The sequence below is a fragment of the Solanum dulcamara genome, chromosome 10 (assembly GCF_947179165.1).
Source record: "Solanum dulcamara chromosome 10, daSolDulc1.2, whole genome shotgun sequence".
Classification (NCBI taxonomy): domain Eukaryota; kingdom Viridiplantae; phylum Streptophyta; class Magnoliopsida; order Solanales; family Solanaceae; genus Solanum; species Solanum dulcamara.
Genome location: NC_077246.1, coordinates 68,008,097 through 68,069,207, shown reverse-complemented (window position 1 = coordinate 68,069,207; position 61,111 = coordinate 68,008,097). Strand labels below are relative to the sequence as shown.

Below are 61,111 nucleotides of genomic sequence, written 5' to 3'. Positions count from 1 at the left end.
TTGATTGATGGACAAATATCTCATTTGCAAAATATTTAATTTGTAGACCAAAATAAAATTTTATCTTTCCGGGGTCTTTCATTTCAAATTCCTTTTTCAGACATTTTACTATCTTTGAAAGTTCTTCAGAAGTTCTGGTAATATTTAAATCATCAATATATACTGCTATTATGACAAATTCAGATCTGGACCTTTTCATAAAGACACAAGAGCAAGTTGGATCATTTTTAAATTCTTCTTTTAGCAAATATTCGCTAAGAAGATTGTACCATATTCGTTCTGATTGTTTCAACCCGCATAAGAATTTTTGAAGTTTTATTGAACAAGTTTCTTGAGAATCTTTATACATTTCAGGCATTTTAAATCATTCGAGAATTTTCATAAAAATGTCATTGTCTAGAGAGCCATATAAATAGGCTATAACTAGGGGTGTACCAGCCAAACCATCAAGTCAAACCGAATCGACGAACCAAGTCAAACCGACAAAAAAAATGACTTGTCATTTGGCCTTGAAAAAAATAAATTGATCATTGTTGGTTTGGTTTGGTAATAATAGAAAATAGTCAAACCGAACCGACATAATACATATATAATTTTATATTTTTTATACACAAAAAAAATATTAATTATAATATACTTTGTAAGTATTTTTTAAATTAGTTTATAACTTTCAATGTTTACATATATTATTTCATATTTGATGTTGTAATATGACTTAAAAAATTGGCATATGTTGTATCTTTTCGTGAGTTGTTGGTATATTTTTCTAAGACAGTGTCTTGAAAATGACATTGTACATCTTATGTTTTATTTATTTATTTATTTATTCAGGTGTCTTTGAGATCTCTTTAAGCAATTTAATCACACGATCAAGGGAACAACTTTCAATTGAGAACTTCAAGTGCGACATTAAATTACATGATCAAGGAACAACCTCTTCAATTTGATCTATTTTTCAATCACGGTGTAATTGTAAGAAAAATTAAAAAAAATCAAAAAATTGAGAAAACTGAAAGAACCGACTAAAATCGAAATCGAAAAAATCGACATTAGATTGGTTTGATTTGATTTATAAGTTTAATAAATCGACATAATTGGTTTGGTTATTTTTTAATGAAAAATCAAACCAAACTGACCTATGTACACCCCTAGCTGTAACGACATCCATCAGATACATGTCAAGTTTTTCATGAACTGCCATATTTATAAGATACTTGAAAGTGATTACATCTACCATAGGAGAATATGTTTCCCTTTGCGAAAATTCTTGTGTCACAAGTCGTGCTTTATATCTTACGACTTCATTTTTCTCATTTCGTTTTCGTACAAAGACCCATTTGTACCCCACTGATATTATATCTTGGTATATGGACTATAAGTCCAAAACATCACTTTTTCAAGTGAAATATAATATACTTGCATTGCGTATTTTCTTTGGCCAATCATTGATCTATCGATACTATTTGACAGATTTGAATTCAAGATCCTCGTTATCATTTATAATTTTGAGCGCTACATTATATTAAAGATATTGTCGACGGTTATTTGATATCGATTCTGATGTGACATAACTTGTTGATCTCTCTTTATTTTTTATCATTTTCAGTTACTTGAACCTTTGCCAAGGTTTTATAACGTTTATGTAATGGTGCTCTTTTTATAGCACTTGCCTCATTATTATGACTATCTTGATCATTTGTTCATCTTCTTCATCAAGAAGTTTTATCTTTCGAAGCGATTTATTTATCACACTTCAGATGTACCATAAATTATGTCTTTCAATGAATTTTCATTGGAGCATTTATAACTGGATTATAACATAGGGTCAGCGAATGTGTCTGACAATTGACTTATATTATCTTTGAACGAGGATCATATCAATAATAATTCATATATATAACTTATTTTTCAATTGCTTTTCATCCATCCCCCTAATGCTAGAAAATCTAACATTCACCTCACCTTATTTGGGGACTCATCTTTGTGCATTACGTAGTGGTGGAGCAACTGAATCTTATATTGCACATTTAAATTTTTAGATGAGAATTATTTAGTGCCTGACCCTGAACCAATTATAATAGGGGATCTTTGTTGGCTTGATGCGTACATGTGTTGTTATATTTAAAATAGCACATCTTATACCAAATTTATTTTGAGAGTTTGTTCTCATAACCAATAGTTTAGCTTTAATTGGAGTCATATAACTTTTGCTTAAACCCATTGGATATAAACCAACATCATCAATATAATTTTATAATTTAAAATGTGCTCTTGATTTAACAATTTGAGCAAACAACAAAGCACGTGTGACCATAACATAGCTGCATTTATTAAAATCATATAATAGTAAACGGTCTACATGGTAGGTGAACGGGCTCATATTCACCTTTTTATAGATTCCAAAAATTCAGGGGATAGAATCTCAACCTTAGCTGGTACAATAATAATTTTATTATGAGAACACACAACACAAGAGAATTTTTGAAGAGTTTATTATTTCTTCAAAATATAACCACATGAATTCTCAATCATTTTCGCATTATATTTGATCCGAAATGGTCAACCGGTTATGCCAACTGATATTTATTTCAGTAAACTTCTAGTTAATTAATATGAATATCTTAAATCTTCTCATAATTTAGAGTCTTATTTTTTTCTTTTTGACACTTTCTTTGAAACTAAAAAAAATAATCTTTTGAGACTTACTACAATTTCATAATCATGAATAATTTTATTTCTTTGGGTAGTAGCACATTAGCTCACCAAAGCTATTAACTTTGGATACTACCACATATTCCATAACATTGTCCATATGATGGATATCTCCTTCAAGAAGAAATTTATATCATCATTGTCATGGTTAAAATTATTACAAGTAAAACTTGTTTCTTGATTTATTTTTGCCATTAATATCTTCCTTTTAGTTATATAATACTTGGCAAAATATTTTTGACATACATATGTACATAATCAATGATAATTTTGTGCTAGCAATAATTTTCATTTTTTTGCATGGCCACAACCTTATAGGCAAAAATCATTTTTTTCTTTTGCCCTTTTGATAGTTCATAAAACATATCACAATATTTGTGACGTACTAAACGTACTTGACCATTGACCATATATATCATAATAAAATTTCTTTATTTCTCTCAAACCTCTCGTAGAGGTGAGTTGTGACATTCATTCAATGACCATGCCATTATTTATAATTTTTATCATCTCTTGACACATTCACTTTCAAGAATGGTCGAGCATTCATGATGTTACCACAAATTACATTTTCTTCAGGAAATGAACTATAATCATATGAATGTGCTTCATAATTTTTTATTAGAAGTTTATTGTTATGCTTTGAAATTTATCATATTTATATGACACATCTCAACATCACCTTTTGATAGGTCAAGTGTACCTCCACTTTATATATTTTTTTTATTTTGATAAAGAATTTATAAAATTAAATTAGGTAGCATAGTAACCGCATGCCTAATACCTTTCATACAAAATTTGATGGCAAAAATTGCCTCCACTCTTTGAAGTATCATTTTGAGAACCCATAATGTTCTTTCTTTTATAACTATCACAACGATGACAATTATTATTTTGGCCCTTCACGCCCATATTCATATGTTCAATCACAAAATTACCTTGTCATCTTTCAGATTTTTAATTTATTGCTATCACATTCTCTTCAAAGAATGGAGCATATTCAATGGGACGGACTTCACAATTTTTATCAAGAGCATATCAATTTGCTCAATCATCATTATATCATCAATATATTACATTGGGACTTTAATCCAATGTCTTATCCTTTTAATGCGATAAGACTTGAATCTATCATCATAACTTCAATCAATGACATAATAGACCAAGGTGCGGTGAAACTCAACCATAAATCTTTAAACTATTATCACTTTATAATTATATGCATAATTGAATTATATTTCAATAAAACATAATAAATATAATCAATAAATTTAAAATATAATAAATAATATTATATTAGACCTTTTAATAATCAATATAAATAAGTTATGATCTAATCAAAAAATTGTACCCACAATGAACATGAGAAGAAAATACACATATTTATATGCATTAATATGTACAAGGATGCAATCACACTTACCTTTGCAGTGGTTAAAGAGCAACAAGAGTTACCATGATGAATATGAAAAATCATGAAAAATTGATGATCTTTTAAGTAGTCAATAACCCCACCAATAATTACATAAACAGGACAAAAACTTTTTGCAATTGACAATCAGTTTTTTTTCATCTGGATTTTGTTAGAATCACAGCAAGATTCTGAAAATTTTGAGGAACACATTTTATTTTCTTAAAATTAAGATTTAAAATCTTTGTCGTTGTTAAAGTGATTGATGAATTTATAAAAGAAATTTTAAGGAACTCATTTTATTGTGATGAATATAATTTTATAAGTTCATCTTTTAAATTTAGCCGATCTCCATCATATATTATTATATCAATAATAAAATACTACTTCCTCTGTTTCAAAGTACTCTTCGTTAGAATGCTCACTAAGCTTCTAGATGATGACCAAACCAATAAATTAATGAATTATCTTGAGAGCACAGACATAATTTTCAGGATCAATACATATGCTTTAATTAATTAAAATTACACAAATAACTAATGTGTATGGGATAATTGGAATGATGACATCAAATGATATTCTTAGTGAAACTTATTATCGATCCCAAATATAGCAGAAATAGAGAAAAAATATTTCCTTTAAGCACTAACAAATGGTAAGTGCAAACTTATACCCTTTTTCAGAAGATAGCTTGTTTCGAAATAATAAATTTGATTAGAGCGTCGTACTGATAACGTATTATAAAATATTAATAATAATATATAAGTAGCAAAGAAAAAAAATTATAATAAAGAAAGAAAAAAAAAGAAAAAAATAATATGACAAAACGAGAAAGTAGAGTAGTAATCTTTTCTGTGTGTTTCGTATCGTAGATGCGATGCTTTTTATAAGTACATCAACTTATTTACAACACATTTATTTATTCAATTAAAAGTACATCCTTATTTTAATTTTAGAAACAATCCAAATTCACCCCAAATTGGGACTAATAAGTTGGTGTATAGATCATCACTCTGGGCCTGAGGTTTCTGCCTTTTTCCCCCCGAAACAGCGAGAGAGAAAATCCAGTGAACTCTAGAAGAGAAAATTGAACTTCCCCAAGTCGAACAGCAAGCGGAGCACACACAGTGGGTGGTAGTGAAAGAGGAGAGGAAGAATCAAGAATGGGAAGCCAACCTGCACAAATTCCGACCAGTTTTGGTCACGAACTGAGAGCTTGTCTCCGTTGCCGTCTTGTCAAAACTTATGACCAGGTTCAAAATCCCCTTTTTGAATACACCCTTTTTCGATTTCTTCAATACCCATCAATTTGTTTTTGCTCTTTCAACGTTTTTTCCCCCATCTATCAAGTTATGTCTCAGTGTTGGGTCGGCTGTATGTATCATTTGTATAAACTCCGTCACATTTAAGGACTAATGAATTAGGGTTCATTGTATTTTGATTATTTTTTATGTTTTTATATCTGGGTTTAGAATAGACTGTGTTTTTCCCTCAAAAGGCGGAGTCTTTAACATTTATAAGGAAAAAAAGGGAGTAAAAGAGTTGTTTTCTTCTTAAAATTGGGGTAGGGTGGGGGGGGGGGGATTACAAAGTGGGGAATGGAACCCTCACCAACAAGTAAAAGTTCAGGTAGTCAACTAGCTGAGTTACTAAGATTTTCCAAATAAGTTTTTCATTGGATGTCCTTGTAGTGGGGTTTATGTTTAAGGATTGTGCCTACGTTATATTTCATCGACTAATAATCAATTAACTAAATTTTCATTATGAGGTTGGCTATATGAATCATATGTATCAATTCCCACCACATTAAGGACTAATGAATTCGGGTTCATTATAGTTAGATTAGTTTTATATTTTTGTATCCGGGTTTGGAATAGACGATATGTTTCCCTAATCTTTAACAATTTTAAGGGGGGAAAAGAGTAAATGAGTGTTTTTTTGGATATACTGGTAAGTGGTAGTGGGGTTTATGTGTTTTTTTTAATGTGATTACCTGGTAAATTGCAGTTTAATGAATCGGGATGAGTGAACTGTCCCTTCTTCAACGTTTTATTTCATCGATTAATAATCAATTAACTAAGTTTCATTCAGTCATTTGTATCAATTCCCACCACATTAAGGACTAATGAATTCGGTTTCATTATGGTTAGATTACTTTTGTATTTTTATATCCAGCTTTGGAATAGCCTATGTGTTTCCCTAGTCTTTAACAATTTAAGGGGGGAAAAGAGTAAATGATTATTTTTTTTTGGATAAACTGGTAAGTGGTAGTGGGGTTTATGTTTTTTTTTTCTGTGATCACTTGTAAATTGCAGTTTAGTGAATCAGGATGAGAGTACTGTCCCTTCTTCAATGTTTTATTTCATCGATGAATAATCAATTATCTAAGTTTTCATTTTGAGGTCGGGTATATGAATCATTGGTATCAATTCCCACAACATTAAGGACTAAGACATTCATGTTCATTATAGTTGGATAATTTTTGTATTTTTGTATATGGGTTTGGAATAGGCCAAGGAAACATATAGTAAATTAGCTTCATTTTTTTTGTTGGATATACTTGTAGACTGTAGTGGGGTTTATGTTTTTGATGGGTGATTAACTGGTAAATTGCAGTTTAGGGAATCAGGATGCGAGAACTGTCCCTTCTTCAAGATGGATGAAGATCATGAGCGTGTAGTGGACTGTACTACTCCAAATTTCACTGGGTATGTTTATGTGTAGTTTATTATTTATGTAATATATCCTTTTTCTTCCTTCTTTGTTTTACTTTGTTTTAGGCCAATAATTTTTTTTGTAAGTAATTTGGGAGCTATTGTGTCGTAGTTTAATCTCTGTCATGGATCCAACGAGAAGTTGGGCAGCTCGATGGCTTCGAATTGGTATGTGAAACCTCTCTTACATATATATATAAAAAAAATTGATTGGTCTCTCGTACATTCTTATAATTTTGATGAAATTTGATTACTCATTTGGTATATATTTTGGATTCAAAACTTCAAATTTTATTTAGTCATCAGCTTTTCTGCTAATCTTTGGAATTTGTTTAAGAGGCCCATGGTAGATGGTAGTATAATTGTGCTAAGAGGGAATACCTGAGGGATGTTTCCTTTGCCACTTTCTGCATGTGCCGTTAATACTTAGTAGCACAGTGCTCCAAGGTTTAAAGGGCGGAATTTTAAATTCACATTCTTCTGTGACATTAGCTTTTTGCAAAATGATTGGATGTTTCGTGAAAGGGACAGGGCTAGACATAATTTAGATAGTGGGTTCGCGACTATAACGGGGTCTGTTGGTTTGCAACTTTGATCAGTAGATACATCTCAATTTATTGAATTTAGTCTTATACAGGATTTCTTTTAATCAGGGAAGTGATTATTCAGACGGCTTCTCGTTCTTAACTTTTTTTCTTTCTTTTTCTCATAAGTGAGTACACACATTGGTGACTAGAAACTAATCTCATTAGTTTACTACACCTATATATCATATATGTCTCTTTTCCTTCCAAATGATTTAGAGTTCATCGTCAAGAGACATACGTTTCCGAGTAAGGATAATGTTTGTCTAATCCTGACTAGCCTGTAGTGCATCACCATTAGAAACTTTGGTTTGGCGGTGTAACATTTGTAAACTGCATGGTGGAAATTCAATAGACTAGGCATTAAAGAACAGCAGTCTTGATTAGATAAGAATAATCTTGGATACAAGTTTATGCCTAAGACTTCCAAAAATGCAAAGATTGATAATATATTATGCCCAAGTTCATGTCGTATCTTGGGAGAACGGCTAGGAAATTTTAGTGAGTGAGGGGAGTTCCTGCCAGATCTAAAGGGGCTCTCTAAATGAAGTACACAAAAATCGGAGAAGAGTGCTAGGAAAGAACTGATTATCCAAAAAAAGGAAGGGATCTGGTGTTCTGGCTTCTCTTTATACGTGCTCTAATTGGATTTTATCAAGCTAAGAAGCTCCTCTTAAGGTAGTCAATACCAGACAACACTCCATTTTTTACCTAGCCGTTTCACTTTTATTAGCTTGAGATGTAGTGAGTTGTATAATATTTTCTGAGTAATGCGTCCAAAGGTAGGAAGTCCTGGATGGACGAAGGCGCACATTAGGTGTTAACCTGTACTTGGTAGACGTTTCATATGCCCAAGGCTCCAAACAGCGAAGAATGCACACACATTGTATAGATGAACAAATAAGGTGTGGCAATTTGGAGATTTAGAGACTGAAAACATATTACCTATCCTTCTTTGATATCTTAAAAATTCCATTGTTTCGAGTAATTAGAACATGTGAAAAGAGAAAGAAGATTCTGGACCCCGCCTCATTTTAGCACTAGTCTTCGTGAGGTACTGATTTCAGGTGCAGACTAATTCTACAAAACTAATGACTACTTAAGAATCAAGCTTTTGACAAATAAAATTGAAGCATTTGATTGCAAATTGAATGAGTAGGTGAAAGTGCAATAGTAAAAAATTGAAGTATTTTTCCTTTCTAAAGAAAAAGCGCAGCGTTGATTCTTGCAACTATTTTTCTTTTCTAGTTCTTTCAATGAAAATCTCCACAAAAAGGAAGCAAATTGAGGAATATGAGAACTCACACTACGATAATTGTGTGCTTTGCTCTTTGTGCTAGTGACTGTGAGCTAATGCTTTGTGTCTGTATGTTGGGAAATATCCCTTCATCTTTATCTGTATTGTTGTTTATTTCCTGTTGTATAATGGGGCATATTGTTGACTTGAAATTTTTTTCTAAATATTTGCAGCACGGTATGTCCCTGGTTGTTACACACTTGCTGTGTCTGAGGCACTTCCGGAAGATTTGCAGGTTAGTGATTCCAGATGGTTGCTACTCCAAAGTCCTTTTGTCTTTCGTCAGATGTGCTAAAATTTCAAGTTTTGGACTAGTTAGACATGTCATTTTATTCTTTTGCTTTAATTTGTCCTGTCATTTCTGTATTATATTATACACAGTATTAACTCTTCCTTTCCGGGTCAAATATTTGGGCATCCTAGGTCGTTTGTATTTGAAATACCTTTTAGGTTAGTGAGGTCATCTCTCTCTGCGTTGGCTTTACTTGGACTTGTCGAATCTCAGTATCTCTTTTCCTGTTTCGCGTTCACCTTGTCTAAAGCATGTGATAATTACAAGACAGTGTCTTGATACCTTGTGGGTGTGGGCAATTGAAAAAACTAACTGAATTTTGTTACCTCTTCTTATTCTGATGAGTTACTGCGGAAGTTATATTTACTGTTGGTGAGCTAAGATCTTAGTCTTTGTCAAAGCATTTTAGAGTTGGCTAACAATATTAGTGTCACTTTGGGAGCACAACTCCTTAAGTATTTGGGTTATGAGTATCTGCAAAATTATAATCAAGTTAGCTTGGTAGATGAGATTTTCACTTAATGTTCGCAGATTGCTCATTCTGCTACGTTTAATATGCTAGTTTACACGTCCTAATTTAACTTGTCCATTTATTTTGCATAGTTATCTACTTCTATTTTTTCTGCAGAATCTTTGTGAGGATGAACATATCCCATATGCTCCTCCAAAACGCATCTGATCCAACAAACCAGCAATGACAACATCAGCAGAGTTTGGGTTTTGACATGTTAAGTACTCGCATTTTGCAGCGTCAAAGTAAATTCTGGGATTAATGTTATGTAATTAAGATAACGAATTACTGAAATCATCATTAAACCTCCCTAATCTGGAAACTGAACATGTTTATGTCTGAATGTCTCATTTATCTTTGTCTGCATTCTCATCTGGTGAACTCTCATGTATTGGTGTTGTGTTTATGTGACACTAAAATTTTGTGGAGATGTGTTTGGAGTAGTAATGGTTTTGTGTAATCTGGCCCCTCCCACCAACATGTACCAGGTAATTCTGTTGATGAGAAGAATCACTTAGTGTTTTTTGTCTCCGTTGGGAATTGAACCTGAGACCTCATGGTTCTCAACCATTTTATTGACCACTAGGTCACACCTTTAGGTGTGCGTCAACCTATTTTGGCATAAGGCAGGCATGGTTGAGCTAAAGATGGAGACCCTACAAAGCCTGTAAACTCCTGATGATACATTTTTTTTTAAAACCAGTCATAGCAGTGTTTAAACACATGCGTCCTATGTGGAAATTCATGTCCTGCGTGTATTATGTCATGTAGGACACACGTGTCCACTTGTTCAATTTTATATAAGTTTAAGTGTCAACTAAAATTAAATTAAAAGGCATGTTTATGTATTATGCCATTCAAACATTGTAGGGTTGAAGATTTAGATTTGTTACTTCGTCATCCATATCTTGAGGAGATTGTATTTTGTCATCTAGATTTTCTTTCGAAATTGAGATGCCTGCTTTCATAAAGAAAAAAATCACTGTATCTATGGAGTAGATATATCGTCTAACTAGAAATTTCATAAAAGAATATATTTCTTCATCCGATGTTTCAACAAAACTACCTTTTCATATAGATCGTTGTGTGTTTGATATTTTCATCACCACATGGTAGGGTAGGACTTTGTCATTTAAATATGAACTTTAAACTTTTTCAAGGGACAAATGTTATATAATAATAATTATATATATATAAAAGAAATATTTTATGAACACGACTTATTTGTCATTTTGAGGATTCAGAGGGGTCAATTTGGACATGCAGCAGTTTTCCACGTCTCCTTTATTTCCATTTTTATATAACGAAAAATCAGAGCACAAATATCAATAAAAGGGAAAGATCCAAATTTACGTTTAAACTATACAAAATGATTTAAATCTATCTTTTATTTAGTAATAAAGTTCAAAATATCACCACCATTATCATACCATTACAAAGGACAAACTTGATGTGTTACACCATATCAATTAACATAAATAAGTCTAACTCAATTTCGTATAATTTAAAATTTTCTTCTAAGTTCTAAATTGAAGAATTTGTCAATCACTTAATAATTATAAACTTTACTTGTAAATAAGGAATCATTCACTATTACAAAATTCAATGATGCTTCTTACTTTGACCTTTAAAAACATACATTATTTATATAATCGATCTGAATTTATAGATTTCATATTTTACTATATAAATTTGAAATTTGTATGTTTGATACTTCACCATCCAAACTTGATACAATCATAAATTTTAATCTAAATTTATTGATCTCATACTTTATCCTCCTAACTTAATAGCATTTACGATGTCATTAAATTTTAATCAAATTTTTTATTTATAGATTTGATACTTTATCATACGATCATAGTAAAATTGTGTTTAGTTGTTTAAATTCTAGAAATTTATGCACTTTGTCATCCTATCTATGAACCTAATCTTTTCTAATGGCAAATCTTATCTTTGCATAAAACAAGAAATTAAACATTAATTAGAAGTAATAAAAATATAAAACCAAAAAGATTGTTACTGTAAAACAAAATGTGATTGAACCTTATAATTAACAAAAAAGGAAAAATAAATATTTCTGTCTTTTGGGAGACGGAGGAGTCAATCAAGACTTGAAGAATATTACTTGAGTAAAATAATGATACTATATAATAGTATATTTTATGGAAAATCTTTTGTGGGCTCCAGAACACTTATTTCCCCAGAAAAAAAAAACTCTATATACTAAACTTTTGCTCTATATAAAATTTGAGAAAGAATTGAATTACAAAAGCCTATAATACGTAATTTACTTTATAATTTTACAAAAAATTATTATCACAATTTAAATCTGTGATCAGAATGATAACAATATTACTAGTTCCACCCAACGCTTTCATTCACGATCACTTAATTTTCAATTCCTATAAAACAAAATGTTGGGGGAAGAAATAGACATGTCCATCCTTGATGGACGAGCCTAATTAAAGAAAAGTGAAGAAAAATAAGATGAATATAATTTAAACATTGAGACGTCAATCCTAGAAAAAAATATAATAATAAGACAAACACAAAGTTTAATTACATGATTTTTAACTTATAAAAGGCGCACCTAATAATCATGGCACCATAAGGTCCTTGAACTTGAATGCGCTCGCATTTGAATAATTATATGGTTTGAATCCTTAGTATTCTCTTATTTATTATATGTGTTAAAGTTATATATATCAAAATTAATTTAATATTTGTTGATGGGCTCACTTAAAATTATGAAGTCAAAATAAGGAGGCCACGTATAGTATCCATATGGGCCCAAAAAAGTAGCAGCCCAAATGATTTATTGGGCCACGTGTAAGATATGTCAATATCAGTTGTACCAATCTTTCAAAAATTATTCCATAATATCCCATTACCATTTCTTAATTAAATAAACAATTATTGTACGGTGTACGTAAGTCCGGTTGATTTGATTTTTTATTATAAAATAATTTAAATTAACTATGTTAATTTATTAAATCTACGTACCAACTCAAATCAATATCAAATGGTTTTTTCTATTTTGATTTAATCATGTTTTTGATTTTTCATTTTCTTACAATTATACAGTGGCTAAAAAAGAAATCAAATATATTTTACTTACATGTATAATAGTCTAGAACTTAAAAACTTTAACCAAATAAAAATCAACAAAAGACCGTAAAATTCACATGAGTACAAGATACTTTCATTGAAATATCAACATTTAATATATTAAATTTATAAGATTAAATGTTATAATCAAACTAAATACAAAACAAATTATTTATAAAATAAATCACTTTCAGATCTGAAATTTAGAACCAATGTAATTGTAACATCCGATCTGAATACAACATAAAATATTTATATGTATTTACAATTCCAAATTTGAAATAATGTATCCAAACATTGAAAATCATTCACTAATTTAAAATATATTAACAAAATAGATTATAATTAATATTTTTTTATGTCGATTTAATTTGAATTCAGTTTGATTTTTTTTTTTTAATTTTCAATATCAAATTAATCAAATCAAATGTAGTAAGTTGATTTTTTTTCTTCTTTTATTTGATTTGTTAATTTGACTTACATGCCCTTACTTCAGGATGAATAAATATATCCTTCGTTAAAAAAATGGGGTATATAAGTCCACATTTAGCTAGTGTTTGATCCCAATTTTTTAAATATTCTCAGCAAGTAATTTTTGGATGAAGTTTTGGTGAAATTTCACCATGTGTTTGACTACAATTTTTTTCAAGAATACTTGACTGTTTCAAAAAATATTATTTTGTACCCACAAATTCTAAAAATTATTTAAAATACTCATAAGTTTGTGTTATCATTTTATAATGAACATGTTCCATTAAAAAAAAAAACTTATAACATAATTGATAACAATCAACAACAATAAAATAACAATATGAGCAAGAACAATATATTAATTGAAGTAAAAACAAATTATTCTTTTTTCCCAATCTTGTCATTCAAACTATTTTTTTTCAGAGGAGGTAATAACAAACTATTCTTTTATAAAATCTTCTCACATTGTACTAACAATCTCTTCACGATAATAAATAATGGGTGCTTTTATAAAATATAAAATTTTGGGATAATTTTTAAATTTTTAAAACTTTTCAAGTTTTTAAGTTCTAATTTTTTTTAAAACTTGAAAATTTGAGATATTTATCAAATAATAATAAATAATATAACCAGATACTAATTCTCATTTTTTTTTAAATTTTTCCCAAAAATTATTTGGGACGACACCTTGTATTTATTGGAGGATAAGAAAATACTTTGAGGATAATCGAAAGGGTATTTTGTAAGTGACAGTCAACATGGGTCATTTGTATAGAGGCAGCCCACCGTTTAACATGCATCTTTTTCTTTTACATTTTCTTTTGTCCTTTCTTGTACTATACACTTTACCTACTGAATCCTTGCTATAAAAGAAAAGCAACTGATACTGGTTTTAGTTCCACAGACCATAGTTGAATCTGGTTGAAGTACAAAAAAAGAAAAAGAGTAGAACAAATTTCTTGAAGGGTTGACCTAACTGGTGAGGAACCCCTTTTTTTTGAGCTATGTTATGCTTATAAGACGTGCAAATCTTTAATTTGTTGTAAAGTTTCATTTTTTGGTGATTTTTTCTTGATTTTGGTCATTTGGGTGTTTGATTTAGTGTTCTTTTTGTTGATATGTAGCTTCTCTGGTCACTGGTGAGAACCCTTTTTTTTTTTTTACTTTTTTTTGCTCTGTTATGCTTATAAGACTTGTGCAAATCTTTGGTTTGTTGTAAAGTTTCTTTTTTTTTTGGGTGATTTTTCTTGATTTTGGTCATTTGGGTATTTGATTTAGTGTTTTTTTGTTGATATGTAGCTTCTCTGGTCACTGGTGAAAACCCTTTTTTCCTTGCTATGTTATGCTTCTAAGACTTGTACAAATCATTGGTTTGTTGTAAAGTTTCTTTTTTGGTGATTTTTTCTTGTTTTTGGTCATTTGGGTATTTGTTTTAGTGTTCTTTTAGTTGATCTGTAGCTTCTCTGATGACTGGTGAGAACCCGTTTTTCTTTGCTATGTTATGCTTCTAAGACTTGTACAAATCATTGGTTTGTTGTGAAGATTCTTTTTTGGTGATTTTTTCTTGTTTTTGGTCATTTGGGAATTTGTTTTAGTGTCCTTTTAGTTGATCTGTAGCTTCTCTGGTGACTGGAGAGAAACCTTTTTTTTTTTTTTTGTGCTATGTCATGCTTCTAAGACTCGTATAAAACATTGGTTAAAGTTTTAGCTTTTTGGTGTTTTTTCTTGATATTGTTCATTTGGGTATTTGATTGAATGTTCTTTCAGTTGATCTGAAATTCCAGATTGGGAAATAAAACCTTTTTGTTGCTTTTAACGAGCTTGTTATGCTTCTAGGACTTATGCAAATCCTTGGTTTGTTGTAAAGTTCTCTTTTTGGTCATTTGGGTATGTGGTTTAGTGTTCTTTTACTTGATCTGAAGTCCCAGATTGAGAAATGACACAAGCTCTTTGTGTTTGATTTCATCCTGGTCGCATCGTTGATGATGTTTCATTGTTTGTTCAGTCCCCTTTTCTTGTCTCCTTTATTTGAAAGTCCAAGACTTCACTTCTATATTTGTTCGTAGAGGAAGCATTTTGGTTTAATTTTTTGTTATAGGGAGATGTGTGATGTCTTGATGAAGATTCTTCCAATTTCTCTTTTACCCATGCTGTTAAGTTGGAAGCACATTGATTTCTCGAATCATAGCATTGTGAAATGAACATATAGTTGATAGAATGGCCCTGGAATCAACATATTTGTTGATTATATTCCACTTGTATGCTATGTTGCTCCCACTCTTACAAAATGCTGTTGGGGGCTTGTCGAATCCTCCAAAAGTAGTGTTCTTTTTGAGGATCCCAAACGAGTACGACAACAATTTTGGGGCGTTCAATCAACATAGCTTGTATGTACAGTTGATGTAGGTGTTCCTATATGTCTAATTTCTCTCAGGAGTTGCTTGTTGATTGTCTGCTATAGAATACTAAATGTTTGTTCATATTGTTAAAAGGATACATGGAAGTTCTTCTTCGTCTTAAATCAGTACCCTGCCTCTATGTAAGAGTAATGAGTGCAGTTCTAATTTCCAAAGTATTTTTTTAATGTGCTACTTGGATCTAAAGGAATCAAGGTCCTTTTCTGTTTCTGTACAAACTAGCACTTTCTTGGTACAAATTGATGAAATGTTTGCTTTCGCTTATAAAAACGCGAAAGAGTTTTATTTAATGAGCTGGTTATATGGGCTTCTGAAAAAGAGTGGGTCTTGTCCTTTTGAGCAGATAAATAGAAGAAATGGCCAACATAGACATAGCTGGAATCATGAAGGATCTCCCAAATGATGGCCGTATCCCAAAGACCAAGATTGTTTGCACTTTAGGGCCATCTTCTAGAACAGTACCAATGCTGGAGAAGCTTCTTCGTGCTGGCATGAACGTTGCCAGGTTTAACTTTTCTCATGGGACCCATGAGTACCATCAGGAGACATTGAACAATCTTAAGATTGCTATGCAGAATACTCAGATCCTGTGTGCTGTCATGCTTGATACCAAGGTTTGATTTTGAAGCATATTTTAGTTATCGGTTATTATTTTTCTTCTATTTCAACTTAGTTCTTGTGCAGATGGTTTGTAATTTTGCGCTGGTCGTTATTTCAGTGTGGTATTTGCTTGAGGATTACCTCAACCAGGTGTAGTCAGCTAAATTAGGGTATAATAAGAGTACAGTGAAAGCCGATTCACACCAAATGCATAGTGTGTTTAGAATTTCGTTGACAAGGATGCTACATTTTACTACTTATCTCTGAGCATTCCGTTCCCCCCTTTTGAGAATTAAATTTGTCAAACTAGAAGAGTAGCATTTTATAGAAACGTATCTTTCTAATCGATTCAGACAAGGGGTGTTGATATAGTTGAGAGAGAGCTTCCATGGATATAAATCATTTCTCTTTGTGGTTATTATGTATTCCTGACATGGAGGATGAAATTCCTAACTCTTTTTTTTGATAACCGTGGTGCCCGGTCCAAGCTTGGGCACACCTTGACTAATTCAATGGGATACCTTCCACTTCCACCATCAACAAGTACTAGGTAACTCCGTCCACCAAGGCTGGGACTGGGAAGAGAACTTGAGACCTTATGGTTCTCAACCCCACTTCATTGACCATTAGGCCACACCCTTGGGTGCAAGTCCTAGCTCTTTAAGGACCATATTTCCTCCATAGTTCAGAAGGGCGTTATGATCTTGTTTTATGTGGTCATAAGCAATGCCCTTCCCTTAGTGGTGGAGAAGTGCAATATTTTGATTGGATTAGTCTTTGTTAACCACTAGATAATAAGTTTGTTCAATAATAATATTTGTAGAAAGTGGTAAGCTGTGGTATTTTTTGGTACATTCCAAACTCAAAATTGTGTAATATAAGGTGGATCAGATTGTTGACAGCTTGAATAACACATGCTAAGGTTCACTTGCATCTGTTACCGGTATGGAGCTTTTTCACACGTTAGTATGATGTTCTTTTTTTTTTTTTTTGGGGGGGGGGGGACTCTGTTTTCCGGTTATGGGCTACTGCAGCTGCCAGCAAACTTTCTTAACCTTCACCTCAATTTGCCAGATATTTAAGTCGAGACTGAGATCTTTATTTACTATTGTGTTTCGGTAATATATATGGCTTGGCTTGGAATCATTGAATCAAAAAACATTTTTATTCTCTATTTCCGTTTCTAGCAACTGCTATTTTGTTTCTGGTTGTCAATGGTTGGTGAATTTGATCTTAGAATGCTGCTATCATAATAAGTCAAAGAGTACTGGTTAAGACCTTCCATTTATTCTGCATGTGTGACTATTCTGCAGCTTCAATTTACTTCCTTGATGTTGGGTTAACATACATTTTTTACGCAGGGGCCTGAGATTCGAACTGGTTTCTTGAAGGATGGAAAACCGATTCAGCTTAAGGAAGGTCAAGAAATCATTGTATCCACAGACTATACCATAAAAGGAAATGAGGAAATGATCTCAATGAGCTATAAGAAGCTGGTAGTGGACTTGAAGCCTGGCAATACCATCTTGTGTGCAGATGGTACAATAACCCTTACTGTTTTGTCATGTGATCCACCGTCTGGAACAGTGAGATGTCGCTGTGAGAATACTGCCACCTTAGGAGAGAGGAAGAATGTAAACCTACCAGGTGTGGTTGTGGACCTTCCAACACTTACGGAGAAGGATAAAGAAGATATACTAGAGTGGGGTGTTCCTAACAACATTGATATGATTGCTCTTTCATTTGTGCGTAAGGGTTCAGATCTTGTCAACGTTCGCAAGGTTCTTGGTCCACATGCCAAGCGCATTCAACTAATGTCAAAGGTATGCAGAGTAATTTTGTCTGTATGGTTTAGTATGGTCGAATTTTGAAGCATATGAGTTGTTTAGGAGAGAAGAACATTAATACTTGGCAATGGATTGGTGTCTTCTAGATTTACATTCTTCTTCCTGAACATGTCTTTCCATTTATCACTCCCTCTCTGTGTTATGTTTTTTTTGGGGGGAAATGGTGGGAGAGATTTTTGTGATAGTGTGTTATTCAATGAGGGGAGTCAGATGTCCATTGTACAAATATTTGACTGCTAACTAGTTTTATGGGGTAGTCTGATGTTTTGATCTTCTGAAATTGTCTTGAAGGTTGAAAATCAAGAAGGGGTAATCAACTTTGACGAAATCCTCCGTGAGACAGATTCTTTTATGGTTGCTCGAGGTGATCTCGGAATGGAAATTCCAGTTGAGAAGATTTTCTTGGCCCAGAAAATGATGATATACAAGTGTAATCTTGCTGGTAAAGCTGTGGTAACTGCCACTCAGATGCTTGAATCAATGATCAAGTCTCCACGGCCCACCCGTGCTGAGGCTACTGATGTGGCTAATGCTGTCTTGGATGGCACTGATTGTGTTATGTTAAGTGGGGAGAGTGCAGCTGGTGCTTATCCGGAGCTGGCGGTAAAAATCATGGCTCGAATCTGCATTGAGGCAGAGTCTTCACTTGACAACGAGGCTATCTTCAAGGAAATGATCAGGTGTACCCCACTGCCAATGAGCCCATTGGAAAGTCTAGCATCATCGGCTGTCCGCACGGCTAACAAAGCTAGAGCAAAACTCATTGTTGTCCTGACACGGGGCGGGAGTACAGCTAAGCTGGTTGCCAAGTATAGGCCTGCTGTTCCTATTCTGTCAGTAGTCGTCCCTATTTTGACTACAGACTCTTTCGATTGGTCCATCAGTGACGAGTCCCCAGCTAGGCACAGTTTAGTATATAGGGGCTTGATTCCAATTCTTGGTGAAGGTTCTGCGAAGGCCACTGATTCTGAATCAACTGAGGTAATCCTTGAAGCTTCCTTGAAATCAGCCATAACAAAAGGGCTATGCAAACCTGGTGATGCTGTCGTGGCACTTCATCGTATTGGTGCTGCATCCGTTATCAAGATTTGCATCGTGAAGTAATCGGAGTGTGTCACATACCTTACAATTCTTGAGCTCCCCCTACCTGAGTTCATACTGATTTCCATTATGCTTTCTGGTCTTGATAATGCATTAATATGGTGATTTTGTCACAATGTCTTAGGATATCTAGTATTATCACCAAGGATTACTATATTTCATGTTAAATTTCATATCTGCTTCAAACACTGGATTTAAAATAAATATCCTTTGGTGTAGCAATACCTTTATGTTATTGTGCAAGGGGACATTTACTTTCAACCTTCTTGAGGAATTTATAATGTATTACACTGGAAAGAGTTTCATTGGCATCTGATTTACCATGTTCCAATGGTTCTTTCATTTTGGATATCAGTGAAAATTGCTACATTATTATATGTTCCTATATTTATGACTATTTATCCGAGGATTTAGATAGAAGGTTAGTATATAGTCATGCGTTGTGTAGTTTCCTTATCATTGTTGTTTCTATTACCCTGTCATTATCTTGTTCTTTGATATTAGTGTCTTCTTGGTTTCGGTTATTGTATTATTTATTGTTGCTATTGTTCTCTGCTTCATTTATTTTCAGTATGGATTCTTCACTATTATATTTGTTTTACATGCTTGATTTTTAGAATTGTTTTGTTCGAGTCGAGGGTTTATTGAAACAGTCTTTCTACCTTTCCAAGGTAGGAATAAGATTGTGTACACGCCATCCATCTAGACCTAACTTGTGGAATTCTATTATAAGTTGTTGCATCTATGAAGCCTACATTTGTTGTGCATGATGAAAATTGATCTGTCAATATAACTATTAGAGGAAAAATATTACTCACTTGATTTGTCTTGCAACTTATTTGGGATGATTGTTACATGTTGTATTTTATCATATTGTTACTTTGATTATTATTTAAATTTTATTATATTATATTATTAAATTCATTGTTATGTATTGTCGTAACAATCGTGTAATCATATCATTGCCTAATTTTTTTTTCCTCATCTTTGTGAGTAGGTCTATTTTGGTTTATTTATTAAACTAGTGTTTTTTTTTCCATATGGTGTTCGGAGTTCGTGGAGCCTCGATTAAATTCGAATCGCGCTTTGCAGGGCCAATTTGGAGGTGACGCTTTTTACATGATTTTTTCATTTTTTGGGGTTGAACTCGAAACCTCTGGTTAAGGGTGAAGTAGTCTCACTACTGCACCACAAATCATGTTGATTCAATAAAGTTAAGTTGTTTTTATCATACATTGTATATAAATTATTAGTGACTAGTTTAGTGTACGTGAGCGTTAAATTGTCAATCAATACAAAATATACAAAAGAAAAATAATCTCTTTTAAAATAGCATTTGACTTTAAATATAGTATATTTTTTTAGAAAATAAAATTTATAAATAATTAATAAAATTACGTACTTTGACAAATATAAATAGCAATTGTTGTAGAAAAAAAAATCAATTGTCCCAACAATCTTCAATATGATTGTTTCTTAATTTTTTTTTTTGGAAGATAGAGTTGATGAAGTACGTCATAATACACTGTAACATAGACAAAAATCAAGCTATTAGAAAATATATACTTTTAATAAGTTAAATAAATATTTGTTGGTTACAAACACAACTCCAATTTCAACTTCAATTTTAAAATTTCCAAATAAAATAAAAATATTTAATTTTTATTACCAGACGCCCACTATATATTCTTCATAAAATACCAAAGAACTTTAAAACTATCAGTACTATAAAATAAAATTGAGTAGAAATCAATACAAACACAGTAATACATAATTACTATATATCAAGAACTAAATACAATATACTAAAATAACAGATCAATATGTAGTCTGAATATTTAAATTTTTTTCATAATTGTCATCTCTATATGCCTAAACCCATGCCAAAACGTAATTTTCTAGGAGATGTGTTTAATTCCTTTTTCATTGATTCCTATCTATATTATATAAGTCTTTACAAAATCTTAACTGATTATTACAATATTAAGGAAAGACGTAAAAACGTAAAATTTTAGTCAACTTTTAAAGTAATAAATATTAACAGTTCTTACCTTTTACAAATAAATAAAAATTAAATAAAAAATGAAACTAACTTTTTAGATAATTAGGAGTCATATTAATTATTTTAGGATTTCTCCTCCTTCACGTAAACAATCTTATTGCTTAATTATTTTAGAATTCCTTCTACTTATTACGTGACTATACAATTTAATATAATAAAGATAATAATAATTTAGAAAAAAGAAAAAGACGATATTGTCTAAATGAGAGTATTTTAATGAAGGACAAAAAATTCAATGAACATTTTAAATTTTTTTCATGCTTTTAATATAGAGATTAGTTGAGTATATGTGTGTTGCATAGCATGTTTGTCCCTATAAAAAATTCAAATAATAGTAAATATTTGATTGATTTATGAAAAATAATGATAATACCATGAGTATATTAATTCATGAATTAATAGATATGAACCATAATCAATCATTATCACTAATCACTTATCAGTCAGTATATGGTCATGCTTTTATTTTTTAAGTACATTAAAACTAAAATAGAAATTCTATCAATCACATACACAAAAAGAAATAAGGAAAGGTTAGAAATATAAGCATCGGATTTTGCTACCTTCTTTCAGCACTACAATATGAACTCAAAAATTGATACATGTTGCATCGACTTGTCTTAATAGCTCTGTATATTTTTTGTATATATTTCTCTCTCATTAATTTTACCTTTTATTTTGCGGAAAATTTCAAGACCTACTTTAGTGGACAACCCTTTTTTCACCTCATATATAGAATTACTTTAATGGACAATCCGTTTAATTTTCACCTTATACTGTTCTATAAAGACTTCTCCATGTATTTATTTTATCAAGTTCTTCTTATATATTTTAGGACTCTTTTCACCTATCGACATTAGTAATTTCTTAATTATTAATTCTCTTAATATCTCTTATCATATATTTTACTCTTACCAAATATTTTAGAAATTCTTAATTTTAAATATAATTAAACTCGATTTACAACGAATAATGTACTTGATCCACCTTCAAACTTAATTAGTAATTAAGCCTAAATTGAAAGAATCAACTATAACCCTAAATTTATAAGTTCATCATTCAAATAAAGCTCCGTATATGAAAATTACACTTAATTATAACCTTATATTTCTAATTCAATAAATGAGTTTAAAAATCCAACTATAATACTAACGAATCATATATCAAAATATAGTTATATAACATAATCAAAACAAGCTACAATTAAACAAAGAAAGAAAAAAAAAGCATTGCATATAAATTTTACATCTACTAATATAAAAAATAAATATAATAAAAATAAATTGCGTGGATGTTTCACTTTGTGGGACCCACTTAAAATATATATTGTTCTCCCTTATTTTCATAACATTTCAGGCTATAAATAGCCTTACACAGATCGTAATACATACATACACTGAAATTAGCTCCATTCTCTCTTTCTCTTACTCTGTCCTTATTTTTTGCTAAGTTAGTTTATTTTATAACACATTATCAGTACGAGCCTCTATCACTTCGAGCTATTTTAAAAAAACGTTATAAAAGGGTAAGAATTTTATTTTCTTAAAATGTCTAATATCTCTATACTTGAATTTGTTACTCTTAATATATCTGGAAAAGACTACTCATCATGGACACTAGATGCCGAAATACATCTACAATCGATGGGTCTGGCAGATACCATCAAAGATGATAATATGGCTTCTTGTCAAAACCGTGCCAAAACCATGATATTTCTCCGCCACCATCTTGACGAGGGGTTAAAATTATAGTACCTCACATTAAAAGATCCCCTTAAACTGTGGAATAATCTAAAAGAAAGATATGACCACCTGAAATTGGTCATCCTTCTACAAGCACGTCATGATTGACTCAATTTGAAATTAATGTATTTTAAAAATATAACTGAATATAATTCTGCCTTATTTAAAATTATAGCACAGTTAAATTTATGCGACGAAGAAATCATTGAGCAAGACAAACTTGAAAAAATATACTCCACATTTCCACTAGCGAATATGCTCCTGCAGCAGTAATATCGCGAAAAAGATTTTAAGAAATATTCTGAATTACTTTCTCACCTTTTTATTGTTGAACGCCATAACAAACTATTAATGAAAAATAATGATAGTCGGTCCGTTGGTTCTTTGTCACTCCCTAAAGTGAATCAGATAAATTATAACTAATGAGAAAGAGGTCATGGCCCTAGTTATGGTCATGGTCGTGGTCGAAAAAAAAATTATAATCATGATGCTCAGCTAGCACCGATAAATTATCAGCAATATAAAAAGAAGAGTGAAAAGCAAGAAGCTATACCAAAGAAAAATTCAGAAAGTATATGTCATAGATGTGGAGGTATGAGACATTGATCACGGACCTGTCGGTCATCAAAATGTCTAGTTCACTATATTAGGCATCCTTGAAGAGGACAGAAAATAATTCAGAGACAAACCTTATCTCTGAAGATAATATTGAGCCTATGCATTTGGACGTAGCTTATTTCTTCAATTTCCGAGAAGGAAATATGAATATTGATAAGCCTGATAATATTTAAATAATTTTCTTTTTATTTTTCTGTACCAAATCATATGTTTTTATTTTTCTAATTCAGTAAATAAATAAAATTTGTATAATGAGCAATGTTTTAATTATAATATTTACTTTATTTCTTTTAGAAGAAAAATATGGATATGCCTCAAATTTTGTTTGGATCAATGATCAATCACGAGGTTATACTAACAAAGGTTGTGCAGACCTTATTGGTTATGCAGATACAGGTTATTTATTAGACCCACATAAATTTTGATCTCAAACAGGCTATTTATTTATATACGGAAGAACTGCTATATAATGACGATCTATAAAACAGTCTATTGTTGCTACTTCTTCAAATCATGCTGAAATAATAACAATTCGTAAAGCAAGTAGAGAATGTATGTGGTTGAGATCAATACAGTTCATTAAAGAAAGATGAAGCCTGAAAAATGATGTCAAAGTACCCACAGTTATATTCGAAGACACTGTTGCGTGCATACCTCAATTGAAAGGTGACTTCATAAAAGGAGTCAGAACGAAACATATTTCACCAAAATTATTCTTCACACATGATCTCCAGAAGAATGGTGATATTGATGTACAACAAGTTCGTTCGAGTGATAATTTTGCAGATTTATTCACAAAGGCATTACCAACATCAACTTTTGAGAAGCTAAGATATAAGATTGAAATGCGTAGTCTCCAAAATATCAAATGAAGTTTTCGTCAAGGGGAGTAAAATACGCGTTGTACTCTTTTTTCCTTAACTGAGGTTTTATTCCACTGGATTTTTCTGATAAGATTTTTAATGAGACAACACTTAAGCCGTATTACCAGATGTGTGTACTCTTTTTTCTTCACTAGACTTTTTTCCACTGGGTTTTTTCTAGTAAGGTTTTAATAAGGCACAACATCTATGGATGTTCAAGATAACTATGTATATTGTTTTTTGTAAAAATTTTAATGAGACACATTACACGTGGACATCTAAGGGGAGTGTTATGAAAGTAAAGTAAAGTAGTGGATGTTCCAATTTGTGGGACCCACTTAAAAATATATATTGTTCTCTCTTATCTTCACAATATTTTAGGCTATAAATAATCTTGCACAGATCGTAATACATACACTTAAATATTATTAAATTGATACAATAGTTGAAATCAAAGTAATTGAGCATGCTAAATTCTTTTTCTTAGGCAGAAAGAATGAAAATTGAGCATTTTCTAGGAAGTGCCCTAAAGCCTAAAGAAATTGGAAGTGCTACTTCTTCAAATCATGATTGACGATGAAGAGTCCTCAAGATGAAATTCTTTACTGTTTTGGATTTTGCATTTATTAGAAAAATCAGTACACTTGGAACAAAGAAAATAACAATTACTGCATTTTATGTATAACTTTCTCTCCAAAATATCATATATAACAAATTGAATTACTATCTCATATATATTGTTAGAACCATTCATATAATTACAAGAGACATTCCAGATAAGTTTATTAACTAGCGATTTTTGTAAGAATGCAATTAAATTACTTATTGGACCAAACTCGCTTTATAGCGTATATAAATTCTCCTCTCCGTAAATTAAGAGTATAAGAAAAAAGATAAACCTTTAATTTTTCTGGCTACTTCATTAGGCGACAACATACTTGTTTTCTTTAATTTTTCGATCAAAAATTTTTAACTGAAAGAGAAATACAAAAATATTATCAAAAGGAGATAATCCATTATGTATAATTCATATATAATCTTTAAAGCTATTAACTAAAAGAAATAAAGAAACACAAAAATAATGATAATATTGAAAGTAAGAAGACAACTTGAATCAAAACTAAAATTAGCTATAATTATAATTTTCTTGATCAAAACATATGTTGGGATCAAAATCCAATTTAAAGTGATTTAGTGGTTTTAGATTTGTGTTAGGACACCATAACTGTGAAAGGAAAAAAAGACTCCTACGTGTCAATAAAAAAGGTCTCCTCTGCAACTTTTTACTTTTTCAAAATAGAACATATGTGATTTGTGTTAGGATACAATTTAGTCAATTTTAAAATACTAAATATTTATTCTACATGTTACTAATAAAACAAATATTTTATAATTGTTATAAAATACACTAACTTAACAAAATAAGAAGGAGAGAGTAAAAGAAAAGAAAGGAAAACAGATGAGAATTTCGTATGTATGTGTGTGTTCATTTAAATTGCAAAATGAGGCAATTTATAGCAAAGAAAATGGGAAAATGTATGGGGGACAAAGGGGAGTGGAAAGAAAAGTGGGAGGAAAATAATTTGTATTTGTGGGTCCTACTTTATAAAGTGAAACATCCACTTGCTATTTTCTAACACTCCCCCTTGGATATTCACGTGTAATGTGACTCATTAAAAACTTACAAGAAATAATATATATAGTAGTTATTCTGAACTCCTATAGATGTTGTGTCTCGTTAAAACCTTATTAGAAAACATTCAGTGGGAAAAAGCCTAATGAAAGAAAAAAGGTACACACATTTGATAATACGCCTTGAGTACTGCCTCATTAAAAACCTTGCTAGGAAAATTCAGTGGGACAAAACCTAAGATTAACAAAAAAAGAGTGCAACATGTATTATACTCCCCCTGATGAAGACATCATTTAATATCTCGAAGATGACGCATTCCAATCTTGTATCTCAATTTCTCAAAGGTTGAAGTTGGCAATGCCTTGGTGAATATGTGTACTAAATTATCACTTCAACGAACTTGTTGAACATCTCTGTCTCATTTGATGTATCCTCCCTTTAATTGAGCTATACATGCAACATTGTCTTCATACAATATTGTTGGAGTGTCTCTTGTCAAAGAAAGGCCACATGTTTCTTGACTTGCTTCATGATTGGTTATTATCTCTGCATGATTTGAAGTAATGACAACTATAGTTTGCTTTGTTGAACACAATGATATAGCTGTACCACCACAAGTAAATAAATTGCTCATTTGCGATCGATATTTATGGGGATCAGACAAATATCCCGCATCTCCATAACCAATCAATTCTGACGTGGATTCATTTGAGTAAACAATTTCATATTTGTGATCTCTCGAAGGTATCTGAATATATGCTTAATTCTATTTCATTGTCTTCGCGTTGGTGAAGAATTAAATCTTGCTAACAAGTTTACTAAGAAAACTATATTTGATCTAGAATTGTTGGCAAGATACATTAATGCACCAATTGCACTAAGGTATGGTATTTCATGTAATGACCCATTTGGTCATTTTGAGAATGAGTCATCTCTCTTGTATAAAATACTCTCTCCAAAAAAAATAATAAATAAATAATAATAATACAAAAAAAAATTAAATTATAAATTTGGACTATTCGATAACTATGGTTATTTAGTTGAGGGGTAACTTTAAATAATTAATTTGATTGATGGGCTAAACTGTTAATTTATTTAAATACCATTATGACTTAGCCTATATATTAAAATAGGCTAGTGAAAGTTTGTCATTTTTAATACTTAATTAAGTAGAAAAGAAAAGAAAGAAGGGAAGAAACCTACCTATTGCGGCGAAGACAGTGCAAAGAACAACCACGTTCTTTAGGTAAGAATTTGTAGTTGGGTTTTTTTTATGTATCCACGTAGTGATTTTCACGTGAATAAGTAATATATATGTATAATATTCAGTGAAGGAGAATGAAGAATTGTGGGGTGGATTGAGAAAAGTTTTCATGAGATAATTGGTGGAATTGGTATTTGGATAATATAATATATCTACTCAATAGGCTTGGTTGAAAAGTTAGATAGAAGTGATGTAGTTATTAAGTAGCAATCATATTAATGCCCAATTATTGATAAGATATGGATTAGTTCCTGCAAATTGCCCTCCTGCAACGTTATTAAGTTCACTTTCATTTTAACTTATGCCGTTAATTATCATAATATGTTTCATATTTTAATATATTGAGATACGTAATCAAATATTAGGTTTATTGTATTAAACGAATATCATTAGATTTATGTTATTGACAGAAATTAAGGCTTAATCTAGGTATGAAATTTAAGAAATACGGGAGTTGACATGTTAAGTGACATTAAGATTAGGAACATGTTTATAGATTTGGATAGATTTTGAGTCTAGGCTAGACATATAATAATATGGGTGTTGTCAGTTTCGAAATCTTATTGTGGTTAATTATTTGTTTAGATTATACTTATTTGGAAACCCAGCGAAAGGGGAAGGCTCAGGTCTCGGAGTAATTGCGTGATTATTTAAGGCAAGTGAATTTCTAAACCTAAGTTTAAGCTTATAGATGCTTGTATTTCCGTGTCATATATACTAGGGAGTAATGAAAATTGGACTGGTTATTGACTGTATGATTGACCTTAAAAATGGAGATGAGGGATATAAAATGGTGATCTAATGACATGTATTGGTGGAATTGATATGTTGTGATTTTGGAAATGTGAAATGACTATGTTGATGTGAGATAGGAAAAATTATTGTTGTTGTCATATTATTATCGTGAATTATATGAACATGAATTGATTGCATTGGTTTTGACATATTGTGTTAAGATTGAAAATGCTATGAAACAAAAGGGGTTGGGCCACACGCTCCATGACAGGTATTACAAAACAAAGAGGTCGGGCCACACGCTCCGTGGCAGGTATTATGAAACAAAAGGGGTCGGGCCACACGCTCCGTGGCAAGATATATATGTTGAGGGGATGGGCCACACGCTCCGTGGCAGGTTACATGGACAGAAATGTCCCCCATGGGTTCCGGACTGTGATTCAGCGGATGTGTACCGATAGGACAGACATGCATCATTTCATTGCATTGCATTGCACCTTTCTGATTATTTGTGAATTTGTGTTTACCCCTATATTGCGATGTATATGTTGACTTGACTTGATAGGATTCATTGATGAGATTATTGATGAGTATTCGTGGACTATATTGTTGTTGTTATTGTACAAGTGTAGAGTTGGGCTGATTTTATGCAGGTTGTAGTTAAGTAGGTTCGGTTGGGAGGACAGGAGTACTTGTATCTATTAAGCTTTGCTTAGTTTTAGTTATCCACTTGCTGAGTACCGTGTTATTTGGTACTCACCCCTTGCTTCCACACTTGTGTAGGTTGTGAGCCCGGACCTGTTTGATCTTCTAGCATTTTTTACTACATCCGAGGCTATCATTCCGAGTGTCGAGGTAGCTGTTACATCTATCTAGCGGACACCTCTTGCTCTTTTCTTATGTTTTAGTCCTATTCTAGAGACAAAGACATTGTGACTGTATTTCGTTTCGTACTTCGATAATAAATTAGTGGCTTGTACACGTGATAACCAATCTTGGGGGGGATGTTGAGCTTCTTTTATGTGTTTTCGCTTAAGTTAAATTTTGATTCTTTTCTTTTACTTCCGCATCTACTTGTCGTTGGGTATTAGGCTGACTTATCTCGATAGATTGAGATGAGTGTCATCACACCCGAATTCGGGTCATGACATTTCAGCACGAACATGCTCTTCATTATTTTAATGAGGTCAAAATAGATCTTTCTTAATATCAAGAGATATCACAACCATTGGAGTACTCAGTGGGTGTGCTTTATCAATGTAAAATCTCTTTAAAATATTTTTTGTATATGTTGATTGATGGACAAATATCTCATTTGCAAAATGTTCAATTTGTAGACCAAAACAAAATTTTGTCTTTTCGAGGTCTTTCATTTGAAATTCTCTTTTCAGATATTTTACTGCCTTTGAAAGTTTTTTGAGAGTTCCGATAATATTCAAATCATCAACACATGCTGCTATTCTGACAAATTCAGATTCAGACTTTTTCATAAAGACACAAGGGCAAATTAAATTATTTTTATATTCTTCTTTTAGCAAATATTCGCTAAGACGATTGTACCACATTCGCCCTGATTATTTTAGCCCATATAAAGATTTTTGAAGTTTTATTGAACAAATTTTTCGAAAATCTTTATTTATATCAGGCATTTTAAATCCTTTAAGAATTTTCAGAATAATATCATTATTTAGAGAACCATATAAATAGGCTGTAATGATATCCATCAGATGCATGCAAGTTTTTCATGAACTGCCATATTAATAAGATACCTGAAAGTGATTGCATCCACCACAAGAGAATATGTTTTCATATAATCAATGTCGGGTCTTTGCTAAAATCCTTGTGCCACAAGTCGTGCTTTATATCTTACGAGTTTATTTTTCTCATTTCTTTTTCGCACAAAGACCCATTTGTACCCCACTGGTTTTATACCTTCAGGTGTTCAAACTATCGATCCAAAAACTTTGCATTTTTCAAGCGAAGCTAATTGGACTTGAATTGCATCTTTCCATTTCAGCCAATCATTCCTCTGTCTATATTTATCGACAAATTTTGGTTCAAGATCCCCATTTTGTTGCATTATTTCAATAGCAACATTATAAGCCAAATTATTGTCGACAATTACATTATTTCAGTTCCATTTTTCCTGATGAGACATAATTTATTGAAATTTCTTTATCATTTTCAGGCGCCTTAACCTCTTCCAAGGTCTTATCAATTGTTATGTCTCCTCGCTCTTGTTGAATAGGTTATCTCATATCATGATCATCTTGATTGTTTGCTCCTTTTCTTTTTTGAGGATTTTTATCTTTACAATTGACCGGTCTACCATATTTTAAATGTGTTTTAGACTCATTTGCATTAATTAATTATCCTAATGGAGACATCAACTTGAATTGGACCATTATCAATTGGAATATGAGATTTAGTAACTCTTGATAGGTCAGTGAATGCATTTGGCAGTTGATTGACAATATTTTACAAATGAATTATCTTTTAAACTTCCAGTTCACATTTATTTGTACGAGGATCTAAATGAGATAGTGATAATGTATTCCAATCTATTTTTCTTTTCAGCTGCTTATTTTCTCCCCCTAATATTGGGTTATACTGATTCATCAAAATGACAATCAATAAATCTTGCAGTAAATAAATCTCCAGTCATAAGTTTCAAATATTTTATGATAGGAGATTCATACCCAACATATATCCCCATTCTTCTTTGGGGTCCCATTTTTCTGCGTTGTGGTGGAGCAATTGGAACATATATTGCACATCAAAATATTCTAAGATGGAAAATGTTTGACTCCTGACCAAAAGCCAATTGTAATGGGGAGACTTTATGATAACTTATGGGTCTGATCCACACAAGACTTGCTGCATGCAAAATAACATCACCCCATAATAAAATGGGAAGTTTTGTTCTCATAAGCATTGGTCTAGCAATTAATTAGAGACGTTTAATTAATGATTCTATGAACATGAGCAACATGATGTTCAACTATTAGCCAGTGGACAAACAATAATCATTAAATGCTTGAGATATGAACTCGCCAGCATTATCAAGACGAATTATCTTTATTGCATAATCTAAAAATTGTGCTCTTAACTTGATTATTTGAGCAAGTAGTCTCGCAAATGTCATATTACAAGTTGATAATAAGCATACATGTGGCCATCTTGTAGATGCATCTATTAAAACCATATAATATTTAAATGGTCCATATGATAGGTGAATGGGCTCACATATATCACCCTATATACATTTCAAAAATATTGGGAATTCATTTTCCACTTTGATTATCGATGATCTAGTAATCAATTTGCCTTGAGAACATGCAGCACAAGGGAATTCTTTAAATTGAAGAATCTTTTGGTTTTTTCAAAGAGTGTCCATGTGAACTCTCAACTATTTTGCGCATCATATTAGAATCGGGATGACCCAACCGATCATGTCAAATAATAAAATTATTTGAGTTAGTAAACCTTTAGTTTACTATGGCATGTGTTTCAACCATGCTAATACTTATGAAGTATAAGTCGAATGAAAGAGCGGGTAACTTTTCAAGTATAAACTTTTTGCCCGACATCATTGTAGTAATATAAAGATATTCATTTTTTCATCATTTGTAGTCTCAATATGATAACCATTTTGATGAATGTCTTTGAAACTTAATAAGTTTTTTTGAGACTTACTACAATATAATGCTTCATTAATTGTTAAATTTGTTCCTCCGACAAGAACAACTTTAGCTTCTCCGGATCCTTCAGTTAATCTTGTACTACCAGATATTGTATTAACATTAGCTTCTTTCATAATCAAATAAAAGAAATATTTCTTATCTCTTAAAATAGTGTGTTTTGTGGCACTATCAATAATATATATATCATCATAATTATTTTTGGATCCAACTAATGACTGAGAATTTTCATATTCTTCATAAACAAAAAGATACATGATAAAAGGGTGAAAAACTACTAACATAATAAACTTTAAGAAACTCTACTGCCTTAAGAAATATTTTACGAAGGACAATATAATATCAAACATAATAATAAAATAACTATTTTTATTCCCAGTTAGATGATCAATTCTTCAGTCAACATTCATAAAATCTTCAGCTTTCAAATGAGTAATATTTGGTAGATCTTCGAAAGCATCATCTTTATAAGAGAGATTCACCTCAATATCTTAATATTTATTTGAGGGGTTTGCTTCATTATCATCACTTCTAATACATTGCGTCAATTTCTTATCAAACAAGCGTAATATATTTTAAAACGCTTATAATATATTTATATTGCATGTATAATTCATTTTGAATACATAACAAATTTATCATAATATTATTATATATTGCTATAAATTATAATAATTAAAAAATTTCATTAAAATCAATAATTATTTATTAAAAAGTATCCACTCAAATAATTTTTCCTTGTAAAAATGGATATTTGTACACTTTGCCCGTCAATTTGGCCAATCGATGGCCCCCGAACCGGTCCAACCCAATAACGTCACATCACCGTTTAACCGGGTATCCGGTTCAAGAATAATATTATTTTCATCTACACATATTAAATGACTAGAACCAACATTTGGGCATAAAAACAAGATATTTTCTTTGAACGTGAATTTTGTCACCATTGTCTCCATCAATTGGATAAGTTAGTCGGCACTCAAAAATAATACAAAAGTGTAACACATAAATATGTTTTTTAATTTGATTAAATTGATATATATGTTTTTTAATTTTGAATATATATAAGTAAACATTTAAATTTGTATAAAATTAAATAAATAGACATGCGTTCTACGTAACATAATATACATAAAAATACGTAAATTGCGATGTCACGTACTCCTTCCGTCCTATTTTAATTGTCATATTGTGTTTTTTCGAAAGTCAATTTGATTAATTTTTAAAGTTAAATTATATTACTTTAACTCAATATTATAAAGTAAAAAATTAAATATTCAAAAACCATAAGAAAGATATTATAAGTTATAATTTTTTTCATATTAATATGATAAAAAAATATATCTTAAAATGCTAATCAAAATTGAAAATCACCAGGGGACAGAAAAAGTAATACACAATGTGTTGATTTGTTTAAGTTTATAAAAAAAAATTTCATTATCAAATTCAAATTTTACTACTTTTAGCACTAGAGAAAAAAATATCTATATATAGCTATAGTGACTGAGCTTACATTTTATATATTAATGGAGATAAGAGTAAGTACCAAGCTAATACTTGCATTATGTCTACTGGTCTCCGCCGTGTGTGGCGGTTACTCCCACTGGAAGACGGCGGAAATGCGGTGGCCGGAGCAGAAGCAGCAAAAGGAGAAAGAAAATTCACTTGTGAAACGACGTAGTTTGCTTAATAATGGACTCGGCTTGACTCCTCCTATGGGGTAAATTTAACCATCCATAATTCGAATTTGATTTTTTCAGATTTTTAGTTATTTTTTATGTTTTAATATTTGGTTTTCATCTTTAATCATGTTGTATGATGACGTGGCATGTATTGTTTTCGGTTTAATTAAAGGCGGATCTAATATTTAAATTTTAAATTTGATGAATTTGCCGCTGAATTTGAAATTTTTAGTAATTTTTAAAGTTTATGTATGTGTTTCATGTTTAAAATGTTAGATTCAGTTGAACCTATAGTAGATGGCGCGGTGATGATCTGCATACATTTGGAGAAAATCCTAGATCCGTCTTGTGTTTGTTCTTTATTGTGATGGATTTAGCTCTAAATGATTTGTGTAGATTAATGCATTTTTAGCTTACCGAGAACATCATCTTATATAGGGTATGTGGAGGTTGCGGATTAAGTTAGATGGTTAATAGGTAGTTGAGCATTGAGTCACTTTTCTGTGAGATTGGTTTGGTGGTAGTTTGGAGCGCCGTAGTTACTTCATATTCCATACTAGTAGTATTAGTATTATTCTCGTACTTCTTTGATGTCAGTTAATATCTGTTGTTTTATTTAGTTGTTGTTATTGTCCTTTTCTTTCAGAATGCTATATTATGCTTTCCGCATCATTTATCATGATTTTTCTATTTTCGGTTTTTTTTTGTTTCTTAAATTGCTATCCTTGAGCTGAAGGTTTATAGGAAACAACCTCTCTACCTTGAGTAGGGGTAGGTCTACTTACACACTAACCTCCACAGACCCCATTTATAGGATTATACTGAATATATTATTGTTGATTTGCGTAGATTTTGACTAACAATAGCAAAATTTTATTTCAGGTGGAGTAGTTGGAATCATTTTGCCTGCAACATTGATGAGAAAGTCATAAGAGAAATTGGTAAGTGTATTGGTTTAACAATCACACATTCATATTCAGCTGTATATTGTTGAACGTTCTTTTGATTGACAGCCGATGCCATGGTTTCAACTGGTCTTGATAAGCTCGGATATAAGTACATCAATATAGGTACGTCTTTGAGTAAAGGTCGATGTAGAATTTAGAGACAATGTGTGAATCTCTTATGATATACGCAATTTTCAAGAATTTTGTTTTAGATCTTCTCTATGTAGATTAGAATGTACACTAGCTAGCACCCACAGCTCATATGCTTGATCCACGGCTGCATTTGATTATGCTGTTACAGAAACTGAAATGTTACTAATATCGTGTGTTTGACACTTTAATTTTTAGATGATTGCTGGGCTGAACCTCAACGTGATGATCAGGTACTTTTGTTTTAACTGGAAACTGTGTTTATGTACACTATCTTCCTTGCTAATTTAATCTTCTTATTATATGAAATCCGAATTATAGGGAAATTTTGCAGCTAAGAACTCGACATTTCCTTCTGGAATGAAAGCTCTAGCTGACTATGTTCATAGTAAAGGTCTTAAGCTAGGAATCTACTCAGATGCAGGGTAATTTAAACTTGCACATGAAATTCGTTTTGAAAAGATCATCGATGATCTTGAAAATTCAAACGTTTAAGGATTCTGCAGGTATTATACTTGCAGCAAGAAAATGCCTGGTTCACTTGGTCACGAGGAACAAGATGCAAAAACTTTTGCAGCATGGGTAAGTATAAGTTTCCTGATTAATCTTGACAATGAATCGTAAAACAATTCAAACGTAGTTGTTAATAACTACATTTTTCATTCAGGGTATTGATTATTTGAAGTATGATAATTGCAACCATGATGGAACAAAGCCAACTATCCGGTAAATATTTGATTTCTGTTCAACTCGCGAAATCATGTGTAACAAATTCCACTAGTTATCTATCGAACTTCTTTTCTTGACGGGGATCCTTTCTTCTGTAGATACCCCGTTATGACGAGAGCTCTAATGAAAGTTGGAAGGCCTATCTTCTTTAATCTTTGTGAATGGTGACAACTTCATCCCTAATAATTCCTTTTGTGGTTTCCTGCTCTCATTTTCACATTATTGTTAATGATCCTATGCACCTATTTATCTCAAATAGGGGCGATTTGCATCCGGCATTGTGGGGTGGCAAATTAGGTAACAGCTGGAGAACTACGAACGATATCACTGATACATGGGAAAGGTAATACTCCCTCCGTTTCAATTTGTTTGTTTGGTTTTGACTTGACACAAAGTTTAAGAAAGTAAATAAGTCTTTTAATTGATAGATTTCATGACTTGATCTTGTATTCATCTTTCCTTGTTTGACAGCATGATTTCTAGAGCAGACCAGAATGAAGTTTATGCAGATTATGCAAGGCCTGGTAGCTGGAATGGTTAGTATTTAGATGTGTTTTAGTTTTTTCTTAAAATTCTATATCATCACCGTTGAAGTATATGATCATCTCATTTTAAAGCCTTAGCTATTAGAGAGTTATATTATGTCTCAACATGCTCTTTCACGTGTGGGCCTTTTATCATTTTTCATGGGATGATACGATGTTAGAACGTGTGACCATACACATTTCAATTACTTAGTTATATTGTCTTCACACATTCCAAACAGATCCCGACATGCTTGAGGTTGGAAATGGAGGGATGACAAAGGATGAATACATTGTTCACTTTAGTATCTGGGCGATTTCAAAGGTACAACAACATCTTCACTTTTATATCAACACTATTCCTGCTCCTTTGGGCCGAATGCCAGAATGTATGATCCATTCTATGCTAATTCTAGGCTCCCCTTATCATCGGTTGTGATATGAGAAGTTTATCACATGATACCATGGAAATTCTTGCCAACAAGGAGGTGATCGCGGTAGATCAAGGTACTAAACTGCACAACATGTCAACTGCAACTAGTCGTTTTGTTATAATTATACGCGATTACCAAGATAGGAGCTAGTTGTCTTCAAGAGTATTAACTAACACTCATTCATTCCTTTGTGAACAGATGAATTAGGCGTCCAGGGAAAGAAGGTTAGAATGGAAGGCGATATTGAGGTAACAAAAATGTATACAAAGTAACTTTTTTCCCCTGGTTGTAATGCAGATTGCAGACGATAATCTGTTCACATTCTGTTATGACCAGATCTGGGCAGGACCTCTATCAGGCTATAGAGTAGCTTTAGTGCTTCTCAACCGCGGTCCTCAGAGATACGAAATAACTGCAAACTGGGATGATATTGGAATCCCTCCTAAAAGCATTGTAATGGCAAGAGACCTTTGGGAGGTATGTCTATGTTAACAATTCGTATTCTGGCTTTCAGAAGATTTCATGAAGAATAAGCTCCCAAGGCTTTGGAGTTTGGTCTAGTAGTAAGAGCGCAACACTCTTGTTACACTTTTATATTTGGATATAGACTCATCATGTCCAAAACATACATACGACTTGGATATAAGTACTTCATGGTGATCCTTTAAACAACAACAAACCCGGTGTGTTTCTACAAGTGGGGTTTGGAAAAGGTAGAGTGTATGCAGACCTTATCCCTACCTCGGCCGAGTAAACAGCGAAGAGGAGTCAAGAGCAACAAACACAAGATATTAAGATATTGAAACAACAAGTAGTGATAGAAATCTAAATATAATACTCAGCTCGATCCATAAAGTAATCTACCTTATACTCAACCAGATCGACAAAGTAGTCGATCATGCACCATTTTAAAAAGTTACGAAAATGAAAGTATCTTTACCAGTATTCACTCAGTGATTGTTAACCATTTTACTTATTATGGAAATAATTTGGCATATTTTGATGCAGCACAAGACATTGGAAACAAGATTTGTAGGGAATTTGACAGCTACAGTGAACTCTCATGCATGCAAGATGTATGTATTGAAGCCTATTGCTTGAAGATTCATATAGTACTGGTTTCCTCTCAAATTGTTATGTTTTTAAGTATAAAAATGAACTTGTCATTTGTGTCAAATGTATACAAAAGAATTAAACATCATTAATAAGATGTTATGTATGAGTTTTTTCTACCTATACTATAGCTTCCTGATTTTGGTCCTCAATTTTAGTTCCACTTAAATAGCCGTCCACCAAACTAATTAAACTAAAAATAGTTGGCGGATGTATAATATGTGTATGATCATGTATAATGAGTGAATAATCTATGTATACCAATTAAAAAAAGTATGCACTAAATCCATCCGTCCATGTAAAAATCCCATTTTTTCTTGAAATTTAGGAAAAGCACTCCCTAATACGGGCTCGAACTTGAAACATTTGAATCTCTTTCTTTCTTTTGAGTTACATATAGAGACAGACTACAAATTATTTTCAAAATCCCAATATTCATTCAAGGTGTGTATTTTTAAGGGACAATTTCAAATATATACAATAAACTAATTAGTTTACAACAAATATAATCATGTTTTATTTACATAAAAAATAGCCAAAAATCATAGGAAATATGTAGTGACTATACAATATAGCTTGCCAAAAGTCATAAAAAGTATACACTGATTGTACAATATAGATTACTTATATATGAGTTATACACTAAATATACATTATGATATATTCTATAAATGAAATATATACTTAATACACCCAAATATACATGAATATACAACGAATAGACTTTTTCGGTAATTAAAATGGCCGAATGATTATCTACTGTAATCATCCCATTTCTATTTCTTTTCAAATCCCAATATCCATTCAAAGTGTGTATTTTTTTTCCCATTAATTAATTGATAAATTCAAAATTAAGTAACGTAGAATTTAAAAAAAAAAAACAGAAACAATGTCGATGAATAGTTGACTTTGCTTTTTGAGAATTTTACTTTGAATGAACTTGCAAGTGTTCGCGCATGTAACAGAAAAGATAATTATTGTGACAAAAGTCATCCATACGGGTATATAGTCTTTTTAAATAAGAATATCATTTCTATATTTAGCAACTTTTTAATCACAACATTTCAAGAAAGATTATAAATTCAAAGGACACTTTGGTGTAACAGTTAAAAGATCACAAAATTCAAAAGTTGTATCCAGTCAAATTAAGACGCATAACATAAAATGGGGGAAGAATATAACACCACAGGTACATGAATGTCAAGATACCACAAGGTTTAGACACAATTAGATATATCAATCAACGCCTCAATCTCAAACTAGTTTGGCATAAAATACTAATTTTACCACAATTGATACATGATTTCACACAACAAAACCTAGAATTACAAAGAATAATATGTATTGGGGGGTTAGGTGAGAATAAGTATGATGGATCCTTCTCCAACAAGCAGGTTCATTAGCAGCAACATTGAGACCGGTAGCAACTTAGAGCATGTTGTATCCTTAACTTTCAATACAACAACACGCCTCAGTCCCAAACAAGATGGAATCGGCTTGTTGTCCTTAACAATCGATGATAAGTGTATATGTAAAAAGATTAGTAGTCAGTGTTGCATCTGCATAGAGGATGCTAGCTCTGCAAGGTACAAAAGCATGCAGTGCAGGCATCTACAGATCGACAAAAGTCGCCCAAGTTCAGCAACATAATCGTTACTTTCGATATTCCATGCAATTATACTAAACTCATGAAACTTCTTGTAGTGCTAGATTCAGCTCCTGAGCATATTTGGCAATTGATCCTCCTCTTCTAAATGAAAAAAAGATGTAGAAATGGAGAAATGTTAGCAATTTAAACTATCCACGGACCAAAAGATGGTTGCTTAAGATGTTTTCACATACCTCGAAAGAGCAGGCAGACAACTCTTGACTTTTTCAAGCTCAATAAAGCAGAGATTGTAGCGCTCCATCCTTTTGTTGTCAATAAGCAATAAAACCGTTCAAACTTTAACTAAAAAAACATAATAATTAGTAAGAAGTAAAAGAAATATGTAATAATACCTTTTCTCTGACTCAAGATCAACACCAACTGATGTTGGAGTAGACAATGAAGTATAAATAGGTGAACCAAATACTTTAACAAGCTTAAGCAGCATATTCAATGAAATATCTTGATGTCTAAAGGAAGTCCACCAAGAAGAGAACATGTCAGTCATGGAAACTTTTGAACAATGTTAGAGAAGAAAGGGAAAACAAAGCTCAATTTGTTCTACCTATCCAACTTGCTCTCAAGCAGCCCCGTGAGAAGTGGTAGAAGGCATGTGCAAATTTCTAATGTGATAATGTCATTTTTCTCTGCCAAGAAGCTCACTAACTCAGAAAGCACCTGTGTAAGCAAATGGAAACCATATGGTGTTAAAAAGGTACGTATCAAGATTAAAAATAGGGCACAAAAACGAGACTTACAGCATGATCAGCCATCTTCTCCATTACACTTACTGCCCCTTTAATATCATGTCTTTTCCAGTACTGGTAGACAACCTACAAATGGTCAAAAACTCTATATGATTAAGCGAACTCTTGAAGAGCAATATGACATGGTAGAGATCAACTGAATGAATTTTCCCCCGCTCCATCTGCATATCTTACCGATTAGCAAGAAAATTTACAAATGAGTAGGCTAAACATTCCGCGTAGGTTATCATCTCATGATAATGCAAATCAGTTATAAGGGACTTAAAAGTCTTAAACACAAATTATTTACAAGGGACTGCAAAAGCTTTATGTTGCCAGGTTAGAGCATCAAATAACCATTAGAAAATTTTCCAAAATTGCTACCTGTAATTTTGCCAAACGAGATTGCATCGAGCCAACAAATTCGTTGTGCTGGTCCATCAAGTGAGCAATGATATCCTCATCGTCAGCAGAAACCGCCTCACTTACAGCTGATAAGGGGTCTTCTCTCTTTTCATGTACGATTTTTGAATTAAGATGAGTTAAATTCTGTGTCAGGGAAGACAGAAATTATACGAGACATTCATGGAAGAAACAACTAAATTCATGAGATTATGTGAAAACTATTTTAGGTATTAACAGTTCAATGTTCTAGCTATCACGTGTCCTAATGCATTGACTACCATAGCAGTGAATGTCTATCTATGAAGTCGCTATAACTACTACAATAATGAATTACACTGAAGTTCATGTACAATATTCTACTCTAATAATTAGAAAATTTGTCAGCAATCGATCTACCAACCAAAATGATGATAGAGATCAAACAAGCAAAGGAAGTTCCAACGATGAATTTAGTTTCCTTTTTCTCTCAATGGTAACATTCTAGCTGCCCCACACGGCCTTATGATTCCTGTTTGAATGAACATGCCATCACTTTCAACTTTTTTCTGTTTGGGTTAGATAAATTAGAAATCGGGTTTCTCATGATTGAAAGTTAGGTTGGTTATTTTGCAGCCTCGTTTATTTTGTGACTTTATCACTGGGAACCTTCAACTTTTATGTTGAGTCGAGAATAATCTTTGCCAAGCCCGGCAGAGTTTTGACTCAGCTAGGCTTATGTGCACCCCTAACTGTCAACAGAAACCCCATTCTCCCCTGTTCCTGCACTATCCTTTTCCATGATTGCAAAGAGCTAGTTTAATTTGAAAAAATCCCACAATTTGCTAAAAGTATGTGGTAGCAAGTCACACACTGAAAATACTGAAATGCTTCCACATTTCATTAAAATTAGCAACAAATGGTTAATATTGTTATATGGGAAAATCTCAATATGAAATAACATTTGGAATAATAAATAAAGAAAAAACTCAGATTTGACACATACCACCTTGGTGGGAACCACATCCGGATCAGGTACCGCCTCAACAATGCAGGGAGCAAGACCCTCGTAACTAGGAACTTTATCTCTCTTTTCCCAGTTTGCAATAGTAGATCGTGTCCTACCTGATTTTCAAAATTCAATGCATGAGACAACCATAATTAAGAAGTGCACCAATAGCAGTAAAAAGAGTTCTACCTCTTTGTTGACCTAGCATGGAATAAGGTTTCCTATTAAGAATATTTCCACGGGCTTCATCTGGTACAAAGGGTAAGTTTAAACAATGTAGTTAGTTCATATTATTCTAAAGAAAAGGCAAAATACAAATACAGTTATTGGTAAACACAGAACAGGTCTTTTAAGAAATTGTACTGAGTAGAAGACACTTTCGCAAAACATATGTATACAAGTATGAATAAATCAAGGCAATAAAATTATTACATGAAAAAGCAAGACACACACACACATATCAGTAGATATATTCACTCTTATACTATTCCTTCGGAGGAGGAGAAACATCGGGCTTTCTTTTTTATAAATGAAATATAGCACCACTTAGAAGTATTTCTATGCAACTTAACACAAAAATGGTGCTAAAATTCTAGATCTAATTAGAGGGCACATACATAATTGATACTGCACAGCATAATATACCTTAAAACGTTTCTTGATCAAAAAATATACCTCACAACGTCTATAAAGAACCCACAGCGCACAAAAACATAGAAACAGAAAAGGTAAAGACAATATAAAAAAATAGGAAGGACACAAGTGAATACGTACAATTTTCAATTTGGTGTCTGGAAAGTGACTCAGGTGCTGTATTTATATCAAGTTTTGTGGAAACTAAATTCTTGTCATCATTCACATTTCTATCAGTTGAAGCAGTTTCAAATATTGAGCATTTGACAGAAGGAAAATTGTTCCTGTCTGCAGGACTACTACTTTCAATAGCCTTAGGTACTTCAACATCAGACTGCGCTGCAGCAGTTGGCCTCCCAAGGTCTTCGTTGGGAGTAGGAGACTTCCAATCAGATACTTTTGGCTGCAATCTTTGTGGCATTTCCCTTCCTGCAACTCCTCCTTTCCTGCATTCGGATGCCAGCTCCATTCTTTCATTATTTCTTGGGACAAGAACAGGTATTATCTCTGACTTAGTGACAATAGAGGCATTTTCTGTGGACGGGGTTTTTGCTGAATTCCTCTTTACACCGGTTGTATTAGGAACTGCTCTTGAGCTGATTGGAGGTGCCTTTGGACCAGTACTGAGATTTACTTTTTGTGTGGTGCCAGGAGTATCTGTGATAGCTTCAGAAGATAAGTGAGAACGTAAGAAAATATTCTGGCAACCAAACTTAAATAAAAGAAGATAATCAAAGGCTAGGAGCTAAAAAAAAAAAAGTAGTAAATGGGGAATTAAAGAAGCAGAGTAAGAACTTAAGATAAGGTGCCAAGCTAATAATGTTAAGGCAAAGGAAACATATAAAAACGGAAGAAAAGCATACTAGTAAGAGTAGAAGAATCCCTCTGAAGAACCATGTGTTGTGACAAAGAATGTCTTCTGAAAGACTTGGACTCTTTCACAAGATCAGAGTTTTGTGAAATTAATTGTCTCCCACAACTAGAATCTGTAGCATCCGCAGCAGAAGTGGATAGATTCACTCTTAAATTGGATTTCACCGCTGAGTGACCATTTAATTGTGTAGTACTATCCATTGTGTATGGTTCAAGACACTGCAAGAGACAAGCATGACAAAGTGTGGCATTACTTAAAAATCTCGGACGAAGAAAAACATCAAAGAGACAACTTCAACGGAAAAAGGTGACTATTACCGAAATATCGACAACCCACACTCCAACACAACTTTGATTATAAGAACATCCAAGAAGTTTTCCTTCATGAATACTAAGATCAGACAATGTAGACCATCCAACATCTACTGTATCATGATACCTAATTGGTTCCCACGAGAAAACCTACAAAGAAGAACTACTTTCTTTAGGAGATGGACTAAGTGCCACGATATATTTAACAAAACTATTTCTCAGAACAGAAAATGCATGTCTACCTTCAAATTCTCATGTAAACCACAAAGAAGGGTTCTTCCATCAGTATTAAAGGCCATGCTACGCACTCCTGTTGTCTAGATTTCAGATAAAAACAGTTCTTTTTACTATACTGACATTTCATACAGTTGCCAAGATACATGAGAAACACTCTGCAGTTGTACTGCAATGAGAAAAGGGAGATCAAATAGAAGAACCCAACGAAGATGACTACAACAAACCTCAGGTCCAGCAGAACCTATGAGTTCAAAAGATTCAAGGTCCCAGAATTTAACTGTCTTGTCAGCAGAACCTGGTAAGGCAAAAACCAAGAACAAATAGTAAGGCATCTGACAGCTTTTGTGATACGACACAATGCAGCCCAACTCTTGGTGACCTTTGTTTTATGATTAATTTGAGCCCTTTTTTCGATCCTCACACCCACTGGCACCCATCACCAGCAACTGAAAATGCAGGCTTCACTTAGTTAGCACCTTATAGTTCCTCAAAACCTAAATACAATGCCCTCCTATTTTGGTTCCCCTTCCCTCTTTCCCAACTTCAAATTTGAATCAAGAAAAAAGAAAGCTAAAACTTAATTCCCAATAATTGACACAAAAATATAGATATCACTTTTAAAACTAATCACTAGTTTCCATACTAGGGGATAGGGCACAATGTTTGGATTTCCTTTATTTTGGTTAGAGAAGGAAAGCTCAACTATGATGAAACAAAGAGAGTATTGTTTCATGGAACATGCGATGTTTATACGAATACCAACTCCCCTAAAAACATGCACCACAATGAGACAGAGCATTTCCATATACTATTTATGTAAGCACTTAAATGAAAAAACAGATTCTTATATAAGTAGACAAAGCAGTACTATAGATCCCCAAGATGGAAGTCACAGATCTGATTGGAGAGGAAAACACTTATACTAGAGATAAGAACAAAAAATACGAAAATAAGATTGAAAATAATGACGGCAGATAAATTTATTTGGAGAGTGAAGAATCAATAGCAAAACTTATCAATCTGGTCATAAGTCCAAATAAATGGGTATACTCTTCTCAATTTGTCATTTCTTAATCCAAATGTTTGGTTATCCTTATATATACTAAGAATATCATCATGAGAAAGTTTTAGGTTGCCACTAGATTCAAACTCTACATAGATCATAAAATATATCAGCGAACTCATTTAAAAAATACAACAAAAGTTACAGGAGAAAGTACAAGACAACAAGAAATATGACTTTCACTTAAGAAGAACAATGTAGCACTATGTCAAAGCTTTATCTAACCTGTAGCCAGTAAGAACTCATGAGGATGAAAGTCTATGCACTGAATTTTTCCTTCATGACATTTGAAATCGTGTAAAAGCTTTCCTGCAGTCAAATCCCATATCTGCCACAACACTGAATCTATTATCAGGATAATTAGGCTTAAAGAGCTTACAGGCTGATACAGCTAATTGATATCAAGCAAACAATAATATCCTAGAAAGAGGCACATGGAGAAAAGAAAAAGGGCAGCCCGGTGCACTAAAACTCCTGCTATGCGCAGAGTCCGGGGAAGAGCCCCACCACAAGGGACTACTTAAAATAGTAGCTTTGCATCGCTGTCACTTTATGTACGACGCGATTGATTTCAATAATGTGCTAAGTAGCACAATTAAAAAATCCGTCCTTCCATCTCATGACCATGTTTAGCCTAGCGATGGACCAATCTATAACAAAGTAGCTTCTGTAAGATGCAGGAAGTCTAAAGTCATCATCATAAGCGACTGTTTCATTAAGTTGATGTACGTCAATAATCATCTGTCCTTTTTTTTCCATTTTGAGCTATGTGGTTTAGACATCATCTGAAATATTAGCAAGTACAGTCTGATATGGCTCACCCAACTATAAGAAGGCACTCCAATGTGTTAGTTCCAAACTATATTACTGAACAAGGAAAGAAAATAAAAGGGAGAAGTTCGACCTTTACACTACTGTCTTCTCCACCTGATACAACCCAACGACCATCTGGCGTGAACCTGATGGTATTGACACCTCGAGTATGACCTTTGTATGTGTGAATGCACCCTTTGCGTCTAATATCCCATATCTTTAGATTTGTGTCCAGAGACCCAGATGCAAAGAACTCACCAAAGGGATGGAAGTCCAATGATATACAATTGGATCTATGTCCAGTGAGAGTCCGAACAACTGAGAAATATAGATCGATAAAGAGAGAGAATTTATAAATTTCACAATAAACAACAAAAAATGAATTTTCACAAAGAACAAAGTTCTAAAAAGCCTACTCTTGCCCTCCTCTAAATCCCAAAGCTTGATGGTACCACTTGCTGCTCCTGCAGCTACCAGAACTTCTGAAGAATCAAAGCTAACTGAATCAATTCCGCTTGAATGACCTGACAAGCTCTACACAAGAATACAGATACAAGACAATGTGTTAAAAAACAAACAATGTTATCGCTAAAATTGCATCTTTGCAAACAGAGAAAATGATAACGTAAAGGTTAGGCGTCAAACAACGGCTTCGATCAGGGAGAACATTCCATTGGGTCCATCCAAAAAGGGACTACAGATTTAGCTGCTTGAAAGTGTAACTCAAATATAATGATGTAAGTATTCACCCTTTGTACTCATATATCTTCCTTTTTTGGTTAGCAGCAAACGACATTTTGATCTCAATGCACACATACATAACAAAGCAAATGAAAGTACAGTGAAAAGAGAAACTAATAAGAGATACCAACCAATATGGCGTCAGGCTTGCCAATGGACCAGAGATTAACCTTGTGATCTTCTCCCCCAGTTACAAGAACCCTGGATGATTTTCTCCCGATCTTTAAGCAGTTGACGCTTAAAGAATGTGCTACAAATTCCTCTATAATAAAGCATCATCAAGGTCTTCAAATCATAGTCTGAGTTCTCTAATTTACCATTCATTTCTACAACAACAACATACCCAATGTGATCCCACAAACGGGGTTCGGAGAAGTAGGATGTACACACACCTTACCCTACCATTGTGAGGTAGAGAGATTGTTTCCGACACACCTCAGCTCACATTCATTCCCCCCCCCCCCCCTTTTTCCCAATATAAACAAAAACCATTAAGATCCTAGTCAAAACTATTGGTTCTCCCTACTATCATTTGTCTATATCCACCCCACTCAAAGTTTATCATTCACCACATTACATACTTTTCAATTTTTATCAAGAAATTATTTCCCTGTAAGATCAATTGCAAACCAAACAACAAAATTAAGCAAATAAACTAACAATATAAACCCAAAAAATACAAACAAAAAAGGATACGTAGCTTATAAGCACGTTTGGTGGTTGTCATCGAGAGAGTCAAAACCAGGCATCAATTAAGCGAAACCCACTTATCGATTCGCAGCGCATTGCACAAAAAATCAATAAACCCTTTGTTTTCCGTCCTTCCTGCCAAGATTTAGAGTCAGACTTCGAACTTCAAAGTGAAATGCATTACAAAAAACGCATAACATACAAATATAATTCAAAAAAAATGATTAGATTCGGTTGAAAAACTTACAATGCATAAACGCTGTGAATTTTAGGGATTAATGGATGATAAAAATTGGAAAAAAAAAAATAAAAAATATACATATTAAGTATATTTAACAAACAATGTCTTCTTTCAACTCAATTTTCAAAACGACAATTTTTAGGATAATTTTTCTTCATAATGAAACATGAAAACAATGGCGAAAAGGGGAAATTTTGAGAAGGTGAAGGAGGAGGAGAAATGGCGTTTTCAAAATCACGAGAAAATGACAAAAATGGTCCTTTTAAGTTTTTGGGGGGTGGGTTTCAAAAATTAAAATTGTTCCTTAATAAATATCTTGTGAAAAGTTTATGTTTTAATAATTTTTCACTAAAATTGACAAAAATAGTAAAAAGAAAAAATAAATTAAACCTTAAACACCAAAAGAATCTCACCAACAACATATGCCTACGTATCGAGTGTGATTTCATAAGTAGATCTCGAGAGATTGGAGATCGGGATAAAGAAGATATGGTGAAAATATCGAAGAAAAAAATATGCACAATAAAAATATTAAAAACAACCAAAGTAATAAAACAAACAATAATATTAAAATGAAAGAGTCAGATAATAATAGGATAATAATAAAAATACTACTAGAAGCATCTTGTTCAATAGAAAGTAGAGAAATTGTTCGACTACCTATTAATTTTTTATGTGCTCAAGCTCCATTCTTTTCCATTTTGGATTATGTATTCAATAAGTTAAAGATGGTTATGTCATGTTCAATCATCTCTCCTCAATTCTTCTTCAGTCTGCCAATGTCTTTTCTTAGGCCTGTCGTCATCAACATTTCAAACCTTTTTACTAGGACATTTATACTATTTCTCTTCTTATATTCGAACCATCTCAGTTTCGCTTACCATATCTTATGCACTATGAAGGTCACTCTCACCTTGCCGCAATGTCGCGTGTATTCTTATTTAAGTTTTGTCTCTCCTAATATATTCATACATTTATCTAAGTATCGTCAAGAGAGTCCCACTAAATCTTTATAAAAAATGCAACATAAGAAATTACACTAGACACCAAGATGGTATCTAAAAAAATAGTAAAATTACACATAAAAAGTATACCAAATTTTAGAAATAAATCAAAAATAGTAAAAATTACAATAGTTGTACCTCTAAATGTGATTTCTAGTTAATTTCCTTTTTTCATAGTACCAATAAAATCTTAAAAATTTTGATAAGTATTTAATGGAGTTTGGTTCTATTTATAGTTTTTAAAAATATTTTATAGTAACTTTTTCTCGTCAATTTTGAAAAGTAGGTGTCTCTATGTAATCATTTTATTACTTTCTAGAAAGAAAAAGGTGAAGTTTAATTATATATTTTAGAAAGAAAAAGGTGAAGTTTAATCACATATTTAATTGATTAAATTCATTTGCTTTTATCTCAATTTTGAAAAGGAAGTTTAGTGTAATTATTTTTTCTCCCCCATCCCCCCTCTTTCTAGACTAGAATAGAAAGAAAAAGGCAAAGTGTAATTATATTTAATTCATATGATTTCTTTCTAATTCATTATCAGGAATTTCAAGTTCGAATCTTGAATGTAAAATAATTTATAGTACGAAATATTATATTTTTAATAAGCTTTACACCTTACGTAATGTAAATTTAAATTAATCGAGACCTCAATACAAATATTAGCAACGGTAAAAATCCAAAAATACACTCATATGATTTTTTTGTTTCAAGTTGAACTTTGTGATGCATTAACCATTTGAATTTGAAGATAGACAGGAGACGAAAGGAATAAAAAATATGTCAAAAGTAATTTAGAGGGAAAACAAATCAAATGGAAGTATTGAGAATCTTTTGAAAAAATAATTTTTAAAGGAGTATTTTGTAAGACTTGTTTATTTAATATTGATGTAAAATTCTAATGTGGATTGATGTTTTTCTGAATTATTGTAATTATAAGAAGATTATCAGACTTGTAAGTAATAATTATTTATAAAAGAAAGGGGGGAATCAATATTATATTTGTTGCATTTCTTGCATTCAATTCTTATATTGAATTTTAACAAATGAATAGAAGAAAATATGATAAAGATATGATTTATTTTCAAACATTACCTCCCTCCATCCTTCAAAATTCAAGATATCACTAATTAATTCTTTGTTGAGTTTCTAAATTACAAGCGGTTTGAAATATAATTATTGATAAGCTCTCCTCATAAGTAACTTAAAAATAATAAGTAATTTTCTATATTTTTATATATTGATTGAATTCTTGGTCACCTCTAAAATCAACCATTGAGCTAATGATTTGATTGATGTTTAATTGATAATCTAAATCAACTCACTAAAAATAAAACATAAAAAGTAATCATTTTTCACAAAACGTATGATGTTTTTAAGAATAATATAGACAAAGACAGGCCAAATTAATGTTTAAGTTGAGAATTGAAATAAAAATATGTGTTATAAATTAACTAACTTGACAATTTTATAAAGGAAGAAGAACAAGAGAATATGTATATAGAAAGTATTAATAGAGAGAGTAGTAATATAGAGAGAGTAATAGTAATTCTTTCTTTTATGTGTTTGTGTGTTTTTACATTGAAGTTTAAGGCTATATTTATAGCCATATTTACAAGTGGAGGAAAATATTAATGGGCATTTTACCCACTTAAAAAGTAAATGGACTATCCACAATTTTAAGTGGACAACCATTTTACTTGGTTGATATTACTTGGTTGATAATACTCCCCCTTGGATGTCCACGAGAAATGTGCCTCGTTAAAACCTTATTAGGAAAAACCCAGTGGGAAAAATCCTAATGAAGGAAAAAGAGTACACATATCTGATAATACGTCTTGAGTGCTGCCTCATTAAAAACCTTATCAGGAAAACCCAGTGGGACAAAACCTTGACTAAGGGAAAAAGAGTACAGCGCGTATTTTGCTCCCCCTGATGAAAATATCACTTAATATCTCGAAGACGACGCATTCCAATTTTGTATCTCATTTTCTCAAAGGTTGATGTTGGCAATGCTTTGGTGAACATATCCGCCAAATTGTCACTTGAACGAATTTGTTGGACATCTATTTCACCCTTCTTTTGAAGATCATGAGTGAAAAAGAATTTTGGTGAAATATGTTTTGTTCTGTCTCCTTTGATGTATTCTCCCTTCAGTTGAGCTATACATGCAGCATTGTCTTCATACAATATTGTTGGAGCGTCTTTTGTCAAAGAAAGACCACATGTTTCTTGAATGTGTTCAGTTATTGATCTTAACCAAACACATTCTCGACTTGCTTCATGAATGGCTATTATCTCTGCATGATTTGAGGAAGTGGCAACCATAGTTTACTTTGTTGAACGCCATGATATAGCTGTACCACCACATGTAAATAAATAGCCTGTTTGCGATCGACCTTTATGGGGATCAGATAAATATCCCGCATCTGCATAACCAATCAATTGTGACGTGGAATCATTTGAGTAAAACAATCCCATATCAATGGTACCTCGAAGGTATCTGAATATATGCTTAATTCCATTCCAGTGTCTGCGTGTTGGTGAAGAACTAAATCTTGCTAACAAGTTTACTGAGAAAGCTATATCTGGTCTAGAATTGTTGGCAAGATACATTAATGCACCAATTGCACTAAGGTATGGTATTTCAGCACCAATAAGTTCTTCATCATTTTCATAAGGCCGAAACGGATCTGTATTAATATCAAGAGATCTCACAACCATTGGAGTACTCAATGGGTGTGCTTTATCCATAAAAAATCTCTTTAAAATATTTTCAGTATATGTTGACTGATGGACAAATATCCCATTTGTAAAATGTTCAATTTGTAGACCAAGACAAAATTTTGTCTTTCCAAGGTCTTTCATTTCAAACTCCTTTTTCAGGCATTTTACTGCCTTTGAAAGTTCTTCCGGAGTTCCAATAATATTCAAATCATCAACATATACTGCTATTATGACAAATTCAGATCCAGACCTTCTCATAAAGACACAAGGGCAAATTGGATCATTTTTATATCCTTCTTTTAGTAAATATTCGCTAAGACGATTGTACCACATTCGCCCTGATTGTTTCAACCCGTACAAGGATTTTTGAAGTTTTATTGAGCAATTTTCTCGAGAATCATTGTATGCTTCAGGCACTTTGAACCCTTCGGGAATTTTCATAAAAATGTCGTGGTCCAATAAGCCATATAAATAGGCAGTGACCACGTCCATTAACTGCATTTCAAGCTTTTCATGAACTGCCAAATTCATTAGATACCTGAAAGTAATTGCATCCACCACAGGGGAATATGTTTCCATATAGTCAATGCCAGGTCTTTGCGAAAAACCTTGGGCTACAAGTCGTGCTTTATATCTTACGACTTCACCCTTTTCATTTCGTTTACGCACAAAAACCCATTTGTGCCCTACTGGCTTGACACCTTCAGGTGTTCGAACTATTGATCCGAAAACTTCACGTTTTTCAAGTGAAGTTAACTCTGCTTGAATTGCATCCTTCCATCTTGGCCAATCATTTCTCTGTCTGCATTCATCGACAGATTTTGGTTCAAGATCCTTATCTTGTTGTATTATTTCAATGGCAACATTATAAGCAAAAATATTATCGACCACAATATCATTTTGATTCCACCGTTTTCTTGTCGATACATAACTTATTGAGATTTCTTCATTCTCATTATTTTCAGGTACTTGGACCTCCTCGGTGGTATCACCATTTGTTGTGTCTCTGGGCTCTTCTTGAGCACTCGCCTCCAAATTATGATCATCTTGATCATTCATTCCTTTCCTTTTTCGAGGATTTTTATCTTTGGAACCAAATGGTCTTCCACGTTTTAAGCGTGGTCTAGATTCATTTGCCTGAATAAGTTGTCCTACCGGGACATCAACTCGAACTTGAGCATTAGCAGCTGGGATATGCGATTTAGTAACCCGTGGAAGGTTAGTAAATGCATCCGGCAGTTGATTTGCAATATTCTGCAAATAAATCATCTTTTGAACTTCTTGCTCACATTGATTTGTTCGAGGATCTAAATGAGATAGTGACAATAAATTCCAATCTATCTCATTTTTCATCTGCTTATGTTCTCCCCCTAATGTTGGGTATACTGATTCATCAAAATGACAATCAGCAAATCTTGCCGTAAATAAATCTCCAGTCATAGGTTCCAGATATTTTATAATAGAAGGAGATTCATACCCAACATATATTCCCAACCTTCTTTGGGGACCCATCTTTGTGCGATGCGGTGGAGCAATTGGGACATATACCGCACACCCAAATATTCTAAGATGGGATATATTTGGCTCCCTTCCAAACGCCAACTGTAATGGGGAAAATTCATGATAATTTGTTGGCCTTACGCGCACAAGTGCTGCTGCATGCAAAATAGCATGCCCCCATACTGAAATAGGAAGTTTTGTCCTCATTAGCAATGGTCTAGCTATCCATTGGAGGCGTTTAATCAATGATTCCGCTAGACCATTTTGTGTATGTACATGAGCGACCGGATGCTCAACTTTTATTCCAATCGACATACAATAATCATTAAATGATTGAGATGTGAACTCACCAGCATTATCAAGACGAATTGTCTTTATTGCATAATCTGGAAATTGTGCTCTTAACCTTATAATTTGAGCTAACAATCTCGCAAAAGCCATGTTGCGAGTTGATAATAAGCACACATGTGACCATCTTGTAGATGCATCTATCAAGACCATATAATATTTAAATGGTCCACATGAAGGGTGAATTGGCCCACATATATCACCCTGTATACGTTCCAGAAACGCAGGGGATTCAATCCCAACCTTAGTTGCTGATGATTTGATAATCAGTTTTCCTTGGGAACAAGCAACACAATAGAATTTTATGATTCTTCAAAGTGTGCCCATGTGAATTCTCAATAATTCTGCGCATCATATTATAACCGGGATGGCCCAACCGGTCATGCCAAATGATAAAATCATCAGAATCAGTAAACCTTTTGTTTACAATGGCATGTGATTCAACAGTACCAATATTTGTATGGTACAACCCAGAAGAAAGTGCAAGTAATTTTTCGTGCACAATTTTCTTCTCCATATTTATTGTAGTAATATAAAGGTATTCAACCTTTCCTTCATTTGCAGTCTCAATATGATAGCCATTTTGGCGAATAACCTTGAAACTTAATAAGTTTCTTTGAGACTTACTACAATATAATGCATTATCAATTACCAATATCGTTCCTCCAGGTAGTAATAAGGTTGCTTTTCCAGAGCCTTCAATTAATTTTGTACTACCAGATATTGTATTGACATAGTCCTTTTTCATAATCAAATGACAAAAATATTTCTTTTCTTTTAATATCGTATGAGTTGTGGCACTATCCAAAATGCACATATCTCCATTATTCATCTTGAATCCAATTGAAGACTGATAAATTTATTTATCTTCATAAAATAAAAATGCATTGTAAGAAATAAAATAAGTAACAATTTTGCTAGAAAAACATAAGTCCCTTTTTTTAAAAAAGTTAAATTATGGTAATTTAGAATTTAAAAAATTATATGATTCAATTATGATGAATGTTACAATAATTTAGTTTATGGAATTGTATACTTATTAACCTTAAATAAATATTATACACAAGTATTAAAAACAAATATAAAATATTATAAAACATTAATATAATATTATTCATCATGTATAGATAATTTGTTTATTGACAAAAATAATACAATCATTATATATTATTAATGTCTAAAACATTAACAAGAATAAATAGTTATTATAATGACATTAAATAAGGCGAATATTATTTTTAGTAACAATATGATATTAAGATTAAATAATAGCACACTAATAGTAATTAATTACAACATTGTAAAATAACACAATGTAATAAATAATATACAATTATCATAAAAATGTAACCTTGATTATTATTTTTTTTCTTCAAATACATAAACGTAAAAACACAATAATTCAAAGTACATGATAACATATTGAAAAACATGAAATTAAACATCAATTAAGATCCTTAAAAAAATCTTCAACCTCCAAATGAGTAATATCATTGAGGTCATTAAAATCATCATCCCTTAAGACCATATTTGCTTCAATATTATCATTATTCAAAGGCCTTGCCTCAACATTATTTTCGAACGCCAAGTGTGACTCTATCCGAGCATTAGAAGAAGAGGCACCACCTCTATTTGCCTTTCTTTTAAAAGAATTTTGATAAAGTCTTACAAAATGCTCAGGCGTCCGACATTCATTTTTTCAGTGGCCTTTCATGCCACAACAATGACAGTTACTTTTTGAAGGGCCATTTTGAGAACTGATATTGTTCTCCCTTTTATGTTGACCACCACCACGACGATTATTATATCGTCCTCTGCCATTGCCACGCCCACGCACATTATTATGACCTTGATATTTATTATGTCTTCTTTCAGACTGGCCATGTGCTTTTACCATATTTGCCTCCGGTAACGGAGCAGTTCCAGTGGGACGGGCTTCATGATTTTTCATTAAAAGGGCATTATGTTGTTCAGCCACCAGAAGGCATGATATCAATTCAGAGTATTTTTTAAAACCCTTTTCACGGTATTGCTGCTGTAATATTACATTAGAGGCATGAAAAGTAGTTAGTGTCTTTTCTAACATGTCCTCATCATTTATATTTTCCCCACATAATTTTAATTGGGAAGTTATTCTAAATACAGCAGAATTATACTCAATTACGATTTTAAAATCTTGAAACCGTAAGTGCATCCACTCATAACGAGCCCTTGGCAATACCGTTGCCCTGAGGTGGTCATACCTCCCTTTTAAGTCTTTCCACAATTCAAGTGGATCTTTCACTGTCAAGTATTCCATTTTTAGGCTTTCATCTAGATGATGACGAAGGAAAATCATAGTCTTTGCTTTATCCTGACTTGATGCTGTATTTCCTTCAATTATAGCATCACCAAGACCCTTAGCGGTAAGGTGAATTTCAGCATCAAGTACCCATGACAAATAATTTTTACCAGAAATATCAAGTGCCACAAATTCCAATTTTGACAAGTTTGACATGATGAAAATTAATTTGAAAGTAACAAAGATAACTTAAAAATTAAATTTCTTTAGTAGATATACCTAATATAGAAGTTAATTTTCTGAAAAATTAGAGCTTCGTGCTGATAACGTGTTATAAATTAACTAACTTGACAATTTTATAAAGGAAGAAGAACAAGAGAATATGTATATAGAAAGTATTAATAGAGAGAGTAGTAATATAGAGAGAGTAATAGTAATTCTTTCTTTTATGTGTTTGTGTGTTTTTACATTGAAGTTTAAGGCTATATTTATAGCCATATTTACAAGTGGAGGAAAATATTAATGGACATTTTACCCACTTAAAAAGTAAATGGACTATCCACAATTTTAAGTGGACAACCATTTTACTTGGTTGATATTACTTGGTTGATAATAATATGAGCAATATTTGAGATATTATGGGAAATTTTCATAAGTAGCATTGTTAGCACCCACTAGTAAGAATTTGGTTTTGGTTTTTTTTTTAGCTTAGCAGCATTTTTTTCTTTTACAATGTAGAAAAATACATTGTATTCTCACACAATTTTTTGTATCTTAATTGAAATCGCGTAAATACAATATTTGATTGTAATTGTATGCGTGACCAATTGTATAAGTATGAATGTCAGTGGCGGGGAATTGTATAAGTATGAATGTTAGTGGCGGGGTCCAATTTTAACTAAAGAGGGGTCAAAAACTAAATATATAGTACTTGATATTTAAACTTAAAATATTAAGGTGAATTTTGAATTCTCTAAACGACTAAGCCAACCTCTAGCCCTTCTATTAATCTTATTGCAAAACTTTCACAGAATCATACGTAATGACCTAGGAAGAATTCATATAGGCTCGCCATTATCCAAGTGACTTCATTAGCATTTAGGGGTCACTCAATAGAAATTAGATGATTTTTTCAATTTTTCATGTATGTTAGCCCATTAATTTTTTGGTATTTCGGCTTTCGGATAATTTTATTGCAAAAGCTTTACAGTCATTTGTAATGATTTGGAAAAAATTCCTATAAGCTCACCACGATCGATGCGACTTCTTTTAGCATTTGGGGGTTACTCAACAGAAATTAAGTGATTTTATCAGCTTTTCATGTGTGTTAGCCCATAAATTTTTTGGTGATATGACTTTCAGATAATTTTTTTGCAAAACCTTTATATAACCATCCTTAATGACCCAGGGAAGAATTCCTATATGTTTTTCATTATCCACACGACTTCTTTTAGCATTTAGAGGTCACTCAACAAAAATTAGGCGATTTTTTCAGTTTTTCATATGTGTTAGTCCATGAATTTTTTGTAGTAAGACTTTCAGTCAATTTTTTTATAAAATCTTTACAGGACCATCCGTAATGACCTGGAGAAAAATTCCTCTAAGCTCGCCATGATCCACACTTCTTTTAGCATTTAGGAGTTACTCAATAAAAATTAGGTAATTTTTTTAGTTTTTCGTGTATGTTAGTTAGTCAATGAATTTTTTGGTGATATGACTTACAACCAATATTTTCACAAAACCTTTACAGAACCATCTATAATGACCCAGAAAAGAATTTTTATAGGGTGGCCATGATTCACACTATTTCTCTTCGTATTTAGAAGTCACTCAACATGAATTAGATGATTTCTCAGTTTTTCATTGTGTTGTTAGCCCATGAATTTTTATATGATATGATTTTCGGTCAATATTTTTGCAAAATCTTTATAGAACCATTTGTAATGACATAGGAATTTCTATAGGTTCGCGGTTATCCAAGCGAATCTTTTAGCATTTAAGAGTCACCCAACAGAAATTAGATGATTTTCTCATTTTTTTTCTTCTGTGTTAGCCATAAATTATTTGATGATATAACTTAGGATCAATTTTTTGCAAAACCTTTACAGAATCATCCGTAATTAGCTGGAGAAGAATTCGTATAGGCTCTCAATGATTCACACGACTTCTTTTATCATTTAGGAAACACTCAATAGGAATTAGGCAAAAAAAATTCCAATATTTTCGTGTGTTTTAGCCCATAATTTTTTTTTTGTAATATATCTTTTGATCAAATTTTTTTCAAGACATTTATCGAACCGTCCGTAATGACATGGGAAAAATTCTTATAAACTCGTCGTGATCCATGGAATATCTATAATCATTTAGGATTCACTCAACAAGAATTAAGTGGTTTTTAAGTTTTTCATGTGTGTTCTCCTATTAATTTTTTGATGATTAAATTTTCGATCAATTTTTTTTGCAAAACCTTTATAAAACCATATGTAATGACCTGGGAAAAAATTCCTATAGGCTCGCAATAATCCATGCAACATTTTAAAAATATTTATGGCTACTCAATAGAAATTATGCGATTTTCATAATTTTTCGCGTATGTTAGCCTATAAAATTTTGGTGATATAGAATTCGTTCATAGGCTCGCAATGATCCACGCGACATCTTTCAGCATTTAGGGACCACTCAATAGAAATTAAGCGATTTTCTCAGTTTTTCGTGTGTGTTAGCCCATAAAGTTTTTGGTGATATAGATTTCGGTCATTTTTTTTTGGGCAAAACTATTACAAACCCATCCATAATGAGGGAAGAATTCCTATAAGATTTTCATGATCCACGCGATTCCTTTTAGCATTTAGAGGTCACTCAAAAAGATTTAATCGATTTTTTTTCTAATTTTTGTGTAAGTTAGCCAATTAATATTTTGGTAATGTGGATTTCTGTCAATTAATATGCAAAATCTTTACAGAACAATCCGTAATGACCTGGGAATTCCTATAAGATCGCTATGATCTACCTGACTTCTTTTAGAATTTAGGAGTCACTCAATAGGAATTAGGGCAATTTTCTATGTTTTTTGTGTATATTAGCCCGTGATTTTTTTTGATATGGTTGTCGGTCAACTTTTTTATTAAACCTTTACAAAATCATCCATAATGACCTAAGAAATAATTTATATATGCTTGGCATAATTTACGCGACTTCTTTAAGCATTTAGGGGCCACTTAATAGAAATTAGGCATTTTCTTGATTTTTGTGTCTGGTAGCTCTTGAATTTTTTGGTCATATGTCTATTGATCAATTTTTTTGCAGAATCTTTACAGAACCATCCGTAGTGACTTGTGGAAGAATTCCTATAGGATATGCATGATCCGCGAGACTTCTTTTAGCATTTAGAGGCCACTCAACAAGATATATGCAATTTTCTCAGTTTTTTGTTTATGTTAGTGCATGAATTTTTTGGTGATATAAATTTTGGTTAATTTTTTACAAAATTTTTACAGAACCATCCGTAATGACATGGAAAGTAATTACTACAGGCTCGCAATGATCCACGCGAGATCTTTTAGCATTTTTTCAGTTTTTCGTGTGTGTTAGCCATGAATCTTTTGGTCATACAGATTCAGTCATTTTTCTTTTTGGAAAAAGTATTACAAATCCCTCAATAATGAAATGGAGAATAATTTCTATAGGATCTGCATGATCCATGCAACTTGTTTTATCATTTAGGAGTCACTAAGAAGAAACTAGACGATTTTTTTCTAATTTTTTTGTGTGTGTTAGCCCATTAATTTTTTTGGTGATACAATTTTGTTATTTTTTTTTGCAAGACCTTTACAGAATCGTCAATAATGAAATGAGAAAGAATTCCTATTAGATCGCCATGATCCACGCGACTTCTTTTAGCATTTAGAGTCCACTCAACAGAAACTAGACAATTTTCTAAGTTTTTCGCGTGTGCACCCATATATTTTTTGGTAATAGTGATTTCAGTCAATTTTTTTTACAAAATCTTTTTACAAAACCATCCGTAATGACCTGGAAAAGAATTCATATAGACTCGTCATGATCTACGCGACTTCTTTTAACATTTAGAGGTCATTCAATAGGAATTATGTCATTTTCTCAAATTTTTCGTGTGTTATCCCATCAATTTTTTTATTATATAGATTTTGGTCAATTTTTTTGTAAAAAATTTACAGAACTATCCCTAATGACTTGGAAAAGAATTCCTATAGGCTCGCAATGATCCACGTGACATCATTTAGCACTTAAGGGTCACTCAACAGTAATTAAGCGATTTTGTTTGTTTTTCGTGTATGTTAGCCTATACATTTTTTGTGATATGAATTTTGATCAAATTTTGACAAAACTATTACAGACCCATTCGTAATGACCTGGGAAGAATTCCTATAGGGTATCCATGATTCATGCAACTTCTTTTACCATTTAGGAGTCACTTAATCCGAATTATGCAAAAAAAAAATCAGTTTTTAGGTGCATGTAAGCCCATTAATTTTTTGGTGATATAACTTTTGATTAATTTTTTTTCAAGACCTTTACAGAACTATCCGTAATGATCTGGGGAAGAAATTCCTATTGGCTCTCTATAATCCACACGACTTCTATTGCATTTAGGGTCCATTCAATAGAAATTAGGCGATTTTCTCATGTTTTTGTGTGTTAACACATGAGTTTTTTGTGATAACGCTTTCGATCAATTTTTTAAAAAATAAATCTTTAAAGAACCATCCGTAATGACATTGAAAAAAATTCTTATAGGCTCGCCGTGATCTACGCAACTTCGTTTAACATTTACGGTCACTCAAAAGAAATTATGCAATTTTCTCAATATTTTGTATGAGTTATTCCATTAATTTTTTTTGTTATATAGATTTTAGTAAAACAATTTTTGCAAAATCTTTACAGAACCATTTGTAATGACCTGAGAAAGAATTCCTTTAGGATTGCAATGATTCACGCGACGTCTTTTCGCCCATACATTTTTGGTGAGATGAATTTCGATCAATTTTTTTGCAAAATTATTACAGACCCATCTGTAATGACCTGGAAAGAATTGCTATAGGATATTCATGACCCACACGACTTTTTTAGTATTTAGAGGCTACTTAACAAGATTTAGGCGATTTCTCATTTTTTTGTGTATGCTAGCCGATGATTTTTTTGGTGATATTGATTTCGGTTAATTTATTTCCAATACCTTTACAGAACCATCCATAATGACATGAGAATTCCTATAGGTTCTCCATGATCCACACGACTTCTTTTGAAATTTAAGGGGCACTCAACAGGAATTAGTCAATTTTCTAAGTTTTTCGTGTGTGTTAGCCCGTAAACTTTCTTGTGATATGCTTTTCGGTCAACCTTTTTTATAAAACCTTTACAATATCATCCGTATATTATTTAAGAAAGAATTCCTATAGTCTCTCCATGATCCACACGATGTTTTTTAATATTTAGGAGCCACTCATTAGAAATTAGGCGATTTTTTTTAGTTTTCTTGTGTTTTAGCCCATAAATTTTTGGTTTTATGAATTTCGATCATTTTTTTTGCAAAACCTTTACAGAAATATCTGTAATGACAGGGGGAAGAATTTTTGTAGGCTCTCCTTGATTTACGTGACTTCTTTCAGCATTTAAAAGCCACTCAATAGAAATTAAATAATTTTCTCAATTTTTCGTGTGTTAGCCCAAGAATATTTTGGTGATATAGCTATCGGACAATTTTTTGCAAAACATTTACAGAACCATCTGTAATGACGTGAGGAAGAATTTCTATAGGATCTCCATGATCCACGAGAATTCTTTTAGCATTTAGCCACTTAACAGGAATTAGACGATTTTTCTCAATTTTTCGTATGTGTTAACCCATAATTTTTTAAGTAATATGACTTTCAATCAAGTTTTTTTTGTAAAACCTTTACAGAACCATCCGTCAGAATTTCTGGAGGCTCTTCATGATACACGCGACTTATTTTAGCATTTAAGGGCCACTTAACAGCAATTAAATGATTTTATCAGCTTTTTGTGTGTGTTAGCCAAAGAATTTTTTGGTGATATGCATTTTCATCAGTTGTTTTGCAAAGAATTTATAGAACCATTTATAATAACCAGTGGAAGAATACCTATAGGCTCGTCATGATCCACGCGACTTCTTATATCATTCTGGGGCCACTCAACAAGAATTAGGAAATTTTTAACGTTTTTTTGTGTGTTACCTCATTAATTTTTCAGTGATATGGTTTTCGATCAAGTTTTTTTCAAGACCTTTATAGTTCCATCCGTAATGACACGGAGAAGAATTCCTATAGGCTCGCCATGATCCACGCGACTTCTTTTAGCATTTATGGGTCATTCATCATGAATTATACAATTTTCTCAATTTTTCGTGTGTGTTAGCCCATGAATTTTTAGTGATTTGGCTTTCGATCAATTTTTATGCAAAAAAATTATAGAATTATCTGTAATGACTTAGGAAAGAATTTCTATAGGCTAGTCATGGTCCACGTGTTATATACATATATATTATATTTTTTTGCTGAGGTGAACTCCTTAGCAATCTCCTAAATGCCTCCCCGATGGAT

The 61,111-nt window shown here is 32.3% G+C and overlaps 4 protein-coding genes across 7 annotated transcripts; 3 read left to right on the top strand and 1 right to left on the bottom strand.

The window, feature by feature from the left end:
- Positions 1 to 5,060: 5,060 nt before the first annotated feature.
- LOC129871461 (transcription elongation factor SPT4 homolog 2-like) lies at positions 5,061 to 9,951 on the top strand. Its single transcript, XM_055946370.1, has 5 exons — positions 5,061 to 5,376; positions 6,740 to 6,831; positions 6,950 to 7,005; positions 8,892 to 8,953; positions 9,639 to 9,951. The coding sequence occupies exons 1-5, from the start codon at positions 5,287 to 5,289 to the stop codon at positions 9,687 to 9,689; spliced, it is 351 nt and encodes a 116-aa protein (XP_055802345.1). The 5' UTR covers positions 5,061 to 5,286; the 3' UTR covers positions 9,690 to 9,951.
- A 3,961-nt stretch (positions 9,952 to 13,912) lies between these two features.
- On the top strand, positions 13,913 to 19,450 carry LOC129870032 (pyruvate kinase, cytosolic isozyme). The gene is made up of 4 exons (XM_055944609.1): positions 13,913 to 14,082; positions 15,864 to 16,134; positions 17,482 to 17,943; positions 18,259 to 19,450. Exons 2-4 carry the CDS (start codon positions 15,877 to 15,879, stop codon positions 19,069 to 19,071), a joined length of 1,533 nt encoding a protein of 510 aa, XP_055800584.1. The 5' UTR covers positions 13,913 to 14,082; positions 15,864 to 15,876; the 3' UTR covers positions 19,072 to 19,450.
- Positions 19,451 to 33,147: 13,697 nt separating this feature from the next.
- LOC129871411 (alpha-galactosidase 1-like) lies at positions 33,148 to 37,388 on the top strand. Its single transcript, XM_055946321.1, has 15 exons — positions 33,148 to 33,406; positions 34,251 to 34,309; positions 34,382 to 34,438; positions 34,664 to 34,698; positions 34,787 to 34,890; positions 34,972 to 35,047; positions 35,133 to 35,191; positions 35,293 to 35,358; positions 35,454 to 35,537; positions 35,666 to 35,730; positions 35,961 to 36,043; positions 36,135 to 36,225; positions 36,351 to 36,400; positions 36,489 to 36,629; positions 37,161 to 37,388. Exons 1-15 carry the CDS (start codon positions 33,213 to 33,215, stop codon positions 37,251 to 37,253), a joined length of 1,257 nt encoding a protein of 418 aa, XP_055802296.1. The 5' UTR covers positions 33,148 to 33,212; the 3' UTR covers positions 37,254 to 37,388.
- A 1,012-nt stretch (positions 37,389 to 38,400) lies between these two features.
- LOC129870335 (katanin p80 WD40 repeat-containing subunit B1 homolog KTN80.4-like) lies at positions 38,401 to 46,878 on the bottom strand. 4 transcript variants are annotated; one of them, XM_055945073.1, is made up of 19 exons: positions 46,659 to 46,878; positions 46,418 to 46,546; positions 45,853 to 45,983; positions 45,397 to 45,514; positions 45,072 to 45,298; positions 44,393 to 44,495; positions 43,329 to 43,399; positions 43,110 to 43,184; positions 42,874 to 43,017; positions 42,546 to 42,774; positions 41,824 to 42,339; positions 41,239 to 41,298; positions 41,047 to 41,165; positions 40,044 to 40,208; positions 39,672 to 39,746; positions 39,479 to 39,591; positions 39,267 to 39,383; positions 39,108 to 39,176; positions 38,401 to 39,015 (listed from the first exon to the last, which is right to left on the bottom strand). In XM_055945073.1, exons 2-19 carry the CDS (start codon positions 46,446 to 46,448, stop codon positions 38,952 to 38,954), a joined length of 2,427 nt encoding a protein of 808 aa, XP_055801048.1. In that variant the 5' UTR covers positions 46,449 to 46,546; positions 46,659 to 46,878; the 3' UTR covers positions 38,401 to 38,951. The 4 variants fall into 4 exon arrangements, with proteins under 4 accessions (XP_055801048.1, XP_055801046.1, XP_055801047.1 ...); XM_055945071.1 differs by having other exon boundaries at positions 41,824 to 42,348; positions 46,659 to 46,876; XM_055945072.1 differs by having other exon boundaries at positions 38,401 to 39,012; positions 41,824 to 42,348; positions 46,659 to 46,876.
- Between the last annotated feature and the right edge of the window lie 14,233 nt (positions 46,879 to 61,111).

What these genes read in the sequence shown, in the direction of transcription:
- LOC129871461 (XM_055946370.1), top strand. Translation starts at nt 5,287, where the DNA reads ATGGGAAGCCAACCTGCACAAATTCCGACCAGTTTTGGTCACGAACTG. An exon ending in ACTACTCCAAATTTCACTGG is followed by an intron (nt 6,832 to 6,949) that starts GTATGTTTATGT and finishes ATTGTGTCGTAG; the next exon opens with TTTAATCTCTGTCATGGATC. An exon ending in CACTTCCGGAAGATTTGCAG is followed by an intron (nt 8,954 to 9,638) that starts GTTAGTGATTCC and finishes TTTTTTCTGCAG; the next exon opens with AATCTTTGTGAGGATGAACA.
- LOC129870032 (XM_055944609.1), top strand. Translation starts at nt 15,877, where the DNA reads ATGGCCAACATAGACATAGCTGGAATCATGAAGGATCTCCCAAATGAT. An exon ending in CTGTCATGCTTGATACCAAG is followed by an intron (nt 16,135 to 17,481) that starts GTTTGATTTTGA and finishes TTTTTTACGCAG; the next exon opens with GGGCCTGAGATTCGAACTGG. An exon ending in GCATTCAACTAATGTCAAAG is followed by an intron (nt 17,944 to 18,258) that starts GTATGCAGAGTA and finishes ATTGTCTTGAAG; the next exon opens with GTTGAAAATCAAGAAGGGGT.
- LOC129871411 (XM_055946321.1), top strand. Translation starts at nt 33,213, where the DNA reads ATGGAGATAAGAGTAAGTACCAAGCTAATACTTGCATTATGTCTACTG. An exon ending in CAAAAACTTTTGCAGCATGG is followed by an intron (nt 35,048 to 35,132) that starts GTAAGTATAAGT and finishes TTTTTCATTCAG; the next exon opens with GGTATTGATTATTTGAAGTA. An exon ending in AAGGCCTGGTAGCTGGAATG is followed by an intron (nt 35,731 to 35,960) that starts GTTAGTATTTAG and finishes CATTCCAAACAG; the next exon opens with ATCCCGACATGCTTGAGGTT.
- LOC129870335 (XM_055945071.1), bottom strand. Translation starts at nt 46,448, where the DNA reads ATGACAACCACCAAACGTGCTTATAAGCTAC. An exon ending in TGAGTTCTTACTGGCTACAG is followed by an intron (nt 43,400 to 44,392) that starts GTTAGATAAAGC and finishes TTGCCTTACCAG; the next exon opens with GTTCTGCTGACAAGACAGTT. An exon ending in TGTGGGTTGTCGATATTTCG is followed by an intron (nt 42,775 to 42,873) that starts GTAATAGTCACC and finishes TGTCTCTTGCAG; the next exon opens with TGTCTTGAACCATACACAAT.